Source organism: Chamaea fasciata, unplaced genomic scaffold (genome assembly GCF_029207755.1).
Source record: "Chamaea fasciata isolate MVZ Bird 193981 ecotype frontalis unplaced genomic scaffold, bChaFas1.0.hap1 SCAF_3, whole genome shotgun sequence".
NCBI classification, from domain to species: Eukaryota; Metazoa; Chordata; class Aves; order Passeriformes; family Sylviidae; genus Chamaea; species Chamaea fasciata.
Window position 1 is genome coordinate 69,660,383 of NW_027094088.1, and position 71,808 is coordinate 69,732,190.

General features: G+C 44.0%; 1 protein-coding gene and 1 long non-coding RNA gene across 2 annotated transcripts; both read left to right on the forward strand.

The window, feature by feature from the left end:
• The first annotated feature begins 1,076 nt into the window (after nucleotides 1-1,076).
• On the forward strand, nucleotides 1,077-44,440 carry SCML4 (Scm polycomb group protein like 4). Its single transcript, XM_066180510.1, has 7 exons — nucleotides 1,077-1,247; nucleotides 9,594-9,723; nucleotides 12,258-12,458; nucleotides 15,604-15,801; nucleotides 30,561-30,827; nucleotides 39,486-39,628; nucleotides 44,113-44,440. The coding sequence occupies exons 1-7, from the start codon at nucleotides 1,092-1,094 to the stop codon at nucleotides 44,236-44,238; spliced, it is 1,221 nt and encodes a 406-aa protein (XP_066036607.1). The 5' UTR covers nucleotides 1,077-1,091; the 3' UTR covers nucleotides 44,239-44,440.
• Nucleotides 35,103-37,148, forward strand: LOC136287773 (uncharacterized). Its single transcript, XR_010720316.1, has 3 exons — nucleotides 35,103-35,535; nucleotides 35,677-35,712; nucleotides 36,084-37,148. It is a non-coding gene; the product is annotated as an uncharacterized lncRNA (long non-coding RNA).
• Nucleotides 44,441-71,808: the final 27,368 nt, after the last annotated feature.

Here is a 71,808-nt window from a genome sequence, read left to right on the forward strand (position 1 = left end):
TAAAAGTATGAGAATTGCTTAGACCTTTGTGTCTAGCACTGGATGCAGGCAGGACTGGGACTACTGTTCTGCCCATATGCAGGAAATGAAGTGCCTGGACAAAACATCATTTGAAAACATATTTCTAAAGCTGGTTTTTTTGTTGTTTTTTGTTTTTTCTTTCTTTTCATTAACCTTTGTTCGTAGGTGACCCTTACTAGAAGCAGTGAAGGATGCTGTATATTCCCTTGGTATTGTGTGTATGGTTGTATATTTGTTTTCTTTATTAAAATCTGGGCAGAGGAAAATGGACCAGATTCCACTCCATTACTCCTGCTCAACTTCAGCAGCTGCAGGGAGTTGCGGTGAAGTAACTCCATTAATGGAGTACATCCAAAAGCCCACTACTAGCATGCGTGGTAACAGATGTTATAAAATAGCAGAGAGGAAATGTTTGGCAATTACCCTCTAACATGGCTACCTTGTGCTGGCAGCCTCATGGCCCAGCCCAGCCTCCCCACTCAGGAGAGATGCAGATGATGAGGAACTCTGGAAGTCCATTTTGGTACTGGTAGTACTTCTGAGGCGAGGCGGGATTTGCAGAACCACGAAATTTGTGAAAAAAAATAGGTTGGCAGGGACTTTAGGAGATGATCTACTCCAAACCCCATCTGAAAGCAGGTACTGACTGATGGCTGCAAGATAAAGCCTTCATCACACTTATCTGCAGGATGCAGGGTCAAGGTGGTTGTTGTGGGGCTCACCTATTGGATATCTGCAATAGAAGCCTCACCACCTGGGCAACTCCCTCTGCAGTACTCATGGTCACGAGAGGGAAATGGGGAAGGTAAGGGTTTTGTCGAGCTTTGAAGAAGCTGAACCAGCTGTGATCAGGTGAATCCCACCCGGGGTGAAACACACCCACTCAGGTGTGTTTCTTGCTGCTTTGTCATCAGTGGTAACAGGGAAAATGATAGCATTGAGCAATCTGCCTTTGGATTAAAAAGGACTAAAATGAAAATTAAATAAAGAGTTGGTTTGCTTCTTTTTTTCTCTCCTTAGGGCAGATGAGCCACCCACCGTGCCTGGACCCCAGTCTGGCTGCTGGGGAGATGCAGTCCCCCAGGATGGCAGGGAAGAAGCGAGGGCGGCCCCCGCTCCAGCCAGCGCCCATCAAAATGGCTGTTCACAACCTCTTCCCAGCGCCAGCCGGCGCTCTGCCAGTCATGAAGATCCCAAAGAAGAGAGGGAGGAAACCTGGGCACAAGGTAGGTGCATGACTTTCACATTCCTTGTCCACCTCCTGTCAGTCTTCATACATTTTCTTCTAGAATTTCAGCTGAAATGCAGGAACAGAGGAAAAGTTGTGCAAGTCTGGCACAGAGCAATGCAAAGGAAAAAAAAAAAAAAAAAGAGAAGATGGTTTCTCTTCTACCTGAGCTGGAGAAAAAACTCATAGAGTATTCTAAGTTTTAGGGGACCCATCAGGATCATTGAGTCCAGCTCCTAGTCCTATACAGGACACCCCAAGAACCGCATTATGTATATTTTCCCAAAGATTAAAGTTATTTTAATTTGGTCTCTTTGAAAATGTTTTCCACAGTGTTATGAGGGATGGCTGCACACCTTCAGGGAAGTGTTTCTCATTTGTCGCTTTCTTCTCTCTCACTAACAGTGATTAGAAATTGAACGAACTGAACAGAGAAGGAAAGGAATACAAGAGAATGGAAATAAAGGGAGAGGGAAAAAAAGCTACTTTCCCAAAGAAAAAAGAAAAGAGGGGCATTTGAGAAAAATAATTGGATTTCATTTTATTTTTCTGCTCATGGCCCAGCTCTCTGTGCAACCCTGGGGTAAAGGCAGAACTAAAGAAAGACAGGAACCTTTAGTGCCTTAAGCCCTTCTGATGCTACTGTTGGGCTGGGTCTCTCCCACCACAACCACTTGCAGTGGGCTCAGCACCAGTGGAAGCAGTGCCACTGTGATGCCTCTCACCAGGCAAAAATGGGACCGTGATGCTGAGAGAAGGAGAATTTGTTCTGGGGAGTGAAACTGGGCTACAGCTTAGGAAGGGTCTTGTATTCAGCAGATTGCTCTGGTAATCTCTCCGTCTCTGTCTCCTGCTAGCTCAGGGCACTGTACTTGTTTGCCTTGCCTTTGTTCCTTGTTTTGAAGGGGCACTGGTGCAGACATGCAGACTGTTACAGAAGGAGGGCACATTGCTGACTGTTCGAAAATCAGAACCGCTTGAGTTAGTGGTGTCAAGACAGAAAGGTGAATAAACAATCAGGGTATGCACAAGGCTGACCCAGCCTTCCCTGGAGAAGGTCGTGTCCAGGTGTTGCCTGGCTCTTCCATGGGTCTCTCCTGCTTCATAGGAAGCAACAATATCCCATGCATGGTGCTTCTGGCTGAGCTCTGGATACAGGGACCAATTGTTTGATTCCTGTGATTCTTGGATTTGAGCTTAATCTAGAGCAGGCCACTCTCATTTTTACTTTTCCTTCCTTTTCACCTCCTGCCAGACCTTCTTCCTCCCAGCCCCTAACCTCTGTCTAACAGTAGTTCAAAATAGAGATCCAAGCTAAGACTGGGGCAAATATTCAAGTGTTTTGTAAAATGTGGGGCATTGGAATACTTTTGTTTTTTCACTTCCGTATCAGGATAAAACTGCAGGATGGAAACATCTGATTTGTTTCACTTGAGGTGTTTCTTATTTCAAGTTTATTGTTAATTGTATTTCTTTATTTCAAGTAATTTGGTTATTATCAGTAAAGCTGGGTGACTTGTAGATTCTTCAGATCAAAACCATCCATGGACAATAATACTTTGGAGATGTGCTGAAATTGAGCCTTCAAGGTTTGAGACTGAGTGATTTGCCAAATATCACAATCACCTTGTATTCAGGGTTTTTCAGACCCCGTCCCTTCTGTCCCTGCTTGTCTTGGTGACCCCCATTTCTTCCTCATACATTTACATTTGATTTGTAATTTGACAAAAGAAGAGAAAATGTTGGGGAGTATGTTCTGTTCTATCCCAAATGCACTCGTCCACCTAGAAAAAAACTTTCATCAACCACCACATATATATATAAATGGGAGAAGTAATAGATTTAAATTCCTGGAAATGCTGCAGTAACACTGTGCTTTGGACCTATATGGCCGAGCATTTGATTGCTGTGTACCCCTCTTCTTCCAAAGGGACACTTTATCTCTGGCTGGGTACCACACACTCCTCCTCTTCCCCCCCAGGCACTCAGTGAGGAGGCAACAGCGTCCCTCCTTTGGCAATGGATCTGAGATGAGGTTCTTTCTTGGTGAGCATGACACATAAAAAGGCATCCTTTTATAACCAAAGGCTTAGGTGGATGGAGCTGACACTCGTAAGCTGCAGCACCCGTGGCATCTGGCCTGGTGCTGTTGATTTGGGCTGTGGGATTCATACACAATGTTTTCTGTGAGGCGCCTTTGTACGCTGTGCATTCAGCTGGGGTGAGCCCCTCTCCTTCCAAAGCACTTCCCCAGTGTGAGGCAAAGATTACATTTTTTGATAGGGAACTCTAGCTTGATTTAATTAGCTTGATAATTGTATGACTTTCAGATACCACGAGACTTAAATGCATTTTAAAAAATTACTCCCTGCCCAAATGGCAGACGACCAAATTCTTTATAGCAACCAGAGAACTGAATTATTACAGAACAGATGGAAAAATACTTCTGAATTTTTAAGAACCCAGGAATTTACAGCCTAGATTTAAATTTATTTTGACCAAGATGTGAGTAACAGACATTTTCAATCGCATGCTCTTTACAGACAGGTGACCCATTGCCTGTTTTCATTGATATTAGATCAAATATCTGTGTCTTCCTGAAATGGCATTTCATCACACTTCATCACCGAGAAAAGCCTTTTCCTTGCTATCCTGTTTATTTTTTCACAGCTTCGGCTATAAAATTTCATCAGCTGTTTTTCCAAAAACTGTTTTGTACCTTATGTGGAGCTATTTGCCATAAAACATTACATTTCCCCAAAATACAATATTCTTTCTGATTGTCTAAATCTCTTGGAAAAAGCCTATTCTGGCAGCCAGCAGGGAGGTTGGTAGATGGATGGGTTTTATTTCTCTGGCTGTGAGTGAGAGCAGCCCTGAAGAGCTGCCTAGGAAGCCTGTACAAGGGAAGGGTTTGTTAGCATCCTGCAGGGACACGCGCATGGAGCAGCACTGCGGTACAGACCATCATGTCCCTCCCAGAGGGCAACAAAGCCATGGCCCCCTTTGAGCAGCTCAAGGGCAGTTTGTCCCTCTGTGCAACCAAAACAGCTCCCACCCAGGGAGGAGGCCCCAGCCCAGACCAGCCAGGACCATCCAAGCTCCTGCCAGGTGGGGTGGGCAGTGACAGGCACACAAGTAGAGTGACAGTTTCCATTACAGGGCATAGGTTCCCCTACTGCCATAGAAGTCAATACTAATGATGATAAATAAGCAGTCAGGATTTGGACACATTGGGAATGAGATTGCACAGACAACCTTAAAGTTTATTCACCTGTCCTATGATACAGCCTTGGATTTCAAGGTTGTGTACACTCCTGTCAAGGTTACCTGCCTCATTCACTGTGAAACACTGATGGGATGTAGGAGGCTATGTGCAGACTTGCTTGCATCATTTGCTGTGCAGAAAAAAGTTATTGCATGACACAAGAAGGTGGGAAAAACCTTGGACTGTGTTTCCCTTTGCCAGCTGACCTCCCCTCTCACCCTCAGTGACTGGGCTTGTGTTATGCTGAGTCTCCTCACTCACAGCCAAATGCACAGAGCCACAGACTCCGAAACATGTTCTCAGAAGCTCTGTGCTTCCCTGGTGTAGGTTTAAAGGCAACCTTCTGTCCAGCCATTAAAAGTCCACATGGCAGGACCAGGCTGGCTCAGACACTCACCTTACTGCATGTTTGCAGGTGCTGGAGATGTTTCTCTCTCCAGCAGCAAAAGCTCTCATTTCCAGAAGGTGCCTCTGCCCTCCTGTCTGGAAGGACAAAGGCCTGTGAGGATGAGGTGAATCCCAGCCTTTTCTATTAATTGTTTTTTCAGGACAAGGGACAACTGGTATAGGGGAACAGGGAGCTATAAAAATGACAACCTGCATCTAAGTGGTTTTAAAAAACTGCAGGGAAAGATTGTATTGTGGTTCGTTGTGTTTCTTTCACATGTATTTTATTATACAGGCTGGCAGAGTTCTTATTCAGAAATAAAAAAAGTTGCCTGGAAAATGTTCTTCATCCTCTTTCATTCTTTTTTGTGGGGGACGGCACAAGTACCAGTCAGATTAATTCTGGCTTCTCTGAAGAGGTGTGCAGATCGTAACAAAAACTCCAGGACTCAGCAGAGTCATCCCCAGCCACTGCATACTCAAACTTGTAGCCAGCATCAATGGCACAAAAGCCCATTCTCTCTGCATTTAATGCATGGTGACTTTGATAAAGTAGACACATTATTTCCTACCCAAAATCCCTGATCAGCTTTCTCTGATCTCATTTCCATGGTAGAAAGTCCATAAGAGTGGGGGGTTGTTTGTAGATCTTGTTTTAAAGCAACCACTTTTACATCTCATGCTGTGCATATTAGAACTTACAATGTTTTATAGTCAAAGGCTGATTCAAATGCCTTACCACAAGGATTTCCCAATGTGCTCTGACAGATTTCCTCTGTCTCCTTTTCTCTTTCTCTCTTCTTCACTGCTTTTTTTGACTCTCACACATATGTGCTTTCTACTGGCAAGCTCTCAGTTAGTCAGCTGGTTGGTTGGGTTGGCTTTTCGATAGAGAAGACTCAGTCCAAGAAAAGACATCTTTAAATGGAATACTTTGAGATTTACACTTTGTTATATTCAGGGACTACTCAGGGTTTCAGTGGCCAGGAGGTAGCTAAGCTGTTGTTTGCTTAGTGTGCTGTCTCTTGCACTAATCAGGCATTGTTTTATTTTGATCTAACAAAGGCCAGTTCTCTACTACCCCTAATAAAATGACATTTATCTGTACCCAGAGGATGTAGAGCATACTTTGTTGCAATTAATTTTGCAGTAAATTGTTTACTAAAACAGGAAACTGCCAAGAAGGGGCTTCCACACTATAGAGTTTACACAGGCCTTGCCCTCTGTTTATTTGCTCTTGAACGTAAGCTTGCCCGGGCTCCAAGATCTAGGAGGAGAAAAAGGTCTGATGGTGCTAGTGAGGCAGTGCACAGTGTTGGGGGGACAGCACACACTCACGAGGCTCAGGGACTGAAAAGGGGACTTTTGTGCCTCTGGGACCACGAGAATGTGAGCCAATAAGGTTATTAAGGAGCCAACACACAAGTGAAGCAGAATTTGTCAGGTGTACTGCCTCAAAAATAGTATCTATAGAGAAATGTAAGTGTGAGAGCATACATGAGTTGCTAGAACCTGTCCAGAGAAGGACAATAAAACCAGTGAAAGATCTGGAGCATCAGTCTTATGAGGAGTGGCTGAGGGATCTGGGATTGTTTAGCCTGGAGAAAAGGAGGCTCAGGGGGGACCTTATTGTTTTCTACAACCATCTGACAGGAGGATGTAGCCAGGCGGGGTTGTTCTCTCTCCGAGACAATCAGCAACTGGGAAAAGGGAAATGGTCTCAAGTTGTGCTAGGGGAGGTTTAGATGGTATGTTTGGAAAAATTTCTTCACTAGAAGGGTGATCAAGCATTGGAAGAAGGGAAGTGGTGGAATCACTGTACCTGGAAGTGTTCAAATGATGTGTAGGTGTTTAGGGACATGGGGTAGTAGTGGTCCTGGGAACATTAGGGAATAATTGGACTAAATGATCTTAGAGGTCTTTTCCAACCTGAATGATTTAGTGATTCTATACATACAAGTATATATGCACATGTCTCTATAAATATATATATTTTATATAAATATTGAGTGTGCACAAATGCACATATGTATATATGTATTCTTTGTACACGTGTTTATATTTATATGATCAAAAACAAGGCCACAAGCCTAACATAAGGGCTACCCAAAGTTTCACTTTGCCTGCCTACTTTGCCATAGAAAAGTGAATAATTGATGTATTGCTATAGAACGTAATAAATCATGCTGTTTCTCACCTTCTTACACGGAATAAATCCCAAACTGGATGGAGACCTTGATTTTTGAAACTCTGTTTTCTTCCCATTCAGTAAAGCTTTCAATACCTTCTTTCACAGTATCCTTCTGGAAAAAATGTCAGGCACACAGCTGGATAAACACGTCATGCCATGGGTGAGCAACTGGCTCACCACTCAGGCACAAAGGGTTATAGGGAATGGGGTGACATCGGACTGGTGACCTGTCACTGATGGGCTTCCCACAGGGCTCCATCCTGTGCTCTTCAATACCTTCATAAATTACTTGGATGCAGGACTGGAATGGATACTGAGGAAGGTCACAGGTGATACAAAACTGGGAGGAGCTGTTGACTCCCTTGAGGGCAGGGAGACCCAGCAGAGAGACCCTGACAAATTAGAGGACTAGGCAATCATGAACCATATGAAGTTCAAAGAGGGAAAGTGCCAGATTCTGCACCTGGGATGGGGCAGCTCTGGATGCATGGACAGACTGGGGAATGAGAGGCTGGAAAGCAGTGCTGTGGAAAGGGACCAGGGAGTCCTGGTTGATGGCAAATGGAACATGAGTCAGCAGCCAGGAGGGCCAACCCTGTCCTGGGGTGCATCAGGCACAGCATTGCCAGCTGGGCAAGGGAGGGGATTGTCCCGCTCTGCTCTGCACTGGGGCGGCCTCATCTCGAGTCCTGGGGCAGGGCACCACAATATAGAAAGATATTAAACTATCGGAGAGTATCTAAAGGAGGACAACAAAGATGGTGAAGGGCCTTGAGGGGATGCTGTATGAGGAGCAGCTGAGGTCACTTGGTCTGTTCAGCCTGGAGGAGACTGCGGGGAGACCTCATTGAAGTCTTCAGCATCTTTGTGAGGGGAAGAGGAGGGGCAGACACTGGTCTCTCTGGTGAGCAGCAACGGGACCTGAGGGAATGGCATGAAGTTGTGTCAGGGAAGATTTAGGTTGGATATTAGAAAAAGGTTCTTCACCCAGGGTGTGCTGGTCACTGGCACAGGCTTCCCAGGATGTTGTCACAGCATCAAGCCTGACAGGGTTCAAAACGATTTGGACAATGCTCTCAGGCACACAGTGTGACTCTTGGGGATGGTCCTATGCAGGGCCTTGATGGTCCTTGTGGGTCCCTTCCAACTCAGCATGGTCAGTGATTCTGTAAAAACAAATTGACAGCACTTTGTTGGTGGTCATTCTTGATCCCAATTTGAAGGCAAGATGACTCTACAAAAACAGGACAACACAGGCAAGTGAGAAATGGCACTAGCCGGGGGCCAGCTCAAGGTCCCTCAATACTCTACAACTGCCGTACGGCAGGAGGTCAAATCCATAGCTTATCTCAGATGCACTTATTGAATATTTTTTCCCTCTTTCACACTGAAAATAAAAGGTTTTAGCCTGCCCCAGGGGAGGTGATGGTAAAAACTCACTTAGATGTCCCTAAGTCCAACATACTTCCCTCTCCTTTCTCAGCTTTTTGGTTTTACCATCATACTGAAACAGTGACCATTATTTTAGACATCTGTAATTCATAGTCACGGACAACAAAAATCTTCATCCAAAACAACTTCTACTGTCCACCAGGGATTGCTCAAGGTGTGGCTTGCAGGCAGTGGTCTGACTTCCTTTCTGCTTAAAATATACTTTGTACACTGTTCACTGAAAAACAACTAAAGGAAAGAAACACCTGTCAGAAGAACACTTTGGTGTAGGACATGTAAATATATAAACCAGCAAGCTGTGTGCTTGGCTTTCTTCTTTCCCTCCACTTCCCTGTTTGGAAAAGCAAGAGTGGTACCTTCAGGTCACACCCATCACATCAGTCCTTTTTAAATATGAGGACCTGATCATCATTTGACCAGTGAGATGTTGCCAGGTACTGGCAGCACAAAGGCATAGTGATATTGCACCATAAATTCACATAATGTTTCTCTTCTCTGAGCTGGGCTGCAGGTCACAAAGATCACTGGATGCAACAGTGCAGCAGTTTGTATTTACTAGCTGGTAATAACACAATCTGGACCACAGTGTGAGCTTATTTACATGGGTGTCAGCCCAGAGTAGCCTCTTGGTGCCACTGGATTTATACAAGATTTACACCCCTGCAACCAAGAGCAGAATTTGGCCCTAAATTACGATGCAGTTAAAGACCCCATGTTTCTGAGTTGTGGAGCATTGTTTACACCCACATGAAATGGGTCATAAAATGCCATTGCACTGATTTGTTGGAGTGTTAGGCTCAATTTGCTCAGGTGTAAATAACTACCCAGTGGGTGGCATAATATTTGCATCCTGTAGCTTAAGGCGTAGCTGTCTGCTGCAAATCAGTCAGGCTTCAGGCTCCAGTATCCTCCTGGGAACAGGATGGATCTTCTGGCCTGGAGAAAGTGATGCAATAGCAGATTGCTAATGAGTGGGAGTTCATGGGGCGTGACATGCATAGAATAAAATTGGAATATCTTGTGTATACTTTCATTATTTTTTGCAGCTGAAATCTCGTGTCCTGATGACTCCTTTAGCGATCTCTCCGCCGAGAAGCACGCCAGAGCCAGATATTAGTTCAATCCCCCAGGATGCAGCTACAGTACCCAACTCGGACACCCCACAGGCTCTCACAGGTACTCAGCCTCAAGTACTCCTTGACCAAGGGGTGAGCAGGAGCCACAGGCTGACAGCCAGATGTCACAGCCAGATGCTGGGGGAGCTCATGAAAATGGGGTGTTTGCAGATTAGTCTAGCAACCAGTGAAAAAGAGCAGAATTATCCTGCAAGACTGTATTTTCACTGCCATGTGTTGATATTAGTGGCAATGTCAGTTCCATTCCTCTGGAAATGTGAGCATCAAAACCCCGTGAACGCTCCATTTTATACCTAACATTTTCACCCCATCTAATTTGTTGCGATGACCAGCCTAAATCCCTGTGTGAACATGAAGTACCTGTTACAGCTGTGGGGAGAAGAACGGAGAAGCCATGGTATGAGTGTAGGCAGGGCTACCAGCACAAAAACCCCAATGCCTCATCACAGCAGCAGGCATGGCCATTTCCAAATGCAGACGGAAAACATGGCTTTACACCTTCTTTTTTTGTTTATATTACCAGAAGTAACATAGGTCAAGGCTTTTAAACTGATGTAAATTAGAAGAAAATCAACAAGACAGCTGATTTACCCTGAGATTTCAGCAGAGAAATGTATTAGATAACATTAGAATCTAAACACAACACATAAATCCCATTATTTCTTAGCTGGGATGCACAGAGGAGAAGTTTTCCATCTGCTCTGGTGCCAGAATGGTACTAAACCTAGTGACAATGACAATAATATATTTTATTCTCATTTATCCCTTCACACGCAAAGTCTGCAAAGCACTTGGCAAACACCAGCTGAGAGGATGGAGGTGCCCTGAGAGTTGTGCCCAGGGCTGTTTTTGGAGTGGGACAGAGAGGCACAGCCCACCAGCCCTGCCAGATCACCAGCGTGGCTGCAAAGGCAGGGGCTCCGTGGGTCATTTCAGGCTCAGTGGATGCAGTGCCCCACACTTCTCTCTGCCCATCCTCCTGGCACTGGCACCTTTCCTCCCTGCATCCTCCCAACGGTGTGTGCAGGTTCCAACCAGAGCAGGGCTGGCAGGAGATGAAGGGAAGCTCAAGCCAGCTTTTACCTCTCTCTCTGCTTCAAAAGGACTGTAGGGACCCTGGCTCTGCAGTGCCAGGGACTCAGCACATCGCCTGCAAGCCGCAGAGTCCCTCCCACAGCTGAGCCCTGACAAAACCAGTGGATTGTCAGGCAGAAGCCATATTCTGCAGATTTGTCAAGGTGTGGCACTCTGGGAAATCTGCATTCTGACATCCCCCTGCAATTCCTGCATGCTGCTGCTGTATTTTCAGTGCACTATCCTTTTGTTTGTTTGGCACTTGGAAGGGGTGAAGTGGAATAATGATAAGTATGATTGCTGTTATCCTCCTGTTTACCCAGGATGTACTGCCTGAGCCCCTTCTGCTGGTCCCTGTGAGATGGGGGAGCAGAGTGCACTGTGACGGTTGCACTAGATTTTCATTATGGTGATGCAAACTGTAAATTATATCCAACTTTACATAGCTGTCATCATGTCCTCCACTCTGCTTGATGGGGTTTTTTTGTCACATATCTGATTTCTGTCAGAAGATAATGTTATATTGTTTCAGAGATGACAGCTCGAGCACACTCAGCCAGCTATTATAATATGTCTCACTTTAGCCTGACTTTAGGCTGTGTCTTAGTCGCCCTTAGTTACCACAGTGCTATCCCTGCTTCCCCTGAGATGCAGTTAGCCTCAGTCAAGCTTAAAATAAGTTCATGGGAGTGAGGAGAACACTCATTTTTTTGGCTATTGCTGGCAGGCCTGATGGCATGTAGAAAAAACTGCCTTTGCAGCTTATGAGAGGAGGCATGCAGGGCTTGGCTGTGGAGAGGCTGGGGCAGACTCCCTCACCGACCCCTGTGCAGCACAGTCACGTTGTTGGAGACCCAAAATGTTGCACTGCATACCATGTACAGTTTCTCTCAACTTGATGCAGTTTGTAGAGTGTTAGGTTGAACATGGAGGGCTAGGAAACTAGATTCTCTGCCATGGCACTGTGCAGCATAACCCTCCAAAAATTATAGCTGCATTAGAGTCAGAAGAAGCAAGGATCCAAAGCCTTTCCAAAAGTCATCTCAGAGCAGGGCTTCTCACAGTGGGTCTCAATGAACAAGTCTAAAAACAGAGAAAAAAAAATAAACAACCTGAAAACACACCTCAGATTGGCATTCCCTCCTTACTGTGAAGTCACTGCTGGTAGTCACTGTTCTGCACTCCCAGTACTTTTTTCTGGTCACAAGTTTAATGGACAAGGTAGACTCAAGACAGCAGACCCCAGGCACATATAGGAGCTTTTTTAGATGTGTGTATATTATCTTAGCCTGTGACACTGAGCTAGACCTAAACTCAGCTTGCTTTGCACTGGGAATGGGTCACTAGCACAAGAAAGTCTGGCTCAGCCATCACAAATGGCAACAATTCACCAGTGAAGGAAAAAACTTAGGAAATGAATAGAAATGTAGAATGCTAGCATTTCCTAGTATACCCTCAAGACTGTTTTGTAATAACCTTGTTGGGATTTTATGTCTACAGTCTGCATTTATGTCAACAAACAAGCGAACCTGGGGCCGTACCTTGACAAAAAGAAGGTGCAGCAGCTGCCAGAGCACTTTGGACCAGAGCGGCCATCAGCAGCCCTGCAGCAAGCAGTGCAAGCCTGCATCGACTGTGCACTCCAGCAAAAGGTGGTCTTCTCCCTCATCAGGCAGGGCTATGGAGGAGAGATGGTGTCAGGTAAGGGGTTTGTGGCCAGTAGGGAAGTGCTTGAAGTCTTAACATGTTCCCCAGTCCTGACTGCCCTGGATGTCCTGTTCCCATCAGTGGGATGGCAACCACCTTTGAATATCACTTATGTCTTTGTAAAATGACCTGTTGCAGGAGTCACCTTGGTGTCAGATGAAGGACTGCTGGTAAGGTGTATTGCGGTGGTGATTCAGGCGAGAAACATGCACTCCAGAGTTTGCCTCTTACCACTCTTTGGAGCAGAGCTGAGGCCAGGGCTGAGAGCTGTTTTCATGCAGCTAGGATGGGCAGCAGGGCCAGCCCACTTCATGCCACACTTTGTCACCACAAGTACACATGCATGCCTCATGTGATGAGGGTGGGAAAATTCTGGAACAGAGTTGCCCATAGAAGTGGTGCATGCCCCAAACTCAGATATATTCAAGGTCAGGTTGGATGGGCCTTGGAGCAATCTGAGTTAGCTGAAGGTGTCCCTGGTCATTGCAGGAGGGTTGGACTAAGTCACCTGTAAAAGTTCCTTCCAGCCAAAATCTTTCTCTAACTCTGTGATTCTGTATTTCTCAAAAGGACAACCTTTATGGAATTTAGCTGTTGGTGTGTCCCCTGCCTGCAGTTCATGAGCCAAACCAGCTCTCCATTGCAGGAGTGGCAAAAGTCCCACGGCAATTCCCCATGAAGCAGGACTGCACCCAGTTTACACAAATATATCAGAGAGAATCAAAGACCAAGGGGAATTTCCCAGCAGCTCCTCATCTTCCCACAGTGGCACTTCTTGCTGTGTCCTGATGAACCTTCCATGTCCAATCCCCTGGCCTGGTTCTCAGTGTGAACATGAACTTTTCTTCTATCACAGCAGGAGTTTTGTGTCACAACATTCTTTTGGCATATGGGGAATGCAGTGGGAATGAAACAATAATGGGAATATGGGAAGAGCACTCTCCAATGAACTGCTGCAGATGAGTCAGGCACAAACACAAAGCCAAGAATTGCAAGTCCAATCAGTTTTGCAGGGACTGCAGATGCTCAGCTGTGCCACTGGGACCTTCTTTCGTGGGAGCCCAAGCTCTGGCCCTATGTGCAGCACATAAATCGTGCTTTTTCCCTCTCCTCAAGTTCTCTGTAATCACAGGTGTACCTTCCCTAAGGGACATCAGAAATACTCTGAGAGTGATCCAGGCTCGTTCACAGAAACACAAGACCGAAACAATTCAGTGCAAAGTTTAATTTTTGCCTAGTTCTGTGCTGCATATATGATTTTCATTACAATCAGGAGAGTCATATTATGCTCCAACCCTGCCAAACTCCTTGGTCTCAGCTCCTCTGAGCTGGCTCAGCTTCAGCTTCACCTGAACTAAAAGCACCTGATCAACAATTCTCCCAATTTCATGCTTCTTCTAGTCATCAAAGAGGGGTGAATTTTCTCCTAGTCATGGCATGGCTCTGCAATTGCACCTCACTCCCAGAAGCACAGATGAGTTTTGTCAGGGTCTTTCCAATCTTCCCATGGCTTGGCTCACAAGTGCTCAACCAGCTGTGGAGCATGATCCCTCACAGCAGCTCAGGAAACCTCTGAAGTTATCCCCAAATTGTAAGTCTAATGTTGCAATTTTTTCTTGTTAGTAGTGATGGGAGACTGTAGGATTGGGAAAGAACCTTCCAGGTGGAAGAGCTCAGCCATATAAAGTTGTCCTCCCTGCAAACCTGTTGAAATCGAATATGTCTTGCTACAGCTGATCCTGGTGGGTCTGTTTTGACCCTGCCATCCCTCCCATGGCTGGGATCTAATGCCCTTTTCGATTCCTAGCTAAATATGTCCCCTGACAGGTTTACACAGGAATTCTAATTGCTCTGTTCTTACCCTGAGATGTATTTCTACGAGAGCCACCCTTATCCTGCTAGGCTGAAATACACAGTTCCTTTCAGGTGAGAAAGATCACTGGATCAGTGAAAGGAGTGCAGGTGTCTTGCCATCGTCCCACATAACAGGATGGTGGTGGCTGCAGTGCCACAGGGAAAATTTCTGTTCCCCAAACATCAATGCAGTCTGCCTGTGCACTTCTGCAAGGGTGAATTCACCCTTCTACAGCCTGTATGACCAGAATGATGCCCATCAATCCATCTCAGGTTTCTCCAGAACTCTGTATAGTGGCTTTAACACTCCATTTTCTCTCCTGGAAATATTTTGTTTCACACCTTCTGGAAATATATCTGAGTTTTTCATGACTGTGTCACCTTGCCGTTTTATGGGCATCTGATAAGCTAGTATTATCATTTCTTCTCCCATCAGGTTGCTTTGAGCCTCTTCAAAGAGTTATGGATTTCTGTTTATTTTCCAGATTTTTTTTCCCCTCATTTTTGTCAAAATCAGTCGATCCTTTCTGTGCAATCTCCCAGACCTCTTCTCCACTGATGATGTCTGCCAGCTTACAACATCCACAAAATCTTTTTGTGCCAGCACAAACTGTTGCTCGTTTCTCTCTGGGACTTGGGGTCTCCTGCCAGCAGACCTTGTTATCATTTCTTGACCCACCTCTCATATGTAATCATTTCCAATTTAATGAAAGATTTCTCACACTTTACTGAATTCTGGATAGATCACAGCTGACAACACTCTCTTGCCTATAAATGCAGTTAGCTCAGTAAATAAAGATCAACGATGAAGCTGCTACCTCTCTCTTCAGTACAATCCTGGTACCTTCCATTCATTCCCAACCATGCCTTTAATTCTCATCTCCCCATTATCTTTAAAAACCTTGGGTACTGCTGAAGTCAGCCTAACAGTCCATCACTATTGGTGATCACTGCAGATCACTTTCTTTCCCCTTCCTTAGACCAGGGTATCATAATTGCCTCCTTCCAATCACACGGTACAATTTCCAGATGGATGCATATATTAGAAAACCTTGCACTGCTGGCCATGCCAGTCAGCATCTTTCAGCTCTCCAGTGGGAAGGTGATCTGGGTCACACAAACTCAGCTCCTGAAGCTCCTCCAGTTTGTCGTGTGCCTCAGGTAGGGTGATTTTATAAAATATTTTAAGACATGCAAATACTTGAATAAAATTTTTTCCCCTGCTCTCATTCTCCCTTCTGCCATGGATCCACAGGTATTGAATTGCTCCTGTTTTGCTTTCCAGTTTCAGCTTCTTTTGAGGGGAAGCAGCACCTGCAGAGCCTGCTGGTGGTGAACAGCATCGGGTACGTCCTGCGCTTCCTGAAGAAGCTGTGTCGCAGCCTCCTGTGTGACAACCTTTTCAGCAACCAGCCCTTCCAGCAGTACGGAAAGGCCGTCACCAACAGCACGGAGGGCTATGAAAACAGACAGATGGAGGCAGGTAGGCTGCTTCACCACCTTGGGCTCAAGATTTAAGAGAGCTGAAGAAATGACTGGCTTTTATTTTTTGGTGCTGTGCTGTGTATTGTAGGGAACTGCAGGCCTCTGTGGGACCCTTCCAGAGGGAGCTCACTTGCAGTATTTTCCCAGCGGCTATAGTGGAGGTGTACAGGTGAGAACTGCAGTGTTGAGGTGCCCCAGCAGAGAATTTTTGGGCCAGAATGTTATGTTAACACAAACCTAAGGTACATATAGGTAGCTGTGGCACAGACAGACTGGATCCCAATCTGCCATCTCCATCCTTGAGTATAAACGTAAATGAGCTGTAACTGCTAAGTGGTTTGCTTTGCTACTCGAAGGGATGTTTCTCCTCATTTAAAACCCTCTGGGACCAGCAAGGTCCCTGTCTTAGTGCTTGACCATGTGGGGTAATTCCTGGAGGAGCTGTGGCATGAGGTGGATGCTGGTGGTCCTGAGAGGCACCTGCCTTGGCTAGCACTGGGCTCCCAGATGGATGGCACTCCTGAGCTTCCTTGTTTGTATTCTGGGACAGGGTGCTGGCCCCACACAGCCCCCATGGAGCTGGGACATGCCTGCAGCCCCATCTGCAATCAGAGGCTGGAAGTGCCCTGGGGCCTTACTATGGCATTGCAAAAGCTAGTTTAGAAAGAAAGAAGATGTAACTTACGGGAATGAACCTTCATTTCACTTGCAGGCTTCCTCCTGGCTTAAATTATTTTTCCTTTTCTTTTATTAACAGCACTGTGGGTGTTTGGGGAGGACACTGTCTCTCATGCATTCAGTGTAATGGCAGATACATGCTGGCAGATGAGAGGAAGGTGTTTTTGTGTCCACAATCGTGATTTTTGAATCACTTGTTTGCCAAGAATACTCTCAGTGTGCGCTTTGCTCACCAAAGCTGGGAGAGGGCTGTTCACATGGTGCAGAAATCATCTTTTTGTACAAAGAAATCCAGTTGCCACTCTTACACATTGGAGAAGAAAGGCAGGAGCCCAGATTGGAAAGCAGTATTTTTCTTTCCCCTCCACTAGGACATTTGCAGCAAGCTGAATGCTTCTGAGAGGTCAATGGATTTCTGTAGCACTGAGCGAGTGCAGCCCAGGAGGCCTGGCATTTGCTTTTGCATTTGCATTTTAATTTGCATGTACATTTGCATTTACTTTCTTAGGGCAGGGCTGTGTGTGAGGGAAGGCAATTCCACAGCCAGAGTTTTAACAGTTGCTGTTACACTCTGAGTGTCTCCCTCCCCACAAAATTCCAACGCAGATGTCCCTGACACCATCCTCGCTGGATCTCCCCAGACACTGAGGATGGACAAAACTTAATTTTTCCCTCAGACTAGACAAGAGATGGGAGTGTAGGCAAGGCTTCTTCCTGGGTCTCCCACTGTGGGGTGGGGTGTGTGTGTGCAATCATTAGACCCCCCAGAAGCAGCATGGGCTGGGCAGACTGGGCTAGTCAGGTAGGTTTAGATTAGATATGAGGAAGAAATTCTTTACCACAAGAATGGTGAGGGACTGAAATAGGATGCCTGGAGAATCTGTGGGTGCTCCATCCCTGGAAGTGTTCAAGGCCAGGTTGGATTGAGGCACTGAGTTTATTTTTAATGCTGCATTGCCTAGATCTCCTTCCACCTTCTCAGGAGCCAGCATTTCTCTGCAGCAAGGTTGGCCTGGGGGTTCCTCTGCTGTGCAGAGCAGAGACAGGGTTTGCCCACAGAATAGTGATAAGGAGGACTCTAGGAGCTCTGCTGCAGATGGGTCTGTGAGGGCACCTGTTGGGATAAAACTCATGTGGAAGGAGCAGGGCCATGAAAATGCACTACAAGAGGCCATGCAAAGCAGCCACATTTCTCATTGTTTCTGTTCCCCAGCTTGTAATCGAGGCGTCCTTTCTTTTAAAATCACGTGCTTTTCAGCCCCTTTGCACCAATGAATCTAATCCATGTATTGACTTTGGTGCAGTTATTCTTGATTTACACCATCAGAAGGGAGAAGAGAAGCCGGCATCGTGTCCAGTCATATTAATCCACTCATCCCATACAGGAGTCACCTTTTAACCTTGCCCCAAAGCACATGCCCCTAAGCCATAATTCACCTGTGCTCACAGCCAGCTGCCAGATGCTAATGGCTGTGTACAGGCCAGGTGGGATTTGTTGACATATGCATATATCACTTACAACTATGTTTTACATGCCTAGGAAGTGCACACTCATCAGGCTGTGCCTAGGGCAGGGGCCACTGCAATGAGCCTTGCTGGCTGTGCATTACCCTCCCTGCACCTGAGCCCCACGCTCTGCCTGCCTCGCCAAGGCCCCTCACCTGTCTCATGTCTCACATGGGACATTCGCCAGGGCTCTTTCTCAGCTGTGAAGGGACCTTCTGGCTCATGAGAGTGATTTGTGGGGAGCAGTTGTGGGATAACTCCCAGACCTTCATCTGAGAAATCCCCAGCTTCTGGTTCTGCATTACAGCAAATCCTGAGATGTTACCTGTCGCCACAGCGCCTGGGTTCAAAGCACCTCTGGACCTGCAGCCCAAAATTTTCCATGGTTGGGGTAGAGCAGTTAGAGGTAAAATGATGGCAAGACCTGGGTGACCTGTGCAGAAAACTCTGTGGAGTGGGGCAGGGGCTAAGTGGGAAGCCTACAGAGATCCTGTAAAGTGCCTCCACTCTGCATTCAGATTTCATCATTTGTCTCATGCTTATTGGATGGGAGCATGTGAAAGGTACATTTCTAGGACACCTACATGCTGTTGACATACACCTATGAGATACTAGATTATTCTTCAGAGGAAAGCATGTTTGCTAAGAAACTTACGGCTAACCTGATGGCGGGCACCGAAATGGAAGAAGTTTCTCTTACGTGGGAAGCATGAAGCTTGATAAACATCTACTTTCCCTTTCAGTCAATCCTTTCCTTGCTCTTTCTGTCCCAAATCTTGGGTTTTGGCTATGTTGTCCTGTTAGACAATTGATGTCTCCACATAGAGCATGGCTGCATGTGGCTGCAGCAGAACTTTATGCATGAACTTCGGTGGCCACCCTGTATTATTCTTGTCATGGAGAAAGACAGGAAGGTGTGTGAATAAGGTCCCCAACCTTGCTGTTCTCCCCATGGCCAAGTCAAATTTGGAAACACAGATACCATGTGGAGCTCCCTACCACTATCCACAGGAAAACAGCTTCTCTTCTTGTGGCACTGACTGGCAGTAGGGATCTATATGGGGCAGAAGCACAGCAGGATGCTAGTGCCTCAGTAGGGAGGTGAGCTTTTTCTATCCACAAGCCCTTGAAAAGCTGGTATGACAAGCACAGTAGCAATGCACAACAGGAGTGTGACTAAGTAGGCAAGACACTAGCCTGGGAACTGGATTTTTATAAGAGAGTTTCCCATTGACTATGTGGGCAAGCCACTCTTCCATGCTGTGCCTTTATCTGAGTATTTGTCAAAGGAAGGCAATAATTCTTGCCAACATCTGCAATGCCCTTCTAAAAGAGCTAGGAAAAAACAAATAATATGATAGAAAACCACAATTATTGCAATCAATATTTTCTGTTGCAAGCACCAAATAAACAGCAGCTCAGAAGTTTCAGGCCCTAAGAGGGTAAGAAAAATGTTGTCTTTCCCCTTTCTAGTACCATGGCTTGTTTAATCGTGTCTTGTTGCATGCTATGAGGAACAGTGCTCCTGGCTTCTCAGCACACTCTGAATAAATGGCTTTTATGGCTATCAACAGCTTCAGTGCTCCTCAGCATTTAATTACCTGCAAAGGCCATTTATTGCCTCATATATTCCTCTACCATGATCATTATCCTTTAAACAATAAATAAAACATTAAGGTCACTCTTAAAGAGGGAGCAGAGCCATCCAGCCACAACAAAGTATAATATAAAAAGTTAATGCAGTCTTTGGGGCTTTTGGATTGATGGCAGAGCCTGCAGTACGGTTGAGAAAGGCTTCCTTCCTTCCTTCCTTCCTTCCTTCCTTCCTTCCTTCCTTCCTTCCTTCCTTCCTTCCTTCCTTCCTTCCTTCCTTCCTTCCTTCCTTCCTTCCTTCCTTCCTTCCTTCCTTCCTTCCTTCCTTCCTTCCTTCCTTCCTTCCTTCCTTCCTTCCTTCCTTCCTTCCTTCCTTCCTTCCTTCCTTCCTTCCTTCCTTCCTTCCTTCCTTCCTTCCTTCCTTCCTTCCTTCCTTCCTTCCTTCCTTCCTTCCTTCCTTCCTTCCTTCCTTCCTTCCTTCCTTCCTTCCTTCCTTCCTTCCTTCCTTCCTTCCTTCCTTCCTTCCTTCCTTCCTTCCTTCCTTCCTTCCTTCCTTCCTTCCTTCCTTCCTTCCTTCCTTCCTTCCTTCCTTCCTTCCTTCCTTCCTTCCTTCCTTCCTTCCTTCCTTCCTTCCTTCCTTCCTTCCTTCCTTCCTTCCTTCCTTCCTTCCTTCCTTCCTTCCTTCCTTCCTTCCTTCCTTCCTTCCTTCCTTCCTTCCTTCCTTCCTTCCTTCCTTCCTTCCTTCCTTCCTTCCTTCCTTCCTTCCTTCCTTCCTTCCTTCCTTCCTTCCTTCCTTCCTTCCTTCCTTCCTTCCTTCCTTCCTTCCTTCCTTCCTTCCTTCCTTCCTTCCTTCCTTCCTGGCCACAGGGCAAGGCATCCAACCAAGGACCCTCGTGCTGAGGTCCTGCTTGCAGCTGGAGCACTGTGCCAAGGACTGGCTTCCTGAAACAAGGCGACCAGGGTGAGATCTCTATGGCAGAGCTGAAGGAGGGGCAACTGCAGCTGGAGCTGGATGTTGCAACCCAGAGGAGGGTCAGGAACAGTTTAGGACAGTCCAAAGGATATGAAGTAAAGGCAGGGGGTCGAAAGAAAAGAGAGAGTCAGTCAGTGCTCCCTCTTGTGGAGGGGTTTCATGAGGGTGGTAGCAGAGGCTTTAGCATTCAGACCCTTTAAGGCTAGATTAGAAGAAACTAATAAAATGTACACTAAGGAGCAAATCCTGGAGGAAGAAAAATAAGAGATGGATGGAAGAGAGAAAATTCAGCTGTGATGTATTTTGCTTGGACTCTATAGAATTGGCAGAATTGGATAGATTGAACTTTCTGACCTTTAAGATGTGAAATTACTGTTTGCTAACTCACAAATGAAGATTCTCTTTCTCTTCCTTTAAGTTTATGAAATTGTATCTCTTTGTGGATGCTAAGCAATGAAGCTGTAAGCGGACATCCCTTCAGCAGCCAGCCCAAGGGAAATCCTCCTTCCCACATTCTGGTGGGCTCTTTTACCTTCACTGACTTGAGGGGGTGAAAGAAAGTTTGTCCCTTTTGAAAAGTTACCCCTAGGGGGGTAGGCACTCTGCTCTCAGCAGTGAATAAGAAAAAGCCCAAAGGCCCTTTGTCCTTCAGCCCAAGATGTGCTCAGTGCTATGGCACAGACACTGACAGTGCTGGATATTGCCTGGGCTGCAGCCATGGAGGTTAGAAAAGAGAGCCAAGCTATGCAATAGAATTTAAGGAAGCTTTATTTCTCCATATCAAAGGGTATGCATAAGGAAAGTGGATGAAATGATGGGCATAAATGCATGAAGCATGATGGATGAGATCATATCCACTGCAGAAAAGGATACCCCTGGGTATATGCATTTAATTCAAGCTTTATAAGCAGAGTCATGTGGAGGAAACACGGACACTTTCAGATCCCTAGTCAGGTAAATCATGTGATTGTCGCTCTGTTTTACCTCCAAGTTTAGCTTTAACTTTGTTTTAGCTGGTTAAGACGTTTCCCTAGAGCACTATGATTCCTTTAGAAGATATCTGAAGCTCGTAGTCAGATTTTTATTTTAAATATCTTAAATTAAAGTTGAAACAGGAATTTCCATTCCTAAACTTTAAAAATATTGATTCAAATACCTGTGATCCGATATACCAGTACTTCAAGCCGCCAGATGAGCAGGCCACAAGCCAGAACTGGTGATGGGAAACCTATGCAACTGCTGCAAGCTTAAGCCAATATGACTCACCTGTTTTTTCGAAGATGTGAGTGGGAAAAAAGGTGAACCTCAAGATCCAGCACTTACTAAGTAAAAGATAAAACAAGGTTTTGGAAGAAAGGAGACCTTTTGCTAGCGAATCTGGATGAGAGGGCCCTTGCTTCTGGGATTGCCTGGTATGCGGTGCCTATGGCAAGGCCTGGGCTTGCACCTCCCTGGCAGGAAGCAGAGACATCTGGGACTGGGGAAGGGGATTCTGCTATTTAGGGTGTTTGAATATGACAGGTTTCAAACGAGTCAGAATTTTTTTCATGGGACATTACTGATTTTTGCTTGGATGTTCTTCAGTTTTTCAGCTCATTTTTTCACCTTCCTCATGTTGCTCTCTTTTTTAGCCTTTTATCATCCTCCCTCCCTCATCTGTCTTTATCTACCTTCTGTTTCTTTATATCCTTTCCCGGTTCACTACAAAACAAATGGAAACCCACACAGAGTGGCATTTCCATTTCCATGGAAATAAAACATCCTCTGTTTTTTCTTGAAAAGTCTTGGCCACTGTTTAATCAACAGCGCTCCCCAGCTCCTTAGGATTTATTTGTTTGCAGTAATTATACAGACTACATCAAAATGACTTTCAGAAAGTAGTAACACACAGCATCTTCCTGAAGAACATTAATCTGTTGGCAAAATGAATGCAAAGCAGGGGATTAAAGCAATTAAGAGAGTACCAGAAGCAAATTGTTGGTGGTGACGTGCAGTTTGGTGTTTGTGCTGGCCATGGGCAGCAGTGAGCAAGGAAAGAGTGCATGGCAAGGAGTTGCACTACCAGCAGCTGGGAAAGAGAAGTGTGTCCTCTGACTGAAAATAAGCTGCAAACGGTGGCTTCGGGAAACAGGTACTTTATGGTGGGTTTGTTAATGGAAGAGAAAAGGTTACAGAAGTGACTTAAAGAGGAAGGTGGCAGTGGCTTTATGGTCTTCATCAGAGAAGCTGGATTTAAGGAAAACGCAGTGAGTCCGGGGATGAGTCCTAGGATGGCGTCCCAGGGTAAGGCCAGCTCCCAGCAGCATGGCACAGTGCAGCACAGTGATGTGGAGGGAAACTGGCTCTGTAGGATCATGGAAAGAGGAGGGGATAAAAAGGCTCAGCAAAGGGGGATAGGTGAGTTCCTAGCTGCTGGGACTGAGGCCGGCCAGGGATGGCAGAAGCAGAGAAGACAGGAAAACAAAGGTTTTGTGAAGGAGATCTAAGATGTTAGGGCTCATATATGTTGTACTTATATGGCAGAAGAAATACCAGAAAGTTCAGCAGAGCAGCAGCACTGGGCAGGGAGGAATTAGGCAAAACTTCACAAACGATATTATACTTGCATATAAACATGTGCACAGGCTCATGCTTTGTATGTGCTATTCTACCTAATTTCTGGATGAGATTTTATTTATGAGATTTTTATTTTATTCATTAAGGAGCAAACACAGCTTATTTTGCAGTCACTGCATTTTGCTGTAGACATCTCACTTCTTGTCTCTCAAGTTATTTGTTTTTCAAACAATAAAAAAATTACTGTTAAATATTTTAAGCCAGTACTAAGCAATATGATTCAGAGACATTCATCATGGTGGTAGCAAAACAGAAATACACTAAGTACTTCTTCTGCAAAGAATCCCAGTACATAATACCTTGAAATTTTCAAATAACACAGTCATTTTCATCTAGTCTATTCTGTATACAGCTTTTTTGTGACTTCTATCAATGCTGATTTATAGGGATATGGAGTGCATTATAAACTACCTTGACAGAAAACCCCCTCTAGCTACTGCTAGAAGCTGGAAGCTGAAAAGATCAATCTCAGCCTCTCCCATCTTCCTCTGCCATTGCAAAACCATTGTTGTGCTAAGACACAAAACTATACAACCCTGATAAATCTCCTTTTCATGATGTACACTTTGGTATAACATAAAGGCAAGGGAGAAGGGAAGAGAAAGGAGGAGTAGGTCTGAAATCAGGTGGAAGAGACCAAAGGAAGACTTTTTCTACAGCCTAGATCCCTGTGTCATTGAAATCCCTTTGCCTTCACTCATGCGTGTGCCTAAAAAATTTGCCTGTGCTGTAACATAGGACTAAAACCTCTCTATTGTAACAAAATACATTTACTCAATCCTCCCCAAGCATTTTAAAAATGGAAATAAATCCTCAATGGGTTATTTATTCACACAAGCACCTTTTATTATCAAATCTAATATATTTGTCAGCAGCTAGCTTTTGAATTTACTCTACCTTTTTATTCAGTTTGGACAATAAAACCATGTTGATCTGTTCCCAGCTGGTTTCATTCCCTGGTTCTACTGCATTAAACACAATGTGGCTGTTGTCTGGGCTGCAAACACTCAAGGGAAATTGTTTAAATAATGAAAAAAAATTGCTTATGCTGAAGACCTAATCAGGACAACACTGGATTTTGGAAAATTCTCTAAAAAAATTTAGATTCTTGATGTTAACTGACTGGCAGCTTCTCCTTGGGGAACTCAGCATTTCAGTTACTGCAAAATATTTTCTAGCAGCTAGGACACAGCTAGATGATACACGGTGCAGTAAAGCCTTAGACTAAACCCTGGAGAATTCATTGCAGGTTTTATCTCCACAGTGTGACCGTAGTTTCAGTGTTCATCATATCTGCATTCACAAGTGAATGAGGCATATTTACATTTTCCTGTTCTGACTGACTACTAAGCCCCCCCTTTTTTTCCCCTGTGGATGCAACTGTGTGTTCCTATAACCCATGCAAATGTTCTCCCATAGACTAAAAACCACAGGCGTGACAGCCCTGGCCCGCTGTTGGCGGATGCCCTGGGCTGCCTGCTCTCTCTCTGCCTCTCTGCAGCAGCCTCAGGGATGCTGGGACTCCCCGGGGAGGTGTCTCCGTGCCGCTCCGCCTTGGCAAGCTGCGAGCAGCTCGGCTCTGCTGCCACAAACCAGATGACACTCCCAGGAATGTTTTCCTTGTCCAGCCAAAGCGTGGCAGCCACGGGTTGGTGTGGAAAAGGCCTGGTCCTTGCCCAGCTGGGGCAAATGCAGGCACCAGAGAGTGGTGTTGACACCATAAAGAAACATCTGCTAAGGGGTGACATCATGTTTTCATTGTCCTGAATGTCTGGACGGGCAATGGAGCTAAAAGGAACGGGCTGGTGCTGTAATCCCAGAGTAAATCACAGCAGCCAGAGCTGGAAAGTCTTAATCTATTACAGGAGACTCTTATCTTTAGATACATGCACGCAGGCTCAAACTGCAGGGTAGATAAGGGCCATGGTACATTCCTGACTGGACAGAAATGTGTTAGGCTGTTTGGAAGGCACGGAAAAATTTCTTTTAAAATCTTTTAAGAGTTGATGTTTAAAACAGAAGATAGTACTTCAGAGCCAATGCATATCTTTCGCAATCCTAAATGCTGTTTATACCTCTCTGCTCTCTTCCTCTCTGGCTTATACTAGATTGAACTGATGGTTAAACTCATCTGAACGATTTCCTCCTGCGTTCCAGCATTTGCTTTTTGTGTTTCCCCACTTCTATTTTTCCTTTCCTGAAAGCTGAGATGCAGGGTTTCTAAGCTGCTGCTTAAAACTGCCCCCTCCCTTTCCCCCCTACACTCTCTTCCCACCTCCCCGATAGGGCAAATGCCATTCATGTGCAGGGTGCAGGAGCCAGGCTTAGGAACTATAAAATACAGGCAAAGAGAAAACCATTCAAAGAAGGAGCCTCTCGATAGGATTTTGACACCGTGGCTGGCTCCTCTCAAAATGACTGGGAGATGAAAAAAGGCTATCCCTGGCTGGGAGAAAGGAGAGGTCTGAGGAAGCAATGATATCATGCTGCTTAAAATATGGAGTTCACATTTGGTCAACCCATTATAGACAATATATGGTAGCACTTTAAAAGGTACAGGGAAAGGTCAGAGGGCAAAGCCCATCACTAAGTGATATGAGGAATAGGAGACGACACAAAAAAGGAATAGCGGGGGCAGAGAAAAGAAAGACAGAAATAAATCTGTATTGACCGTGAGGAAAAGAAATTAATGGGGAATTTAATTAAAGCAAATACAAATGATTGAGCATTGCAGATGGTAAAGGTTATGAAATGACATGAAAGTATTATCCTAGAAGGAAGGGCAGTTGTCCTGGGAAGCTACTGGTGTGTAAGAGAACCTCCCTGCCTTGGGGATCGGTGTCCAGCATGCTCAGAGCAGGGATGTGGATGTCCAGTAGTGCCCCATGCAGCCTTCACCCAGATGCAGCCACTTCATGGCTGTGCAGGATATGGCCTGTTAACTGGGAAAAGGGACTCTGGTCCCAGTTCACTGCCCTGACCCTGGGCTCTGCTGTCCAAGCAGCCATCTGGGAGGATGAACCCAGAAAAATGCACAGGCTGGATCAATGAAAGTGTGAGATGGGTAGAAGGAGAACTGCAGAGAAAACAGCTATGAAAATCATATGTGTGGGAGGAGAGAAAATAGAAAATTGAGACAGGGAAATAACCAGCAAAATGGGAAAAGGGTGATGTAGGTGCAGGAAAGTGGAGTTAAAGCAAGGTCGAGACAGTGGTAATATGATGGAAGAAGAAGTGGGAAGAGGTGACAGGGAAGAACAGAGGGAGAAGCAGAGAACATGTGGAGGGTATAAGGGAATGGAGCCTGAGAGAGGTAAAGGGAGAAAAAGATGTAACATGAGCAGCGATGTGGGAGGAGCAGCAGCAGGTGGGGAAAGTTGTGCAAGACACGTTTGGCCTGGGAGCAAAGAAGGCAGAATAGTGTCTCTGGAGTGTACAAGGAGATTTCGCCTATGGGAGAGATTCTAACAAACTAAGTTTGGGCTTTTTTTAAGATGTAGAAGAAAAAGTAAGAGATTAGATCTGCTCATGAAAAGGTCAGCTAGGGATCATCTTTCCTGTTTATATACTATTCTTCATTTCCTGCTTGACTTGAAATTGATTTTCATTTGCTTTCCTAATGTACAATGAGAGTCAATTCTTTTGTCTTTCTGGAGCATCTCTATTCCCAGATGCTACCAAAGGCCCAGTGTTTGTGTTCTGCATTCACACATGCAGTACACATCCATGTGGCACTCTGCAGTGGCAAATGAGTACTGCTGGGGCAAAGAACTAAATGTGTTGCAGAAATGAGAGACAAAACAAGTGTTTTCCTTCCTCCTAATGGAGAACTGAGGTCCAGAGATGACAGATAATCTGACCACGGTCATACCAGAGGTTTGCAGCAGAGCTGGGATGTTAGCTGCAAGTTCTCAGGCTCTTTTAACTCTCAGCTGACCCATCTTCAGGAATTTGTCTAGGAATCTTACAGACTGCTACTTTCAAGAAGCTCAGCTAAAGAAATGCTCATTTTTTTAAATTGGAAAGGCAATTGTGGCTTTTTTTCTCTCCTTCTTTGTTGTATTTTAAGGTGTGCTGGATGTAACAGCCTTGGGCTTTTCAATCCAGCTGCCTGTGGACCATTCATGGAAAGGAAAACTATGCCAAAATGGCTTAAGCATCTAAGGGTGGTGAGCAGTTGTAATGGAGACTACTGGGCTCAGAGCAAAAGCTCGAAGCAACTTTCTCATAAATCCTGCTTTAAAGCATTGTGTACTAGTTTCTCACTAATATGTGGAACTGACTACCTACAAAATAAAATATGAAAGTGAGTCAGAATACAGAAGGGCTAAGCTACAGATTTATGAACTGTTGCATTTTCAACCCCAATAGAGACTTATATTTTCTTCTGTTGTCTTAGAAAAGATGTTTTTTTTCCTAATTGGCTAAAGTGGGATTAGAAGCTGTGGTGGCCATACACTTTACAACGCCTTCTGGGAGCTTACAAAATGCAGATATTTTCACGCACATCATCAGTGGAACCTCAACTCATGCAGCTTCTCTGTGCTACAAACTTACAGAGAGCTGGAAAAATAGGAACACAAAGATCTTCCACAGGGTTTTTTTAGTTTTTGGGCAGTGGGCCTCTTGAGATGATCCCTGCTCCCCCCAGTCCAATGAAGACATTATTATGACTTTTCAAGTTCCCAGAGCACCTTCCACTGGGGAATGTTTCCTACAGTAATGAATGGAGGCTCCAGCTTGTTCCATGGCAGTAGGCATCGTTACTCCCATTTTGGAGCCCAAAGCAGAGACATGGAATAAATTGATCTAGAAAAGAGTCTTAGGCAAGGTTAGGAACAGAACTGACAGAGATTGGCTCCTTGTTATAGTCTTGTACACAATGCATGGGTGTCCTTCCACAGGGAGATTAAATCTGTAAATGTCTTATTTCACACACATGTTGAAACAATCTGACATCCATCAAAAAATCCCTGGTGTCTGCTCAAAAATTTCAGAGTCATTTACATCTGTGGCAATAAAAGCTGTATGCTGTTTATTTAGCAGGGTTCTTTTACTGTGCTGTTTGTTGTTTTGATAGTCTATGTCTTCTTCACATTGTAATCATATTAAAAGAGCATTCTTTTCCTGGAATAAAGAGGTAATGATTCACAAGAGGCATAATTATTCCATGCAGTGCAGGCAGGATGCTGCAGAAAGAGGCATCTTCTTTATGCATAAGAGGCTTTTATTGCAAGTGTTCTACACAGTAATTAAATTCCTTTGAATGAGGAGGCTTGATTGGATTTTCTTTGGTTTATTGGGAGGAGTTTGAAAAGCAAGGTATTTAGCTCAATTGCTATATAATTTTGGCATCTCTTGGAGGTTTGGGAGGAAGGTTCACAGTGTCTGATTCCCATTTCTCTTATGTGTTACGTTATCTGAACTCCCTTGAATTCAATTGAATTACACCCTATCTGTATTTGTATGAGAATCAAGCTCAGAAATTCCTGGCAGAAAACAGCAGGATACCTGAATGCATGCTGTAAGGATCCAAATCATCTCTGGGGAAAAAAAAAAAACAAACCTTGCTAAAGGAAAGTTACTTGCAGTTGCAAAGGCTAATGCCCATAAGTGAATTGCCCCAAAGTGCAAATTTCACATTTGCAGCTTTCCTTCAAATCTGATGTTTGCCTTATGGTGAGTCCAGCCTTGGCCCAGAATGGGACAAAACTTTAAAGGACAGAAGCAATAAAATAGAGCAATATAACAAAAATCTGCACTGTGGCCTGACACACAAGCCAAGATGATGGCATGGCACAACTCCTGAATATTTGAGTTGTCAAAATAAATCACGTTCTTTTAACATCAGCTACTGAGCACAGCTGCCAAGTAATGTTTTTGATTTCTTTTAAGGAAAAGAGTGAAAATGTAAATTAAAAGGAATACTCTGTTATATAGAGCCTCAACATCTATTAGCAATGGAGTTTGTGTCTTATAGCATAAATTACAGCATAAATTCTTGTTACTCAAAAAGGCTGCATAATCCATCAGGTGGAGAGTGTTGCTCTAGCCAGAAAGTTGATGTGCAGCACCATGGGGGAAATTTCACCCTGCTCAGATGTCTCTGGAGGGAGGGTACACATGACGATGAAAGTGGCCTTTTCAACAGCTCAGAAAAATGTCATGGAAGGCACTTCCCTAACCCAGGGGCTCCCTACCTTCCAGGTATTAACACCCAGTGGGAGTGGGAATCTCTAAAGTGCAGGTTGCCAGCAGGGTACCGTGAAGGTTAGAAATCTCACAGAGGTTTCCAAGGGCTCTGCTTGGATCCCTGTAGTGATACTGGGGCTGGGTGACAGGAGGGGTGGTTTTGCAGGGAGAATGGCAGTGGGAAAAAGGAGGAGGAGGAAGACCTGTGGGCATCTTTTGTGAAGAGAGAAAAAAGCAAATAAGAAAGACTTGGATATGAGGAGACTGGAGGAGGAAGACAGTGACACAGGCATGGAAGTGTCAGTCCCGACAGCAACAAACCTCAGCCTAAGTATGAGGGGAAATGACAAAAAAATCTGCATACTGCACACCTGGGGCTAGACCTGCCTCATGCCTGTGAATGAGACCCCCAAGCATAGAGGAGTGTAAGTCTCCAAAATAAGTCTTGAAATGCAAAATCTGGTTTATTTCCAGGAATCTGAAAAGCAAGGTATGTAGCTGCTACATAGTCCGAAAATTGCAATGGAGAGGACAGGAACCGTAGCAATGATTTGCAGTTGTCTGTGATGTTGGCACGTTTGAACCTGAGTCAGGTCCAAGTGACTCACACATAACACATAACTGTCCATGATAAACCTTGGGTGTGCTCACCAGTCATCAAGCCTGTATCCTTGCAGGATACTGGGCCTGATGGATGTCTGCAGCTGAGGATGCTTCTGATTAATTTTGGTAATTGCAGCCAGAATGCTTTGGTTTATTACCTTCACTCCTTCCTACTGGCTGCCAGGCATTATGAACCCAATAAAATGCCCATCCCTTTGTCCTCCTCTGCCTACTTCCTTTCAGTCCTCTAGTCTTGGTGTATTTGAGGAGCACCACGAGTCCAATCGAACCTGGGCCAAGTGGCCCAGGACTTTACAGAAAATAATATTGTAAGCTGACATAGATGACTCATATCAAGCCATGGTTTCCCTCTTGTGGCTCTACTGACTTTGAATGGTTGAGTTTCCCTTCACTGTTTATTAATTCTCAGCAAGGATCTCTCCTGGGGCCAGCTGTCTGTACAGCACGTTGAAAATGGAGTAACACTTTGGGACCAGAAAAGGGGAATTTTGGCCAAAAAAAATTATTTTTCAAGGGTTGATTAAAAAAGCTTCTGCTTTATTGATGTTTATTTTGTGTCTGGGCTTCCTGAGCAGAGACAGTTATTCCTGAGGATTACCTGGCTGATGCTCCGAACAGGAAGCAGTTCAGTGCGGATCCTGCCGATGCTGCCTTGGGTTCCATGGGCTCCATGTACACCATGTGTCAGAGCCCTGCAGATGGACACCCTGCTGGAGCCTCCTCTTCCTCCTGTGGCCATCGTCCTGCCCAGGTGTCTTCAGGGGGGTCCTCATCTACCAGCCTGCGGCATCAGACCTCCAGCCCAACAAGGAATGGGGCCTATCTTGAAGGAAACAGAAGTGGTAATGTAACATTTTCCATTTAGCAGTGTGTGCCGCTATGCTGGTGCTGTGCTGGAGTCTTAACTCGTTCCTAAATTCCCAAAAAAATTAATAAGGTGGTTCTGTGATGGAAGCCATCCAGACCACTCCTGCTTCCATTTAGAAGGGGAAATAATAACCTGCGTAAACACAAAATCAGTCTGTTCACCATTAAGTAAAAAGGTGAAAGTTTTCTAATGCTGTTGTTATGTAAACATATGTATTATCTATAATTGTGTAGCAATCACACCTGTTATTATCAGCTCAGACATATAGACATTAATATATAAGGCATTCCTCCCAAAGATTTATACTGCCTACAGGCAGGTACCTGTTATTTGTGTGACACGAGCTGTGTACAAGGTGTGATGCAGAGCAAACACAAATATTAGTGCCTACCTCAAAACATTATATTCAAAGGTTTTGCTTCCTAGCTATGTGCCCATCCTGTCCCTTTAATTACACACCAAGTCAGATTTTGCTTGAAAGATTCCCCAACATATGTTTTTAAAAAACATATGTTTTTAAAACATTTTTTTAAAAAACATATGCTTTTAAAAAACATTCAGCTCACTGCTTAGGGCTCTTCTATTCTTCAGGAAGCAAAGTCACAAGAAGTTTATCTGCAAATTCAAGAAAAGTAATGGGAACGACTGCATTCAGTGATTCTTCTTTCCCTTCTTTTTATTTTTGTTTAGTTACTATTTGCTGGGGCAGTTTCTCTACTCATCCACTACAGTTCCTATTGGCCATGATTTTTTTCGCCTAGAAATTACCCAAGTTTATCAGACAGGTTAGCTATTTCACTGACCTGCATTTAACTTTGTTTGCATTTTCCAAATCCTCGGCCAACAGGCCTTTATCAGTAGTGGTGCCAACAGTGTCTTCACCCCTTACTAATTATTCAAACTTCATGTCTGCATTTTTCATTCTGATGATGGATCTAACAAAGGAGTTGAATGTCTCAGCCATTTTAAAGTCATTAATTTTTTTCCCTTCCTCATTTATTAATGGAATCTACTGCCACTCTAGTACTATTTTTTTTTTAAATCTTGATATATTTGCAGAAGATTACTGGTTCCCCTAGCCCCTTTGTCTACCAGTAGCTCATTACACTGTCTTTTGCCCTTGCATTTCCCTTGGAAAATTCCCTTTAATTGATTCTGCATATTCCTGCTTGGAAGCCATTCCAGAGCCTCTTTCCAGTATCCTTTGCTTAATCTTTGCTTAATTCCTTCACATTCCTCACCTCCCCAACACCTGTATTATTTCTTGCTTCTGAACTTTCACTATTTAATATTTTAGAACATTATTCTTCCAAAATATGTATTACAAGTATTTATCCCTGTATTTAATTGTTTATCTAACTTTGCCTTCTTAGACATTCAATACCCACTCAAAACTATCACTGATGTTGCTATTGTTTTCATACACTTGCTTCCCTGGTTTAGCCCTGTGTTACTCTATTGTAGATAAATGTTCGATTCTCATAATTATCTCATTCTTTACTTACAGAGTAAACTTTACTCAAAGCAAAGCAGATAGCACAGAAATACAGTGAAAACAACTTGTAGAAGTCTGTCACTAGGAACTGGTGGCCTCAGTTACAAAGGAAAGGAAATGAAAAGCCATTTTCTTTCAGATCTTGCTCAGTGCCTCTCAGGCTGGCATAATCAGGTGGTGGGAGGACAAGAGGCTCACTGAGCAGAGGATTCATTTACCCCTCTCCTCTTAGCAGAACTAGGACCCTTTTGCCAAGCTTTATAGTTGGCAGCCATGAGGAGCCAAGATTTAACAGCGTTGTTACTTGCCTTAAAAATCTTGATCATTCTTCTTGAGATCAGTCATTGTCTCTTTGTAGCACATATGAGGAGCCAGGGCAGTTCAGAGCAAAGGTCTGTCTAGCCACACATCTTGTCTCCAGCACAAAACAGCAGCATGCCCCAAGGAAAGGGATAAATGCAGAGATGGTGGTGCATCTCCACTACCCTCTCTGCCTTCAGAAATTTGTGGCTCAAAGACTTCCTCAACCAGAGGTGGTAGATTCATAATTCATAATGCATCACAGATTTTTCTTCTCTGAATCACTTGGTGGCTTACTGAATAGTTTGTGCATTTTCAGAATACACAAAACATCCTGCAGAAGAATGTGTTGTGTGGGGAAAACCTTTGGTTATCAGGGCAGAAACTATGTTCAAGGGACTGAAGCTTAAAATCAGAGCTTCTTAAGCTTGTTCAGCTGCATTGTTTTCCCTTTTTGTTTTTGACTTTGAATGTAACCGTTTCCCAGTCTTGGCCAATGTTTTGTAAAACCTCTGTGTAGTCCCGAGCAGGAAGTTAAGCTCCAGGAGACACCTCCATCTCTCTTTTCATGACTTATCACAAAATCCGCAGTCTTTACAAAATGAAAAGCTGATATACCGCGCATGTTTTTTTCCAGAACTGAAACAACAAAAAAGTCATCGAGTGGTCATACAATAGGCTTTACAGATTCCTGTATTTCTCTGGCTTAAAATCATTAAAAGCACTTTGAGGAGCAAAGAGGGAGAGGTTGCTTTTGAATCAGGCATCCATGACATGAGTGCCTCTGAAGCAGCTGCAAGTGACTTGAAACTGCTACATATAATACTTGGGGTTAACAGAACTCATCCCAAAACAGCTTAGTAATTTTTGTGTGGTGGTCATTTGATGCTTGCATAGCCTAGTTCCTCTGAGGTCTCTGGGTCATTTGGCCAGCTGAATAGTAAATGCTTCCTAAAACAGAAATGTATGCAGTGACCATCATTAAAATGGTTATGGATTCATTGATATTGTTGGGGTTTTCCTAATTTTTAGGCATTTATTAGTCCTGGTATCACCCATTGTAGATGAGAGTCTACCACAGAGGCACATGCAAACCCATACAAGGTTTGCTGCAAGGTCCCTAAAAATCCCCTGTAGCATCCCCTGCACTCCACCAGTGTATGGCAGCACAGACAGCCAATGAATGTTTGTGCCACCACCATCCATCACACTTCCTCTAATCCTCTCAGCTGCTTTCTGGAGACTCCAGCAGTCTCCCACAGTCCATAACTCAAGCTGGGTGCCTTGAGGCGGAGGAGAGACATTTACTCTCAGACATGGCCAGGCAGTTTTTGGTGGCTGTGGTGGGCGATACAGTGACATCCATGAAGTCAAGGTGCCCACACATTCATTATGATATCACGTCAAGCATGAGGACACTGTGGTGTTTCCAGTCACAGCCTAGTTTCATCTCTTTCACTATTTCCCATAGTGTCAGCTCTCTAAGACTGGAATTCTCACCCGAGTCCTACAAAGCATTACCCACTCCTCTTTAAAATTAGAGATTGTATTACTTCACAGAAAGAAATCGTATTTTCACCCACCATGTTGCTTCCACTTCTACTGGCAAACCCTGAGTTTTAAAATACACATTTCTGCAATTGCCCTAGTGCAGCCACACTGGAGTTTTAAGACCACCTTCACAAATTCTCTCTTGCAAAGGTCTTTGAAATCTGTGCATGTGTTTTTCGTCTTTCTAGGCATAATTTATATGTTGCTGAATCATAAGTAAGCAAAGATGAGTAAGTGGTGCATGTCAGTCTCTGTTCTTATCCTCTTCAGTTTGTATACTTATGAGGCAGAGATGGGCTCATTAAAAAGAGGAAGAATTTATCTCTGAAACCTCAAACGAATCCTGTTTATTTATGGATAGTTTTGAAAAATAGCTTGCCTTATTTATTATGGTGGGCAAATATCATGGAAAAAGCCATAATCATAAAACATATCTCAGTGCATAGCAGAACATGTCTTTCAAGCAGAATGGATGAGATTAAACCTCAAAGCTCTCATTAATGCGATCGGAAGCTTGATGCCTAATTCTCCTTGATTATGCTAAAAAATTCTGGAAAAAAAAAAGATGCAAAAAAAATCTCATTTCAGAAAGCCAGTTGGGGCAGCAAACAGATAAACACGCACTTTCCTGTCATCATTTGCCAAATTGAAGCTTTTAAATTAGGGAAGGAATAGTCAAGGACATCATAAACCTTTCCAAGCCTGCTTACATAACAGACAAAGCCTTTATCCCAAGTATGAAGAATTGTGTGTTCAACCACAGTATAATAACCTTAACCTTGCCCTGTAGCTTGTTATTTTTATGGAGATTTTATTATCCAGTATTAGCAGTTAATTATTATCACCTGAGGGTCTTTGTTAAAGAGGCAGTCCTGCTTATTAGTACACACATTTTCTGAAAACATTTGGGGGCATGGGGGTTGAAATTTCTCTTCTTCGAGAATAATGCTGCAAGCAGCTCATGGGGGGCGGATCCAGCACCTCCCCAAGGCAAAGAGCTGCTGATGGCATTGTGAGTCTCAGCACTGTATTCAGCCAATACAGCCTGCCTGCCAATTTTTGAGGACGTTTCGGTCTGAAAGTTCCAGTGCTTCCAGCGAGCTGCCTTTCCGTTTCCCCTCCAAAGGAGAGGCAAAGCAAGAAAAGCCCGGATAAATATTTCATGTCCGCGGGCTCGTCTCATGCAGGGGGACGCGGGGCTGCTCCTGCGGCGGGCGGAGGAGCACCTGCGGTGCTGCATCCCCGCACGGTGCCTGCCAGGCTCTCAGCGGGAGCAGCCGCCACACCGGTGGGACAGGGACTCCTCTGTGACGCGTTGCAAGGCGGAGGACACCAGGCAGGTGGTGCCCGACGTGTCCTGCCAGCGCCGGCCGGCGCAAACAGATGTGCTGAGCCTGATCTTTGCAGAGCTCTCTGCTGATCGTGGCTTGTCAACACCCTGCCCCGTCCCAAATATCCTGTAATTGTGTTCCCCCAGGTGCCTGCTTGTCTGATGCATCTCTTCTCCTGCTTGGTATGTCGTAGATTTTTAGAAAAGTATCTTAAAGCTTTCCTCCTTTCCTTGTTTATGGTGGGGGGGTGGTTTGTGTTTTAAAATAATTCCCATTTCTCTGCACTTTTGAGGGTCTGCTACTTCTGCTTAGTTTCAGTAGATCTGCTGCTCTTTATTATCTGCTCCAGTGCAATCAGAGAGAACCTTTTAAAATTTCATTCCCACCCCCTTCCCCTGAGGCAAAGAAATCATTTAGGCCTGCAGCAATATTAAAGTTCATCTGTCACTCCCTTTCCACTCTTATCTATCAATGACTGTACTCCCTCTGGGCTCTGTTTGTTTGCCAAGAACATATTTAGGGAGTCTGTTATTTGTCTTTCCTTCTTTTGCAGGTTTAACTCCATTTCAGCATTTTATTTCCTTGTCATGCCTCTGCAGCCATTTGGCTGTTGGCTCTGTCTCCATTCTTCTTCTCAGAAAGGTGCAGAGGTTAGAGATGAGTGGCAGAGAAAAGTGTGGGGTGAAAACTCAGACTGAGCCAGTCCATCTCTTTCCTTCAGCTTCACTCAGCTTTTGCCACTGACCTAGTAATTCCAGCTGTTTCTGTGTGGGCAGTGGTCTTCACTGGGATGCCTGGAGATGTTCCCCCTGCAGATGAACCTCTTCACTGTCCTTCCCCAATATCGTTTGACGCAGGAGGGGAGAGTGCTTCCCTCTGATTACCTAAATTTCCATATCCCATTCCATTAATTTGACAAATTTTTGCCACCTGTCTAAAACAGGAAATTGGATTTGACCTAGATTATGATCTCTAAAAATAATTATTGGTCGCAAGCACTCCCATCTCTTTGTAATCTGAGTATTCATTATCATCTTGATTAATTCTGATGACAGGATGGCATAGGATACCCAGGAGACATGAGACTTCCTCATTTATCTAATTCTTAGGTTAAGTGTGAATACCTTCAGATATGAAAAAAATGTATAGTACTTGCCCTGCTGCCATCAAACACGTTTGTGCTTAATATAATCTTTCACCAAAGTGACGCTATTGAAAGAAACCCCATGCCTTTGTGTAGACATGAAATGATCTGTTTTCTTTTGTAAGTTGAGGAATTACACTCAGATGGGTAAACTACAATGTTAAAAAGCCAAATAAAGTAATCAACAAAATAAACTATAAAATAAATGAAAAACAGATTGTTTCCAGACTCATCAGCTAGACCCTGATATTTTCCTGCAAACTCTGTTTTATTAATAACATTTAAAGGTAGCTCCTTTCACACAAGTAAATTAAAACACTTTAATTCATGAAAAAGCAGCAGATAATGCAAAACTTGATACTAGGTAGGTAAATAAAGATAAAAAGGTATTTGAAGAATTAGTGTTGACACCTAATCCTTGTTTATATATTAGGATATTGTACTATTGCTCAGGCATGGATTTGAAAGGGTTATCTTCACCTGCTAGGATCTGGAAGAGTTCTTGCCATGCAGTCTCTTTAGAAAGGTCATTTATATATTTGTCTTTCAGAAATCACATTTATGCTATTGATTGCTAGATTGCAAAGGAGTGAATAGATTCCTCCTGTCATTTCAACCTTTTCTTCTCATGCCCCTTCATTTTATTAAGGATACTTCCAATACCTGTGAAGGCTCCCAGCGGCACTTCTCCTGGGGTCTCTGCTCCCCTTTGCCCTTTCCTGGGCAGGTTGCAGGCAGGAGTCAGTGGGCTGCAGGCTGCCCTTTCTGTTTCTGATGTACCTCCCAGGCTAAGTCCTCTGGGCTTTCATTACATTTGTACAAATTTAAGAGAAAAAACGTGCTCCTCGGTAGTGGCACATTTCCCCTGACCATGTTATGGCAGTAGCAGAGAAACCTCTGCAGTCTTTTGTTCACAGCCAAAACTTTCCTCCTGTTTTCTGACTAGTTTGCAAAAGCCTGGTCTTTTTCCCCGACCTTTGATCTGAGGTGGTGTAGTGCCCTGTACCTCCACACATCAGCTCTCATCCAAACCACTGACAGATCACGAAGGGGGGATGTCCCACTTGTCCCTGACAGAGTTCCTCAATGTAATTGATGATCCAGGGATTGGTCAAGATTACCCTGTTCGTTTAGCACTCTGTCTCTCCGTTGTTTCATGGCAAAGGCTCCAGATGGTGTCTGTACCGTTGTGCATTGCATTTATTCTGTGAGCGGAGCCCAGGGTCACCTGAGTCCATACAAACACCGGTCCTCGCTGTCTAATTAAAAGGACCTGCGGCTGTTCCTTGTCCTTTGTATCCAGAACAGTGACTTAGCAAATGAGTGCAATTACCATGATATTTACATCTCATCTCATTATGAAAACCAGATTTGCACATTCATAGCATTGCTGCTTTCTGGAGTTCATTGTGAGTAACTGCAAATACACCTCGTTACATTATACTGTAAGACGGGCATGATGGCAAGGAAAAAAAAGACAAATATGTACCTAAGCCCATTATTGGGTGTATATGGGCAGAGTCTCAGCTAATATAAATCACCAGAGCTCTATTGAAGTCAATGGAATGACAATCTACATAAGCCCCAAGCCATCCAGCACTTTTACCTGTGTATTAGGATCGTGTTTTGAGTCATGCAAGGGGATTCTCACACATCCCATGTGGCTTTATAAGCTCAGCATTTCTCTGGAGAGCTCACCCCGTCTCTCCTCAGCAGTTCTGATTGCCTCTTGGCTACTCAGGGTATTTCCAGCCTCCAGTTTTGGTGTCTGTGATCTCCCTCTACATGCACTCTTCTGTTTGATTTCTGGAATTCTGTAATGTATACATGCTTTCCATTTGCACTTCTCCCATTAAAAACAGGGCCTTGACAGAAAGAGATGAACAGATGTGAGCAAGTAACATTTAATGCATCTGTGTGCTGCTGCCTGCTAATGCAAACTTTGCTTGGTGTGGATATAAACAAATGGAAACCGCTTTCCTGTAACCTAACGTAATATATTTCTCATCATAAAGAAGCAGAGTAAGTGGGGGTACAAATTATATTCAGGTGGAGATTGAGATTTATAATTCTGCAGAGACTAAGAATGAAAACATAAATGCACTTTTGTTCCAATGTGCCTTTATTCACTCGATTTAAAGCTACAGCAAGCTGAAGTCACCTTAAATTGTCAAGGGGTTATAGCATTAAAAAGTCACATGAGCCATGTTCATCTTCATATGTTTTAGTAACTTTCCAAATTGGCATTCACTGGGGACCCTCAGCTTTGTGAGAGACTAAGATTAGGAAGACATGGACTGAAAACCTTCTGCTAGGCTCTAAAACAAGTATGAATATCTGAATGCAAATTAAAAAACCCTATTTGCTAAATCCTGATTTTATCCTCTAGCCTCCACATTCAGTGGCAAACTCCTTTGTTTAGTGCTAAAGAACTTTGTCTCCAGGTGTGAGGGTAGTGTCTTCTGGCGCCAAGATCCCTGCTGCTGCAGATCAGACAGCAGGGGCAGCTTGGTTTAAGAGCCTGGCAGCTGGTACATTTTTCCTTCCCCAGCAGGGACCTAAGGGTTTCATTTTTTTTTACACAATTCACCAGCTGGGATCATGTCTTCCAACAAGCAGTCAAACTGAAAACTTCCTCAAGTCCCCTTTTTTCCTCATGCTGCCATCTCCGGCTAGTACTTACACTCACAGATCCAGTGTCCAGTGCTGCAGTGAGGCTGCCAAAGCCCTGTACACTCACAATAGCAAACCAAGGAAACCTCTGTGTGCCATTGTAATGCACTGTTGTTGTGGGCTTTTTTGTACCAATAGCCTCAAGTCCTTCACCTGAACAAGATGCAGCTCGGCCATCAAGCAAGAATCCTTTGACCTGGACAGTGGATGATGTGGTTTGGTTTGTGAAGGATGCAGATCCTCAAGCTTTAGGTCCTCACGTGGAGCTCTTCAGAAAACACGTACGTAGAAGGCTACCTTTACTACCTCTAGGTAATTTAAGTCACAAGAGACAGCCAGCATATGTCACACACAGCCCCTCAGCTGCCTTGGGCTTGCTCAACCAGGATGAATGCAGGGCCTGCCAAGGAGTTCAGCACCTCTGGAGGGTTTGGGTTAAAGAAATTTCACTAGTTTCTTGAGATGGTGGTTAAACGCCAGGAATCAAAACCATGGGCTTTGTGAAAAGGTGGATGATGCCCCAAGCTTGTCAGTGTTAAAGAGCCTTTTGGAAAGTGTCCCTAATAATACAGTGTAATTTGGTCAGCCCTGAATTGCTCTGGCAGTTGGATTAGGTAATTGTAGGTCCCTTCCAACTGAAACAGTTCTATTCTATTCTGTTCTGTTCTGTTCTGTTCTATTCTATTCTATTCTATTCTATTCTATTCTATTCTATTCTATTCTATTCTATTCTGTTCTGTTCTGTTCTATTCTATTCTATTCTATTCTATTCTATTCTATTCTATTCTATTCTATTCCATTCCATTCCATTCCATTCCATTGCATTCCATTCCATTCCATTCCATTCCATTCCATTCCATTCCATTCCATTCCATTCCATTCCATTCCACTCTGTTTTGCGCTGTGTTATGCTTCTCTACTCGTTTATACTTCAATGGGAAACCGTAACAGTGTCTTTAGGAAATGCTCACTGTTTGTTCCCAGCTACTCCAGCATAAATTGTTTCTATGCCAAGCCTGAGAGAAAGAGAGAAAGCACGGAGGATCTGGTGCTCATTTTTCATTGTCAGATTGGCACAAAAAAGCCTCATTTCAATGACATTTTTTTTCACAGGATATATATGGTTCTTCTCCGAAGAGCATTTTTTATGTGTCTCTAGATATTTAGCGGGAGAAACCCAAACCAGCCAATGTTTTAATCTTTTTCCCCTCAGTATTATGTAAATACATAACCAAATTTAACAGACCTGCTGACTCTCTAGAGGATATAACAGTTGCTTTTGAGAGGATAACCTCCAGTGATGGAAATTATATTATCCTTAATTAGTAAAGGGGAAGACAGTAAACTTATCTGATCTTCAGTTCCTTGTTCTGCTGCTGTATATAGAATTGACACCAATGTATCTATTAGCATTTTTTGCCTTCTCCATCGCTCCTTAATCAATTCACTCTGGCTATGAAAAATGGATTTTACCCTAAAAGTGACTTGTTTGTGTTCAGCTGAAGGTCATATGTTTTCATGTAAGTGTCTGGACCTAGGTCTAAATGAGAATTGCTCCCCAGCCCTAAGTCCTGACCAGCACCCCCAGTGCTGCAGAGGCAACAAGAGGGCTTGATCACTCCTTGCCCCTATGCCAGCAGAGACTAGTGGGGCTGTGGAGCTGCAGATGAGAGCTGAGGGGCGTAAATGGACTTCCATCTACACTCTGTCTCCAGGATTTCCAGATACAGGAGAGGAGGTGACTGAGGAGCAGCTGAAAATGAAGATGAACACAGGCCTTGATGTCTGCTTACCCTAGGAAGGAATTGGGGCCATCTGCCATTGTGTAGACAGGTCTGTGGGATGAGAACAACAGCAGGCACAGCGGTGTAGGGCCAAATCTGCAAGTACAGGTCAGGTGCCAGCCTACTTTTCCTGTCTTCTGCCTTATAAACTGAAAATGAAAGCATGGCCTATATTGGTCATGTGGACAACCAGGCAGATAAACAAGCAACCTTCGGATTTGAAGGAACTTGCTGTATAGAACGACTTTCTGCCAATGCCAGAAGGGGCTGTGCATCGAGAGAAAATCTTCATGCAAGTGAGCAAGAATTGACATGGTCTGAGGCATATAGGTATATCCAAAAGGAAAATATCCCAACTTTTAAAGTTTGTCTTGTAGATATGGAGAGTGCAAAAGCACTAATTTTGTCTAGTTTCCATTTGTAGCAAAGTATGCTTTTATGTAGCAGCAGGGCCTGGGAACACTCCAGGCAGTCATGGGCCAGCTGCACTGGAGAATGTCATGATACTGCAGCTGCTCTGCGACCAAAGAGATCAAGCTAAATTGTCACTAAAGACTGTCCCTGTCATCCTTTGTTGCACACCCAGCACCCATGGGCTCTACTTATCACTGGTTTCCTTGTAAAATATGCCATAGGTGTGAGAACCTGGGTATGATTGCCACACAACTCAATTCAATTACACCTTTGAGTTATATATATCCCTGCAATTTTTCAGCCTTCAAACCTCATCTGGATTAGCACAAAGACCCCAGGGGTGAGAGACAAGTGATTAGTCCATTAACCTCAGCCATATCCTTCTGTATGTTCAATCTTTCTGTGAAGCAGGTGCATAATTTACTTAGAAGCACTTACTGTCATTGACAAGGCCCTGCTATCGCCCGAAATAGTTGCTTTGGCAATCAGCTCATCTGAGCTGGGGGAGAGAGGCTGTTGGGACCAGCAGGAAGAAAACAGCTGGAGGATGTATCCTGAATGTGGGCAGTGTGCTTTCCTACTGTTCTACCAGGCTATTTGGGTGTTGACCTCAGTCTTCAGAGCCAGCTCTTCTAGCCTGCAGTCCACGTTGTTCACTGCCCCAAAAGGCGCTGCAGGACGTCCTGGCCCTGTCTGCTCTTCCCACCAGGAGCAGAAACTTTGCAACTTGCCGAAGAAGTCACAGTTAGCTCCTGAGAGTGTCCACCAAGGACTGAGAAACTTCCTACCAGCTCCCCTGGGCTGCTCCCTCGGCACATCTCTGTGCCAAGGACAGCTGAGCTCATCACTGATAGAGATTTTGGTCTCACGGAAAGGAGCCACTGCCCTGGCTAGGGACCTTGTAGCAGCACTGTGTGAGATCCTGTGGGGACTCCATCAGCAGGAAAGGCTTGGTAGAAAGATAGGGAGAAGGGAAACATAGGAGGGGAAAGGCGCCCCAGATGGCACTGAATGTTATCAGTTCCAGACCCGGTTCAAGATCTGCTGGGGCTAATGTACATGTGGGAACCACGTTATTCTTTTTTAAAATTATTTTTGAAAAGGGCTGACACAGTAATACTGTAAAGAAGTCAAGCCAAGAATCTGCACAGGGAAATGGCTAATATGGGATATTTAATTGGATATGAATGCTCCCTCTGGCATACTATTGTCATGGAGTTTAATCTTGACCCCTACACAGTAATAATAATGGAAATAATAAAATGCTGAACTCAACATTTAGAAACAGCTGCCTCCACACCTGACCCTTGACAGTGTTTTTACCCTATGGCACCAGAGTTAAAGGAGTTCTTATTTTATTTCCTATGCAAATAGTAATTATATGTAACACTTATTCTTACTTTACATTAGCTTCCTTAAAATAATGGCAAGGAGAGCAGGGAGGTGGAGACAGTTTCTATTATGGATAGAGTGGGGGTTACAAAATGAGGAGCATTAATTGATTGAGTTAATCAGAAAGTGACCTTAACTGTTCATCAGATAAATCACCTAGTGAATGGAATAATAATGATCAGGGCAAATTAGGATCCATAGTGTTGCTTAATAAGTAGGCAATGGATCACTGTGGAAAGATCTGACCACCAAAACCGTAGAACACAATGCAGACAGCACTGGTGTGTGTGTCTCTGTGCATGTATACACACACACACACACACACATAGCACTTGTGATGTTTTAGCTCTCCAGGTGTGTAAATGTATGTGCTGGAAGCTGTGGGGACAGGTAGTATTATTCGGCAGATCCACTAATACAGTCAGGAAAAACCAGACAAGCTTTGGGTCCAAGGAAGGACAGTACAGCTGAAAGCTTCTGTGTTCTACACCCCATAGTAAAAGACAGTCTGTTTCTCTGTGGGCTCAGGCTACTTTTGCAGTAATGCTTGGTAATTTCAAAAAGTTTTCAAGCCAGCTGATGGCAATTTCCTCCACTTACATGAGGGTTAAATTAAAGTTCAGCAAATGTAATAATAAATGCAATTAAATAAGCAAGTTACTACTGTCTTCAATTCGAGAAAAAACATACATATAAACACACACACGTGTACCATATATTTGCATCGTTGGGTATAAGTGTACTGGAGATATGTGAAACATGCAGATAGCTGGGGACAAAGCTGAAACTGAGATCCAGAGGTGTTCTATTAGCAGTTTAATGTGGCTACATCCTTCACTGTCTCCATCGCTCATACTTTTCTCTCAAGGCTGACTGGCTTTTCTCAGAATTTCACTTAGAGTAGACCTTATTTTTAAAAAATTCTACTCTTAATTGCAAAATAAATTGAAAACCTAAACTAATCTTACAGTTCCTTGAAGAATAAAAAGTAGCATTTAATTGAATCTTCCTTTACAGCTTCCTTCTATAACACCTCAGATTTCAATTTTTTAGATGAAATTTCAAAATGCATGGCATTTCAGAACGTTTCTAATTCACCTTGTTTGATGTGTCAGGACACAGCACTTAGAGGGGAGTTAACACATTTTGATTCTCTTCCTCTCTTTTGAAACCAGGAAATTGACGGCAATGCTTTGTTACTGCTGAAAAGTGACATGATCATGAAATACCTGGGGCTGAAATTGGGACCAGCACTGAAACTGTGTTACCACATTGATAAGCTCAAGCAAGCCAAGTTCTAATAATTTCTTGAACAACAGAATCTGAGCTAAATCTAGATGGAAGACTAAAGGTAACATGTTGCCTTACAGAAATGCATTCGTTTGCAGATTGCTTTTCCTTCTTTTTTATCAAAGACTTTGTCTTTTTTAACATTTGTGCGTTGTCACTTTTTTTTAATCCAATGGGATCTTTTGGGCTGCTTTGTGTTAATAATTTGCCAAAAAGTATATAATTACAATAATTATTTTATATCATTAATATTATTATGATTATAGTAAGTCCTATTTTTGTAACCAGAAGTGGGAAATCAAAACCAAACACTGCTGCAGCATATGCATAGGACTGCTAGAAGACAAACCAAGAGTCCCTCACTTGCCACGGATCCGCCTCTGGAGAGTAATCGCTGACCTGTATTGCCCGGGCAGCAGCACCACTCTCCATGCTCGGGGGCTGGAAAAAGTGCAGCGTTTGATCACCTTTTGTCTGATGGAAACTGCCCCGTGTCTGGCATTCTCCGGAAAACTTGAATTATTCACTTAAACAAATGAACAAACAAACAAGAACAAAGAAGGGGGGGGGGGGAGGAAAAAAAGAAAAAAAAAAAAAAAGAAAGAAGAAATAAAAAACAAAAGAGGGAGGGGAAGGCTTTTTTCCCCAGCTAAAGTACTTTTTCCCGCTAGAGGGAGCAGCCCTAGCGGACTTGTGGCTGGAGCTCTGATGCTGCGGTGCTTTCTGTCTGATGAGCTTTGACCATCATGACTCTCCTATCCAACACGTCCATAAACACCGCCAAGGAATCACAGGCTCCCAGCAGGACGCGCCCGTCACCGTTTACAGATAATTAATTCAAGAAGAGCCCAAATGCAGCGAGTGTTTCTGACAGGATGTTTCCCGTCACACCAAAGAGGGGGTGGATGGCTCCCACGGTGTCTGGCGCGCACAGCTGTCAGCTCCGTTCCCTGAGTCGCCTCAGTCTGGCGTACACTCCGTGGCACTCCAAGAAAAATCTGAATTTCTGGGTTTGTTTTTGTTTGCATCTTTCTAAAACAAGGAAGCCGGGAGAGATTGTTCCTCACAAGGACCTGGGCACATCTCTGCACTTTGCACAGGCACAGGACGAATGCTGTAGGGTTGGTTCCTGATTGCACTGTGGCTTTCAGTGCACAGACAGATGTGTTGGACCTTCTGCCTCAAGTGAATTAAAAATTCACTTCTGCCTCTTACACAAATCCAAAAGGTGCTTATTGACACTCCATGTAACTGAAGGGGACAAATCAGGTCTCAGGCTGAGGAAGTAATCTGTGGAATGCATGGGTCCTTGTTTTCATCCACAAAGGATGACTATGAAGGGACGCATCCATATAGTTCAAACCCCTAGTGCATGACAGAGAGACATGCAAGTGTTTGTAAGTCATGCAGGTGATTTTAGAGCTAGTTAGCTCAACTGAATTGAGAAACAGGGTCCTGATAATATGCAAGATTGTTTGACCCTGTTTATGTAGAAAAGAATGTTACCAAAAATACCTCATGAAATAAAATTCAACCTGATGCTTGTTGCTAGACTAGAACTCCTACAAAAAGGCATCCATCCAAGGGCCTACTCCTGGAAATCCTTAAAAATAGGAGAAACCATATCCTACAAGTCTTACCCTAAACTCCTGGGGACTACTCTCCTAATTTAAAAAACTTGTCATAAATCTGCAGGATTGGATCTTTACAGGACTGACCAGCTTTCAGCAAATCCTGTCTGCATGCTGAAACACCCTAAATAGGAATAGCTGAACAACTGTATAAAATGAAAAGTCATATATGTCATTGAGTGACGTAACATAGGGAACCCTAAATGTGCCAATGCTTGTAACACAACACCCATCCACATCACTTTGTGTCTGTGGTATAAAAAATGGAAATCTCTTTGGTCAGCTGTCTGGTTGAGGCAGAGGTGACTTTCCATCCACAGCAAACCTGTACAGTTCATTTTTCACTCTTACATTCCCAAGATCTTGCTCTATTAGTAATGTCACCTCCAGAGAGTCTTCAAACAATCTTTTTTTCCACCTCATAATTACTAACTTAGTTAACCTCTCTTCCTTTTTCAAAATGGGATTTTATTTCCTTCACTTAAAACCCCACCTTGCTGTAATATATCAGTAATCAGAGCTGGTTAGACTTTATCAGATGGCTTCAATGCTGGAAAATCCCACTTTGTCAAAATCAAAACTCTTCATAAAAGCACGTCACTTTCTAACATTAAATTCTATTTAACTGAAACTACAGCTTTCAGTAGTGTCAAAACATCATTTTGACATTTTGGAAGGGGAACATTTTTGTTCCAAGAATATTTTTGCATTTTATTGTATTTTCCTGGAGGATCTGTAGCTTCACATTATGTTCTGAGAGTGGGGGGAAAAAAAACACAACCCAGAACTAGACTTTCCTAAGCATGAAGCCTTCCAATTCTGTTCTGTGTCTCACCCCTTTCTTCCACTCCATGCCCCTACTCTGGATGTTACAGCTGAGGGGGCTGATCATGCCAAGACAGTGTGAAGAGACTCCATGGTGGAAATTATGTTCATGCACATGATTTAACAAGCTGAAATAATTTTCATGTATGCATCTGACACACAGTCAGTGGTGCCATCTCATTTGATATCACACTTGTAGATACATTAGGATCATCTAGGCCACAATATTTAATGTTTCTGTTTTTCACAGGGGAGGCGGTTAGTGGAGTCCTTTCATGTGTAAGTAATGCTTATGACAAAAATTCCTCATTGCATGATGTTGTTTTGTTTTATTTCACTTGAGAGGCAATTAGGAGACAAATATTATTGCAATTGCTGTAATATAGAAATTGTATGTAATTTTTATCTTTCAAGTCTTGTCAGTGAAGGTAGTTAAGCAGCTCTGCTCTGCTGAGAGTGTCAGGCTGTTTCCCCAGAACAGGCACTAAAGAACCAGAGTATGTATGTCAGCTGCTTCTCCATTGGCTGCTGCTTTGAGTGTTGCCTGTAGAAATTACTTTGCTTGCTATTCCTTTCACAGCTCTCCCTTCAGACTGTAGCCAAGCCAGTTGTATTTTTTAACTGTTCCCGACAGGTGGGTGGATGTGCGATACCTTTAAAAATAACACATGTGCCTCTTTTTTTCTTCTAAGCACTTGTAGTGTGATCAAAAGGCACTTTGGTTGCTCCAGGCAGTTGCAATTCTTTGTGAGCTTTTACTTGGTTTTTTGTGGGTTGTTTTTTTTTTTGTTTGTTTGTTTGTTTTTGATAAAGCAAGCAGTCAAAGTCCAAGGACTTGGGGACCATTTCTCCCTTGCTCAAGTGGTGGTTACAGGGTATTGGGAGCACAGAGCCAGTGCTTCCTGGCAGATCTGTCTTCTTGGATCTCACTGACCAGCTCAGCCTCAGCTGCCAGCACAGACCAGCCTCGCTGCCTTCCCATCCACCTGCCATCACAGCCTCTTCTCTCGCACCAGCAAACACCTCCTTCCCCAGCCAGACCTAACTGCATTTCAAGAAATGCCTCTGGGAATGCCTCCACCTCTCTGAGCCCACTGTCTTGCTTGGCAGGCTGAGGAGTGCAGCAGGCTTTGCAGCGTCAGCAGCTTTGCTCAGTGTGATTCATGCAGGCAGGCACCCTTGGGACCGGCATGTAAAGCATCACTCTGGGCTGTTATTAGCCTTAAACCTGAATTTCTACAAGTTGTCAGCAGTCTTCATGAGATACGCTTCCTTCCTTTGTAAAGAATGGATGGCTGTGAGAGATTAAATGGAACGTTATTAGCAAAACCAGCAACAATTAGTAAAACAACAAGAAAATGGCTGATAAAATTTTTGTGTGGAAAGAACAGCTCTGTTGGATCAGAAGCAGGAGCACACACCATCCTCTGAAGTCTGGTCCTGACTGCAGCAGCCCTGGGTAGCCATTCCTCTCACCCTGCACAGCCAACCCATGGTTTATTCCTGCCCATGGAATGCAGCACACCCCCGGCACTGACTGCACTGTTTGGGGGCTGTGCAATCTCAGGGAGGAATCTGTCAGCTATTACTGCCCCAAAACATACCCAAAGCTCTCAGTTAATTACTTAGTGCCTTCTTTATTTGCCTGCCTTCTCCCTCTTTCCTTTTGAATAGTTTCTGTTTGAAAGAAAGATGTAATGAGGGAGATCCCCCAGGTCCTTTAAGCAGTCTGTGAATGACCCCTCAGCTCACCCCAGAGAGGAGCATCTCCAGGGTCAGACATCTGCCTGGATACATCTGATCCTCCCTCAGCACCAGAAAGGGAGGCAAGAATCAAATGCCCCCTTTTTATTAATCAAAATTAAATGGTTTTCAGGCCCTTCCCCTCTCTGAACTACAGCCTCACTCCACAGGACCTGTTGATCGTTTCTTCCCAAAGCTGCAAGGAGGGAGACAGAGGAGTTGCCCAAAAGGACTGCCTGCTGCTAGCTGATCCATCAAGGCAGCAGGTATAGAAGGACCAAAACCAGCTGCTCCCCTGGTTGGTGGAAAGAGGTGTCATGCCCAGGGATTTGGTCTGGGAGGTTTTCCTGTCAGACACATGCAGGTTGCACCCCAGCATTTCAGTCTGCACCTTCAGTCAGTTGCACATCAGCCTGTTGCAGTGTAGATTTTGTCTCCAAATCCACCTTCTTGAGCTTGTGTCATGGAACTGCTCTGCTGGCACAGGTTGCTTCCACATCAACAGGCTTGGGGTTGCTAGGGAAGTAAGTTATAACAAGCACATTGAGGATAAAAACTCAGGGAAACAGCAGGTCAGCAAGATCCTCCTTCCCTTTCCAGGCACTTCGGTGTGCAAAACTTTACTCAGCAGCTCCATAACGTGGCAGAATGTGCTGGGTTTTGGCTGAAGTAGTGTTAAAACACAACACCCACATACCATTACACCTTGCCACTGGCAACTGGGTCATATGGAGCCATAGGGATTTTCCTTCTCTCACCAAGAAATTCCCATGGTCCTAACTTCACACACCTTTATCAGAGAAGGCAAGCATGTAGCTGCACACACTGCCTCTGATGCCTTGAAGTAGTTGCACGCTGTTCTCTAGTCCATGCTCTCTTGATGGACAGTTGGAATTTGATTACCTTGGAAATCTAAAATTTCTGCTTGAAAAAGAATCACTTTTATTCACTGCCATGAGTTAAATATTATGGAAACATGACTGCTAACAATTTGCTTCACGCAATTTGTACTAATGCTAATAAGCAACAGCTGCAACACTTCCTGTTGTAAATTCTTTTGTGGTTGCAGCAGAATTATCACACCTGTACTTCACGAATCTGATAGACTCAAACACAGCTCACTCATTCTGGCCCCGGCTCCAGCAAATCCCTGTGCCTCAGAAGTACAGCTGCAGAAAGATGTATTTACAGTCTCTGTCTTCATTCGTTCCCAAAGCCTCTGCTCCCCACCAGGTACCTGGAGCAAGAGGGGTCGCGGCTGGGGGGGATGTGGCAGGCTGGGGGTCAGCCAGTGCATGCGTGCCGTGGTTGGAGCAGATTGCTTTCAGCAAAGATGTCATTGACCAGCCAGGTTTATTGCAGCTCAAGCAGACAGGTTTTGGTCAGAGGCTAAGTACAGGAGAAAAGTGATTTATTAGAGAAGAAGAAAGAAATATGAGTGTGCAAAACACTGCCATCATAAGACTTAAGCTGAAACCCAAGAATCCTTCAACTGTAATCTAAAGAAAAATGTTTCCCTCGCTCAAGACTCTAAATAAAGCATGTTAGGCCAAACCCAGGTCCCACTGAGGTCTGCATAAGTTTTTCTATTGAATTCATGAGGCTGGGGCTTGGCTCATAAACCAGGTCAATCTTCAGCCATGTCTCATAGTAACCAGAGCCTAACAAGCTATTCCATCCTCTCTTATAAAGAGCAGAGACAGCCGCTGCTGGCCAGCCCCCTCCCCCCTGCTCCCAGGAGAGCTGCTAGCTTACTGGAAGAGAGTTCTTCCAGCTGCACCTCTACCTGACCCCAACACCTTCTCCTGTTGGCTTTGCATTTTAGCTATGAGTTTCATGGAAGGTGGTTTGGGTTTTCCACTTTGGAGCAAACCAAAGCCCATGCCCTGAGGATTTCAGAAACTTGCACTGATTTGAACATGACTGTGCTGGGAGATTTCCACATGTTCCTGAGGTGAAGGCTGAGGTGGAATTTAAAAATAAAACTTTTCAAAATGAGTCTCAGTGAAGCACAACTTTTGGCTCCTTCAGCATCCACCACACTTCATCATACTTCAAATGGTCAGGTCTCTTGGTAGTGCCATAATTGGACAGGGATAGCTCACAGAACTTCAGCAGAGACTCCGTCTCTGACTTCAGTCTTGCTCCTCTTGATCTATGGGCAGCTGCCAAAAAGCAGCATTTGGGGAGAATGTGTGAGTATCTCTATGTTTCTCAGAGAGGCTTGCCTAGCTGCAGAGATAGGCTGTGAAGTGAGTGAAATAATAGAAGGACAGAGCAACTAGGAAGGAGGAGCTTTAAAAATGGGAAGGCCCCTGGCTTCACTGGGGTTCCCATGGAGTGTGTGCCCTGTCTCCAGGTCTGTAATGAACTTGGCCTGCATAGCACAGTATGTCTTTATTACCCAGAGTCTTCCCTTAGTCTTGTATAAAACTGGGATCATGCTACCCTTTGTGAACATGAAATATGTGCAACTAACTGCATTTTGTCAGACATCTCTAAAAGAGTGGAGAACAGCAAACACCTGAAGTCCAAGTGGTACAGGAATAAAAGGACATTTCAGAGTGGAGCAGTTTCATGGGTTTCAGTGTCTTCCAGCTGAAACATCGAAGGAGAGAACTTCTGAATTGAAGGGAATGCAGGCCAGGGGAAGACTAGTGATTAATATCATCCCTCACTTTGATGGTTTCCTGATCTGTAACATGTTTTATGGCCCTGAGCATTTGCTGTAGTGGCAGTGCAGTGAATTGATCTGTGTGTCCAGGTTCCACTCAAACCAAATGACTGTCTCTAAAAACGATCTGTCTTCTTCGTGGCTTTTCTAATATGCTGTAGCACCCAGAAAACTTCTGATCAGCTTGGTAAGAGTCAGCATTTAAAGAAAAACATCTCTTTTTTTTCCTTTTTTTTTCTTTTTTAATCTTGTGGCACAAAACTTCAGAAAGCAGCTATAGTCACAGCTGTGTACCAGGTCAACATACCCAGCTTTTCATTTTATGCCTCTCAGAAACCTAATAGTAAAAAATCTTTTGCTTACCTTGTCTATGTACATACGAGAAGCTAACCTAGATTCCAGTCTTCCACTTACCCTCTAAATGGAAGTGTTAAATATAGTAGAGTTATTGACAGTGCAAATTTAGTAGAGTTGTTACACATTTTTATCAGTATAAACAAAATCCATATCTCATTTGATAGACCTGTCCTCTGACAATACTGAAATTTAAATGCAAACTTGCTTGGCTGCTGTTATCAAAACTCACTATCAGTATTTGTGTCACAACAACATGTAAGGGTTGTGTCCAGTGCTGTGCAGGGTGTCCCTGATGCTCAGCCTGTCTTGGAGACTTGGCAGCTTCATAAAGGAAAAGAGACAACCTAACAAGAACAGTTTCCTAGAGACAGTTTTCCTTTCCTATTGTAGATAAATGCTGAAAACAAATAGAAGTCAATGGTGTGGATTTCCACAGTTATGTGAGTGGAAAATAGCAGAGCACTGAGAAAAATGAAGCAAAACTTCCATGAAGGTGAACAGCATTGCCTCCTTCCCAACATTCTTAAGGCTGGCCTTTGGTGAAGCCAGGGATCTGAACCCAAGCCTCCTGGCTGAGTCTAGTGCCTTACCCACAAGACCCTTTACTCTCAATGTATTCTGGCTTTTCTACCAGTGCTGTCCACATCTGTGTCCTCACACAGCCCTTAACTACATCCTTATGAACCTGGAAAATAGCACCCAAGTGGGCCTTTAAATGTCAGTTAGTCCTTCACCCTGCACTCATTCTTCTCCACCTCAGTCTTCCTCTGTTATCTAGTCTTTTCCCCTGGAGCTTCCCTCCCTTTTCCATTCCTATCCTCCCACTGTAGTTAGTTTCCTTTTTTCCTCCCCAGTTCCATTCCTGCAGCATTGCTTCTTTTCCTTCTTTTTCCTCTCTCAGTAACTGTACGTGTCTTCTTCACCCTTGCCACCACTCCTTCTCTACCTTTTGGCTCTTCCCCGTTCTTCCATTTCCCTTCTGTCTGGGAAAGGTTTTCCGCAACCCTTTCTTTCCTTTCAATCAAGTGCCCTTTCCAGGATAATCTTGTACCAGTTCTGCTGTGACAGAGACTACCATGCACTGACATCTTTGAATTAAGTTGTCTGTACATTTTTTGACACACTATTTATCTCATACAAAAACTCTTCCACTGCTTTCATTCACCAGCGTGAAAGGCACTTCTTGAGAATGGTCTTTAACTAGTTGGCTGATGACTATTTGCAATAAATATCTCATTAAAGGCTCAGCATTTTTATGAAAGATAAGTGCAGTTTCCCCCTCTAGCTTCCATATTTTCGTGTGCTGCCTATTGATATTCAAGCTGCTAAAATTCTCCCTGTTCTGAAGAGTCCCTGTTACACTGCTCACTGGGATGAATCCTTAGCTCCCATCCTGTTGCTGATGGCCACGTGAACCAGGCTTGGACCTGTGAATGGCACACCATTAGGCAGGTGGGAGCACTGATGTGTACAGAGCCACCAGAATTGCTTCCCCAGGCTTGGAGAAGGTCCAGCTTGCTTTCAGCCAGCAGTAATGTTGGTTGGAAAGAAGAGATGCCCATTGCCAATGATAAGGGCAACAGAAGGTAGAAAAGAGCCATCCAGTTGGAGGGAGAAGTGATGTTGGCCAGCTGGAAGGTTGTGGTGGGTTAGACAAAATCAGCAGTGAGGGAAGGCCATGCTTGTAAGCCTATATTAAGAAAAGGGAAAAAAAATCTGTGTGGCAACTGGCATTTCAATATTAACAACATCATCCTTCATACTGAAATACATGCAATAATGCAGGGCAGAGCACGCATGGGTGCACACAAGTGTGAGTTTAGAGTAATGACTGTAGCTTCTGTGGGGCTACTGCATACTTCTACCAGTAGGAATGAGATCAGATCTTGGCTCTGGGTCTCTGTTTCCAAACAGTGCAAAGGATGAGAGCAGAACAGTTTCTATTCAACTGGGAAGTGGCAGCCTTAAATCAGGCAACAAAACAGAGCAACTCCTGCTCACGCTTTTTAATTTTTTTTCTTTAAATGATGCTCTGAGCTCTGTTCCAACTCCTCAGCATTAGCTTCCAGGGCTAGTGAAGCATGTACAGGGTTTTTTTGATGTATGTACAGCTATCAGTTTTTGTATTACTAATTGGGCTCAAAGGGTGTTAGCTTTGATTTTTAATGTTCTGTAATTTGCTAGATAAGCCTCAGTTTCTGCAACAGCTATATAGGTAGGGCATCTTTCATCCCATCTTGCAGAAATTTTATATCATTGGAGTTTTTTTATATATATACTAACCTTGACAGGTGAATGACAACTCTTTCCGGGTACTGTACAACCTTAGGAGTAGATATTTTGTAACAGGCCTCAGATATCGAGGGATGATATAGTTATTTTAATTTTTTCAAGCATATATAATACCTGCTAGAGAGAGTAAAACCTGACTAGACAAGCAATTTGGTTACAATCAAGAGTTCAGACTCACAGTCTTGCATTATGACACTCCCAAATTTATTACAGCCTGTATCACTTACTGTTGATAGACACATCTCCACATCTCACATCATTAGAAAAATGCATTTGTGACTGCTCTCATCCAAATCCCATAGGAGATAAGAGGAGCTTGTCCAGCACACGATGCAGGCTTCTTCTCAGTGACTGCTCTCAAAACAGAGAAATCACTTCATATACAGTGGCTCACCAGGATTCCTTTGCCTGCCAGACTGTATATTAAAAATAAAATGTAAATAACTAGATTTCCTATTTATTAACAATATGCTGTCATGGTAAGATTTGGGCTTGAATGATGCTGACAACTCAATCAAACTATTCTATGATTCTGTTCTATGATTCTATAACTCGATGTGAGGTGTGTATAAAGCTGACAACTTTTGAAAATCCCTGGCTCAGATTGTTCCCCTCCTTTCATTGTCCTATGAGGTTTTACTTGGCACTACCATGCTGGTGTCACCAGCATTTATTCGCCTTTCTCTGCTATGCTATTTCTGCTGGTAAAAGGCAGCGGGGTTTATTTTATTTATGTATTTATTTATTTATTTATTTATGTATTTATTTGTTTGTTTATACTGGCAGTACAGCATTGCCCCAATGCAGTACAGCATTGCCAACAGCCCTGACAGGAGTGGTGCTGCCTGAGTGCCTCCTTGGAAAGAAAAGACCACGTTGACTCCTCTCAGTGTTCTCCCACTCCCTATCCCCAGTCCATTGCACCACACAGCTTTACAGGGTGTTTGAGCGTGTCCTGCTGTGTAAATCTTCCTCGCTGCTTCTTTTCTGGTTTGAATTCAGATCATCCCCACCAGCATCAGTGTGAGGCTACCTGTGGCATGCTCACTGATGAGGGAACAGTCAGAGTTTCTGTATTCATCTTTTACACATCTTTGCCTTTGGGCTGTTTTGTTTGCTTTCTTTCAATGAGGGACAAGAAAGGAAGTGAGCTGCTTCAAGGCCCCCACGTAGCACTGCAGTTCTGTGCCTGTCAGTGCCAAGCCTGAACGCTTGTATCATTGCCGTAGGTCTTGAGCTTTGTCTCAAGCTGAATGCTCAACATGCTGAATATAGGTAATTTCTGATCCTGGAAAGCCTAATGTTCACTCAGCTGTCCACTCATTTTACTTAGCACCATATTTTAACATTACTTTCCTCTTGTTGTCCGGAGATAATAAACAATTTGAGTTGCTTAGTTGCCTACATAGATTTAGATGCCTACGGCTCTTCTTAATACAAGCCTTCTCCATTTTTGACCAAAAAGTCTCACTAAAGGTGACATACAGGATATATTGTTAATTATGCCAGGATTACTAAATGATACTCACAATCATCAGGGAAAAGACATCTGCCCCTTAGTTCCACTTATTGGAAAGACAATGCAAACCCTGTCATACTTTGCTTTTTCTCAGCTATCAAATCCTCCCTCAGTAAATCATCTCTAACAGTGAACATTGCATTATATCGAATAGTTTTGTACCCACTTTGCCAATATGCAAACATGGGAGAGCTGAGGTAAAATGAATGTGGAACTTACAAGTGGAGATAACATGCGAATAAAACGCCTGGAGTCCCAGGAGTGGCTCAATTATGACAAACAGTGTATTAGCATTGCTCTCACCCTGCCTCAAAGGGTTTTATTGCAGTGATTTGTCTTCAGCTGTGGAGGTGTGTGCCTTTCTATGTGTATGTACGCACTGGTCTGATGTATGTACACAGATATGCACCTGCCCACCATATGTACATGTCATACATATTCATGCATCTGAGGCAAATAATAACTCAATTTAGCATGTTCTGAATGGGTGGGTCCAATATATTCATTCTTCGTATGTACAGTATTTCAATACATGTGCAGCCATTTACCAAATATAGTGTCAAACTGTGATTCTTTTTCTATTTCTTCAGACATTGTTCTTTATTAACTGCAACTTATTCCTTCCAGTGGATTCTCTGTCACTATTTAGAGGCATGTTTTAATGTATAGCTGTATATTGCCTGTTCCGTGTGCTATATGATACTGTTTGCATCTTAAATAAGCTGAGTATTTCTGGTTTAAATGTTCTTCATTTTGTATGGCAGACTTTTGCTTGGGTTTCACAATTTGATGGAGTATGTTTAAGAATGTAGTATGGAAAGGGACCATCTGTGATAAAGTAAAAAGGTCCTAAATCTTCAGATTTATGTTTCATAGAAAAAGCCAGTACTTTCTTTTACTATTGCAAAATTATTTCTGTATTTTTTAATAAAGAATTGGATTTACTTGGTTCTATGTATGTTTTCTCTAATAAACCTTATTTTTTAAATAAGGATCTGGGCTCAGTCCTTATGAATCTGCAGTGTTCATTGTGCTCAACACACAAAGCACTTTTACCTACCACACTCCCTGAGGCTGAGCCTGCAGCTCTCCTAAAGCCAGAATTACCTCCTATCCTGCCCAGTGCACAACTAATCTCATGTATTTATTCACCTTTCTCTGCTATGCAAATAAGAGATGGATACTGAGGTGCCAAGCGTCTTGATAAATCCCCACTGCGATACATTAGCATCAATGCTCATTTGCAGGGCAAGCAGTTTCTTTGGTTCTCCGCTGAATTAAGGCTGGGGTGTCAATTTGAGGCAAGGGTACAACACACAGGCAGACTTCTAATCCCTCAGGCTGCCTCTGCATAGGCAGGCCCTGCTCTCATTTGTGTTGATGTAAATCTGAGGTGGCTCAGCTGAAGTCATTACTGTTATTCTGGATTTACACTGGGGAGAAAACAAGAGCAAGAGTAGTCCCAAGACCATAATATTTCAAGGTCGATCTGCCGCCTTTATACTCAGCAGCTAGTGGAATACTCTAGCAAGGTCTCAATAAAGAGCCTGAAAAACAGCCAAAAAAATCTCAGCTCAAATACCATTAAAAAACTTCCCCCAGAAAATAAGAAATGGTTTCCCTGTTATGTCGAGTCAGCTCTAGCTATCCAAGAAATACATTGCATTGGATGATTCCCCCCTTTTCTGCCCTTTAATTACACGTTCTTCCATAATGCTATCAACTCTACAGCATGATGAAGTTTTCCTTGAAGTCTATTTGCCATCCACATCAGTGAAAGCGAGTACAGACCCTGGATAATAGTCTTCAGGTCCTATCTTCTTATTGCTCTCCCTAATGAGATAGAAATCAGGTGCAAAAACTAATGTTACAGAAAAAGTAGATTAATCAGGACCTTGATTTCATTGCTTCTGGACTCCCTTTATGAATCCTGAATTCAAGGCAGACTTAAAAAAACCAACATTTTATAGGTGTTTCTTCTTGTGCTATGAGTTTGCATGCTAAGACAAAAAATGAAGGCTTGTGAGACACAGAGCAACCCAGCTGCTGCTCATCCCCAGCTTGTCACTGTGCTTCTATTTCAGGGACAGGAGAAAGAGCAGGAAAGTACATCTCACAGTTCTGAGAGGCCAAAGGCCTTGGCAGTGCTGACAGGAGGCCCTGGGCCAACTCCTGCTGATGGCCAGAGGTTCCTCTGCCTGGTATGGATGCTCATATTCTGAGTGAGTCATGAAATTAGGTCCCAGATCATACAACAAGTCTGACTTAAGCCATATATTTCCCTTGTGCCCTTAAACAATCAAGTGCAGTATTTTGGCTCTTCTGACGAGCAGAAATTTGCCTTTTTTTCACCAGACAGTTCTTTTATCTCCAGGCTTTAAAGCCAGAAGAAAGTTTTCCTTCAGACTGAATATATTTAGAAGCTGTCTGAAGTCATTTAGAGCCTGGTTTCTGAGGTGAAGCAATTTAACTTCATCGCTGGTTTATGTGTCTGCAAAGGGCTCTGTGGCCTCAGTTTGAAGCTCAGACACTGTCTGTAATAAATAGTGGGGGGAGAAGAAAGCTCCTTCCTTTGATTATAAGAAGTATATAGAGTAGACTGGACTTCAGGAAGCCAGCATTGATCCTGAAGATCACTGAATAACATGGGCCATGAGGTACTTTCATTTACTATTCTGTCTAAAGATCCCAGCTGGGCCTCACATCCCAGTTCCACAAGGAATCACAAAAGGAAATAAGACTTCAGCATTCCTGCCTTGGACAGCAAACAGATCATGATTTAGATTTTGGGCAATGGATGAATATGTGTGTGCGTGCGTGAGTGTGTGTGTGTGTGTGTGTGTGTGTGTGTGTAGAGATATGTCTACAAAAATATATACATACATTATATGGAGAGAGCAAAACACCATTTGACAAAATTGGTAGTGCAAAGCCAACAGACGATCTGGATGCCTTCTGTAAGTATTATGTAAATTTTTATTTTGTTTTTCTTCCCCTGATTACCCGGTGTGACGGCAACAGGGGCTTGGCTGTCCTTCCCCACATAAGAACTCTCCCTATACAAGACCATATGCGTTGCTTGCTCATGCAGCTGTCTGCCTCTTGCACATCTGTCAGGAACCTGTGGTCCAAGAGCTGGGATACGGGAAGTGATGATGTTTTACACAGCCCTCTGCACAGACTGTTCATCTGGTATTACCAGGCAAAAGGGGAGTGTACTATGCCAGGGTAGTTCCAGGTTTTTCAGATCTCTGGAAGGAAAGCCTGCCCACCTTTGCCACGGTAATCTACACTGAGCACATCTGGGAAGGATTTTCATATGCTGCTATTTTGAGGAAAACTTCTGGTTAAAAATTATGTCCAGACAAGATGAGTTATTAAGCTGGAAAAAACAGTCAGGAGATGGGAGTTGCTTCCCATGCTCTTGCCTCACTCTGCACATCCAGGAGAAGGATCAGAGAGCTCCAGTTCAGCAGAGATTTACTCTGAAGGCAATGTTGTGCACTTTTGCAACACTGTAAATAATTCCAAGATCCATCTGTATGAGAGCTCTGGGAGGAAAAGCAACCCCTGTTCATGCCCCAGCAACGAGACTCATTCTGAGGAACGCATCTATCTGCCAATGCCTTCTTGATTGCCCCCCTGCCACTGGCAGCTGAGCATGGCTTCCCTTCCCAGCTGTGTGTAGGCCACTTTGACATCTGGCACAGAAGCAAAGAGCAAAAGCATACATGTCCTTTGAAGGCTTGCTTGGTACCCTGTTAGTGCCCAGAGAGCATGAAGGAGAAAGATGTATCCTGAGCAGGGTTGCAGATCTGGGTCTGAAGGACGGGCTAGTAGGGAATGGACAAAAGCCTGGACTAAATGAGAGACTAGGAACTGGTGGTATTGTCTGAGACTGGGAGAAAATAGGAAAGAGGAATTGTAAGCAAAATGGGAATATGCTGAAACACACATGCAAACAAAACTAAAAAGTGGAACAATTTGGTGAAGGAACTATGGACAAAGAGAGAAGAGACTGTGATGGTTTGTAAGAAGACAATGCTGGTTTCTAGGGTTCTCTGAACCTGGGAATCACTGCAGGGACCTGGAGCACCCATGAAGAACTGTAAGCAGCAGCAACTGAATCTGTGTAAGCTCCCCCCCGTAGCATTTCAGGAGTGGCTGCAGCAGGGATTGAAGCCTTGCCAGCCCACGAACACATGCTCCCTGTGACACCATGCCAGCCACTGAAGAGCACAGGGCACCCTGGTACACCTCCACCCCCCACCCAGTAACCCTGGCACTCCTCTCCTGGTCCCACTCAGATCCCAGCCTTTCCCTCCCTGGTGCTGATTTTTCCATTTCTCTCTTGTCTTCATTTTTATCCCTCTGGCTTTTTAAACTGATGGGAGTTCTTTGTTCAAAAATAAGCCCTCTTTTGAAATAGTGTTACTTCTCTCCTTGAACTTTTCCCTGTGAATGACTTGACATTAAGCTGATAGTTGCTCTTAACCAATTGTTAACCTATTAGTGGAGACCATAAAAATTACTGAAAGGCCAAGGCTAAAGCTGTTTCAATGAGAAATATTTCTACAGAACTCCCCCGAGATGAAATAAAAAAGCTCCTGCCGACAGAGCGGCTGCCAGTTTGAGACTAACGGGTTTGAAGATGATGTTTTGCTAACAGCAGTTAATCAGTAAATTCCCATTACTAATAAGGCCATCACTCTTGGCTGAAGCTGAAAATTACATGTTGTGTTTCTTGGTGCTGAAGATAAAGTGTTCTTTAAATTTTGCATCTGCAAATGTGATGTTTAGCACAAAACACCATCAGGAAAAACAAGAGGAAAATTGAAAAAATGTCACACACATTCTGCATCAATTTGCTTCACTGTCACTAAAATTACATATCTTTTTTGTTTTGGTATTTATTGCCACCTTGAAATTTATATTTAGGAGGGGAATGGAAACCATGGGTGCTTAGTTTTGATCTCAGGCATGCTGCTGCTGCATGAGAGGCATCCTAAAGTCAGACATAACCTGATGTAAGTGAAATCAGAACTGGCTCCTCTCACAAGACAAAATTAAAAAGAAAACAACCTGAAAAGTTTCATTATAATGCTGCATCTTGATTGTCATCCAGATCTTTTGCTCGTTTACAGCATTGCAAGTCTGGCTTCCTTCCACTGATGCAATCATCATTCTAGATTTTAACTCTCTTACTAGAGAGTAGGAATTTTGCCATCAGTGTCCAAAGAAGAGTACAAAAATGTGTTTTATTATGGTTAGAGAGCTGGAGGCACTCGTTGATTACCAGCCCCTTTTGTACTGCTTTCCCCATCCCAGACACAGCCAAATTCAGAATCTGTCCAGTTGCTTGGAAATGGAGGATGAAGAGTGCCAACAGCTAACTCGACAGCAGGGCTTTTTTCCAGTATGAAATGTTCTTACTCTACATTTCCAGAGACAGTCATGCAAAAGTCAGCCGCTTTAGGCAAAACTCCTCCCTCCTCTGCCAAATGAGGTTTGCAGGGACACGGCAGCCTCACTAATGCTGTCCGCTTACTTCGTAAGAAAGTGTCTACATGCCTGACACCCCTCCATGACTTTCAGCAGCAACTTCAGGCTTACTGGGCTGTTGGTAAGAGAGGGATTTGGCCCTGCAGTCCTAATTCTGCCGAGGACCGGGTGCATACATGCAGGCAGACACAGGCCAACCCCACAACACTGACCATGGTCCCACTCAGGATTGGGGGATGTTGGCTGGCCTGCAGAGCACATTGTTCAGCCTCTGTGCTTGGGCGGGTGCAGGCAGGAGGCCCGCACTGTTGGTGCTGATGGGGGTGTTTCCCTATTCTCCTCTCTTTCCCCATTAGTGTTATGTTTGCAACCAAAACCCCTTTTATTCCAATGCTGCTGGGCAGCCACTTTCTGGAGCATGCAAAAAAGCCGTGATCCCCAGGGAAAGGAGGAGTGGTGTAATGGCATACAGGCAGCAGACAGGAAATACTGTGCTTTGATTCAAGGGAAGTTTTTCCCCCACTGGGAAAAAGCTGAAAGAAAACAGTTGTTTTGAAGGAGAAGCATATGTGGCCCAGAAAAATACAAAATATGTTGTGCACTCCGTGATATCCTCACTGGAGCAAGCAGCGCCTGTCAGAAATCACGAAGGGCTCAAGACCAGAGGGTCAGAGCCTGATACCAAAGTGCCTTTTGAATCCCTGTCGCTGTGTTTTCTTGGCACTGAAAAACTTGCCTGTGAATTTCTCAGTCAAGATGATGCCGGCTGGTGATGTCTGGTGTTTTCTTCTTCACTTTCATTTCTGTTAACACATCTTCTGCGTTCTCTTAGAGCTATGTGCAGCTTCCTTTTGGGTGGAATTCTGTATTTTTTGGCTGTGCTCTACTTTCTGCATTTTCTGCATGCATTTCCCCACTTTTGCTTGCACCCCTGTATCCTTCCTTCACTTAGCAGCTAACCTTGTACTAATCATTGCTTCCCTGTTCCTTGCTCTCCTCACTTAGAATAGCTTGGTTCTTCTCTAACAACTTTGTATTTTCCACCAGAAAATCTGCCTCCAGGTGGATCCCTCCTTCAAGATCATCGCCTAGGAAGCAAAGTGTCAGCTAGGAGTTTTCTGCCTCAAACCAGGAAATGCTGACAGCCATGAAGTTCAGGTTCCAGGGAACAGGTCTGGAAAGCTGGGAATTAATTTTCTGTTGCAGCTGTACAATATGAAGGCTGTAAGTGGCCTGCTCAGAGCAGTCTGGTGACCTCTACTGCAATTCCCAGTTTTTTCTCTTTCTATTGCCAAGGATGCTTAATGTCAAGTTAACTTTGTCAAGTTACCTCAGCTTTACCTCAGTACACCTACCTGCAAACGACACTTAATAACAATTCTTCTCTGAATGAATTTTTTTAGATAGTATTTCTCAGGTGCTGGCATTCACCTGAGGTTTCAGCTGCCACAAGCTTAAAATTAGGCACAGTGAAGTAGGATAAATTGTCTTATATGGAGACACATATACATATATTTATACACATACACACTTACACATGAATACAGTGATCACCATGTACAGCAAACTACACATCTCAGAGATAGGAGATGAACCTGGTTTCTATTTGAAGGCTCTCCCAAGCACCCTGATTGACGAAGTGTTCAGCTTTCCCAAACTGCTGCCTCCATGTGTTGCACTGAAAGAGCTTCAGTTGAACCCATGCCAGTGAAATTCTTTCCAGCTTGTCGTTCTGAATATTTCCCTGTCTATCTCCTTTTGACATTCTACCTGCTAGCCCTTTGATCAGTTTGCACAACTCAGCCAGAGGGTAGAGGCTCAGGGATGCTGAGATCCTTCAAGTTTTATCCATGAAGTCCCTATGCTGACACAAAACTCTGTGAAGCAACCAGCCTCACAACCACACTATGACTGGTGAGTCCATTGCCACGAGCAACTACTTCTACTTAGGTACAAATGTCCCAAACTGTGATCTTCAGGGCTGTTTTTTAATGTCTCTTCAACCAAAAGGTCCCAAAGGACCACATCCTTCACTAGGGAAGTGTCCTGGAGACCCTAACAACTTGATTTTGAGCATGAGCAGTGGTTTATGAGCCCACACTAAAATAAGAAATAAGAATGTCCACATTACTCATACTTTCCAAGTACACAAAATAAACATATTTCTGCCTTATGCCACCAGGCAGGGGGTTTTAAAGCTTTCTCCTGGGAGATGCAGATTCTAACCACCTCACTGGCTAGCATGCAAAACAGAGAAATCATAACACACCTCACTGGGGCTGTAAAGTTATGATGGCATATTCCACACCTCAATAAGCCATCTAGCCACCAAGCTGCCAAATAAAAGACCTGCTACCATGTCACCAGGTTGTCTTTTGGAATGACTGGGCTCTTCTGAGTTTCTGGACAAAAGTGCTTTGGATAGTTCCAGGAGGTTTAAGGCTATGAATCCTAACTGAAATAAAGTACCTCCTTCAAATAGAGCCCTTCCACTCTGGGATGAGGGCATAAAATTGAAGATGACCCCTTGTCTCTAATGCTTATTCTCAGCAAGCTTCATGAAGATCTCAGCCTTCACAGACTCACAAATGAAGGGGCATCTTGTGCAGGGAGAGGAACACAAAAGTCAGATCATAGGATTTTGAGTACTGTTATGAAATGGATGGTTTACAAATCTCCTCCTGCATATTTAACAGAGTCGGCTAGCCCAGCTGAGCTGCAAGAAAACCTTCATCTGAAAGCAACAAACTCAGAGTTGACTGTGGGGGAGGCAGGAAGGGGGTGGTTTTTCTCTAAATTTCCAGGTCTTAATTTTCCATTTCCACACATGAAGCTGTCTCCTGTGTTTTATTTATCCAGTTTGAAGTATTTCAACTTGGTCTTGATTTTATTGACTTGAGTATTTTTGTTGGCTCTACCATCCCTCATCAGCAGGGACTGAGAATGGGTCCTTCACAGCCAAACCCATGTCCTATTACTGCCTGTGAACAAGAAGCAACAACAGTAGCTATGGGCAGCAGTGGTCTTCCACCTTCTCCAGAGAAAATCTACCCAAAAGAGTATCCAAACCTCCAAGGCAATCTGTTAGAAGGAAAAAAACCCTCCAATAGAACAAATGGAGCACTCTGGGTTTCCTTTGGTGGTTAATGAGGTGACTGGTTGTGTCTTTTGCAGAGAACTGTGAAGGAGGGGTTTTCAAGTGGGAACTGATTCATTTTAGGCCAACTGTATACTTCCACACACCAGCTGCAAGGACCTAGAACTGCAACCCTTGTTTAGCTCAGAACCAATTTCAAATGAGCAATCTGAGTAAGAGGCTCTCCAGTTTAAGAAGTAAACCAAATTAGAAAGCATGATTAATTGCTACAGTTTACTTAGCTTCAAATTTCTCTGCTTTGCATGCTTACCAGAGAAATCCCAGCACCTACATTTTCTGCAAATAAAAACACTATTCATGTTAATTGATTTTCATATTGTAAATTTATTACCTAGAGTGTCATGCTACGTGGCCATGTGGTTAAACAGTCTGCAGCCCATCCCTGGCTCAGAATGGATGCTTGCGTTAAAACTCTCCATGGAGAATTCTTCAAGTTTAAGACCCACCACAACACAGAGTCCAACACAACAGAGGTTTCTCAAATTCAGCAGACCTATCCTCAGGCAATGAGCAAAAGTGCACTGAGGGAAGAGCCCTGCTGGTCACAGAAACCATCCAGGACCCGGCTCAGGGGTTTGAGAGGAGCTTCAAGTCACAGAGCCTGTGCCAAGCCTGAAACTGTGCACAGAAAGAAGAGAGAGCTGGAGGCTGAGCAGCACAAGGCACCCAGCACTGCTTAAAGATGCCTTGAGCTAAAAGGAAAGGATGCAGAAAAAAAGGAAAGTAAAAAGTAGTTATATCTTTTAATATTAAAAAAATTATTTGGAGATTGATCCAGAATTCTAAGAGTCAGTAATTTCTGAGTGCACAATAGTAATGTTTGCTTTTCTTAAATTTTGTTCTCTTAAATTATGACCTCTGCCTGGATGTTGCTGTTTCAAAAAGAGCAGAACAATTTTTTCCCTCTCTTTTTATTTTTTTCCAACTTTCCACAAAACCTTTCACCTCCAGCTAGAGAGGAGGCCTGGAAAATTTCAGCCTTCTAGGTGAAACTTTTGGATAGTTGCAAGAAAGTGAAAACAGGGAGATATAACATAATGGAAACACTTTGGCAGCCTTAGTTATAGCTGTCACCAACGTTCCAGCCTTAATGAAAACTTTCCTGAAGTGAGGCTGGAGTAGACTAATTAACCCAAAGAGGGCCTTTCCTGACCTCGCTGTGGTTTGCAGGCAGGCTGAGCCCCCCGAGACAGAGAGAGCTGCTCAAGCTGCCATGTTCCGTGTTGGAAGGGGCTTGCATCTGTAAATCAGAATGTTGTTTCTGCTCAGGATTTATTTCCCTTCACCTTGGGGTGAGAGGCCACAATGACTTGTCCAGGACAAGAGCTTTCTGCATTCCTGGTTTGCAAAAAAATCCTGTCTGGTAGTCCCTGAGCACCAGCAGTGCAGTTCTGGCCAGCTTCCCTGGACCTGCCATCCCACCACCTGCCAAGTTTCCATGGAAAGGACACTCAGCCTTGCCTGACAGGAGACAGAGTTGTTGTGTGCTAAACTGCTGGACTCCCAGCAGACTCAGACAAACAGACCTTGGCTCCTGGCTCTCTTTCCTTCACAGGGCACCCCGGACCCTGCAAGGTCAGGAGCGTGAGCCTCAGTGCAGCACACCAGCCAAGTGGGAAAGGGTGCACCAAGACTTTTCCCACTGCAGCTCTGTCCATAGCAGTCTCAGACAAGGAAACAGAGCTCCACCATGTCCAGACAATCCGGTTCAGGGAGTAGGTACCCTTGGCCCTCAAAACCTCTGCATTTTCTCTAGAGGACCAGCTGGTGTTTCTGAGAAAGGCTTGTGGTGTGTTCTGCATTGTTGGCTGGTTTCAACATGTAGAAGTAAAATGTGCTCTAGGTTACAGTCATAGAACATCCTGATTTAGAAAGTTTGATGATCCACCAGGATCATCAAAGTCCAACTCATATTGTACCCCACTGGTAATCCACAAGAACTGTATGGTCTTGAAACTCCACAGCACCATCCCAGTGGCTTCTAGGGAGGGCAAAACCCAACCAGCACTTTACTCATCATCACTTGTAACTCTGTTACCTGAGAATCACATTCAGACAAAACCAAGATATTGATTTAGTATTTGTCACTTAAAATAATTAATTTTTGGCCCAGACTTTTACAGTGCTGTTCAACTTCAAGAATTCAAATAAAAGAGATTTCCTCATTACTTTGCAAGGCCCAGCACCTGGGCTGGGAGAACTCCCAGTGTCAATACAGGCTGGGGGAGGAAAGGACTGAGAGCAGCCCTGTGGTGAAAGACTTGGGGGGCCTGGTGGCTGAGAAGCTGTACATGAGCCAACAATGTGCACTCACAGCCCAGAGACCCAACTGTGTTCTGAGCTGCGTCAAAAGAGTTGTGACCAGAATGTTGGGGGCAAGGATTCTGCCCCTTTACTCTGTTCTTGTGAGATCCCACCTGGAGTCCTGTATCCAGGTCTCCAAAGGAACAACACAGAATTGTTGGGGCAAATTCAGAGGAGGACCACAATAATTATCAGAGTGCTGGATCACCTTCCCTATGAAGACTTAGAGGGCTGAGATAGTTGAGGTTGCTCAACCAGAGAAGAAAAGGCTCCAGGGAGACCTTAGAGCACATTCCAGTACCTAAAAGGATTATAAGAAAGATATAGGGACAAACTTTGTTTTCAGGTTTAGCAGGACCTGTAGCAATAAGACAACGCGTAATGGTTTTTAACTAAAAGGGGATAGATTTAGGAGAGATATAAGGAAAAAAATGTTTCACAATGAGACTGGTGAAATATTGGAACAGGTTACCCAGAGAGGTAGTGAATGCCCCACCCCTGCAAACATGCAAGGCCAGGTTGGGTGGTGACAGGTGGATATTGGTTTATATTGATATACACAAAATTTTGGTGTCTATCAATCAGGAGTAAGTCAGGCTTGCGGTGACAGTTGCTAGTTTTGCTCTGCAAATGGAATTGATCATTGATTTGGAAGAATATAGCACAAAACAATGATTGTGTGTTGTTCCTCTTGTCCCCTTAAAAGAGGGAAGTTTCTGGCTCCACATCTTGAGGCTTGCCAGAAAAACACTTGATTTTGCAACCAACATAACTGAGGTATGGGAAAGAAAGGGTAAAGAATCCTCTAACAGCAAATCTACTAAGGGTGGAGAAAGCTTCTGTTGTGTCAGAAGCTGCTTGACACAAGGCTGCTGCCTCCCCAGTTTCACTGCTCATTTCTGCCCCCTCCTCCTCCTCCTCCAAATCCCTTCCTCCTCCAGGTTGAACCAAACAGCAATAGTGATTTTTGCAGAGCTAATCCAAGTCAGGGCTAAAAGCTTCCAGGAGAGGTTTGGAACAAACAGCTGGGGCTGCTGGCAGAGGTTAGAGGAAAATGTAAAATAATAATAAAAAGCAGTTATCATTTGTAAAGGGCAGACTGGCTACCGTTTAACAACCCTACCTGTGACCAGGATGATACTAATATTAAAACCAGGGATATCAGGGATGTCAAATGCTTGGAAAACACTACATTTAAGCGCAAAGGCTCTTAGAGGAGCAGTTCACATCTTGCTGACATACAGCTATCAGGCCCCTCAGAGTCTCTAAGATATATGAAGCAATTGAAAGGACACATACTGTAATTACAGGGATATACAGGTATGTATGTTTCAACCTTAGCTTCAGAGCAATAAATCCTTGCGAGGTAGATAAATCTTTGGTTGGTAAGAGAGGACTCTTGCAGCTGGTTCCTGTAAAGTAAACGTGCTCTCACATTAATAAGCTTTTAAAGTGAATAGTTTCATTGATTTTGGTGGGGTTCCTTGCAGAAGTGAGGATTGTAATGTTTCTTTCAAAGAAATCTGACCAGGACACATTTTTGCAATGTATTTCAGGCACATTTGCAATAAAATGTAGTAACTTTCCCAAATGGAGGGGTCAGTATGTTTCTTTTCCATTATTAAGCCAGTGACCTACAGACAGCATTTTTCTACATAGGAGTCCTTCATACCTTTCTTGGCAGCAGGTAGGATGTGATGGTTTCCCCACCACACAAGGGAATAATTATGCCAAGATAATTTTATCTTGCACCCTGCATTTACTGCACCAATGGGTGAAAAATAAGGGCACAAGGCTCACAAAATGCCAACAGCTGAGTGTGTGTATCTTCAGGATTTATTATTGTATCGTCAAAGGATTGACTTGGTCAGGTTTTTACCTGCGCAAGTGGTTGCCTTAGACATGGCAGAATTGCCTAGAAGCTCCAAGTCCATTTCAGAGTGTAGCATCTCTCTGACTGGCACCCAATGGAAGCATCAGAGGAAGATGCAAAAACCACAGATATACCCAGGTGTTTTGCCAGTTCCTGTCAGCTAACAGCTGGCTTTTGCTCTGGAAAACCTAACTTTGTCTTTCTGTGAACATTATCCTTTTAAAAGCTCCTCCACCCCCAAAGTATTGTGGCAGTGGTATCCTCAGATTATTTTGCAATGCTAAGAAATCCTCATACTGACTTCTTTATTTCCTTCAGCGCTGTGAAAGGTAAATAGCACTATTTAACCTACCTATCCCTCCTTTGCCATTATTCTGTGATTCTCTCTTTGCAAGGACAGATGGATGCATCTACCTGTCCTTCGCATGTAAACCTTTTCACACTTCGAACCATTTTTGCTACCAATCCTCAGTACCCATTTATTTTCCCCACAGTTATGTCCAGATAAGCAGGTCCAGCTCAACCACAGCATGGACTATTTCACAGTATTCCTGTGCCAGTCTATATGTATCACAGGAATATAACATCTTATTCTGTGTCAGCAAGGGTTTTGGCTTGTTTTTTTCCTATTTTCTAGGCAGTTTGTGACCCTGAGGGGCTCAGTCACTGGCAGGGACTATCTAGGCAACACAAATAATTAACCCTCAACTAGCTGAAACCTCCAAGTCTAGCCAAATCCTTAAGCAAGGCTTAAGTTAAGCTCAGTGAGGTTTGAGAAACTCGGTGGCTTGCAGGATTGTCTTTTTTTTTTTTTTTAATTTTTTTTTCCTCTCTGAAGTACTTTCCCAATTAAGCAGCAGTTCAGAAGAGGCTGTGGAATTTGGATCGTTATAGGTGACAGTCCTTGGGAGCTCTGAGGAAAGGGCCAGAGGGAATAGTCCCCTCTTTCACTTGAGCAATGAGGTGACTGCCCTGAAAATCACTTCTTTTAGTGCCTTATTAGTATTCTGACACACTGCTCATCCTATTAAAAATTACCTTGTCACCAGTGCCTTTACTAACTGTCATAAGCATGGATGGGGCATTAGCAGGCAATTCATTAGCTGTGCTCTGTTCCAACACTCTGAAGTTATCCACAGCTGCTGAGGAAGGATTTCTTCTATAGGGGATGGAGCCTGCCCTAGAAACAGCCATAAAGATGCCCAAATGTAAGTAGGTAGCCTAGGGGTCACAGCATTATTTTCCCCAGTATTGTCTGCTGAACAAGATCAGATCTGTTTACCCGCTGAGTCAGAAAAAGTGGGGAAAGCCATAAAAATAAAGGGCAGGACAGGGGCAGCAAAGCCTTTCAAAGAAACCGCATCACTGCTCTTCACCCCAAATCTTTCTTGTACTTTTTTTTTTTTTTTTAAAAAAAAAAAAAAAAAAAAAAAAAAAAAAAAAAAAAAAAAAAAAAGAGGTGCAGAAAAGTGTTCCATTTGGCCTGGGAATCCCATTTCATGAATTAATTTTTCTTTTCTTTTAAAGGTAGTGGTTATTGGTATTTTGTTGATTAATTTTAGTGATGGGGATTAACAGTACAGCTAAAGATACAGAAAGTTTACAGAACATTTTACAGACAAAATCCCAAAAGAGTGTGTGGGAACTACTGTTTAAAGATCTACACCCCCTTTGTAATTTTATCAGAACTGTGGAAATAATTGTTTTTCTCTGTTCACATTTACAGTAATACCTCTTTGGACATGGAGAAATATTAATTTTTAGTTTCTTTTTATCTTTGAAGTTTCTTTCTACTTCCAATTTAAGTTAATTCTGACCTTGAAGTGAAATTTCTTCTATCAGTTTCTCTCTTTAAGGTTGTGGTGCCTTGACACCCCACCTGACTCAGGGCATCCTACAAGAAGGCTTATTTTTATATATCTTCTTTGGTTATGTTTTTGTTTCTGTGGAATATAATCTGCAGGAAAACTGCATATGCCTTTTTATTTGAGAAGAAGAAATTTGTTCAGTGAGGCATTCTCTGTGCTTAAATACTTTAGAGAACAGAGTATAAAAGCAATTACATGGAAGCCTAATCCAGAGTTATCCTCTGCCAAAAACACCATCTCAGCTCTCTGGCTGTAACGGACCATACATGGGGGAAGCAGCCTTCACCTCTGGCTCTACAAGCATAACTCAAAAGGAGAGCCATGGAGAGATCATCCTGACATCATGTGGGATTAACAGAGCTAATGCAAGAAATCGTCATGTGTAAAGGATTCTTTGGACCAGATACATTCACAGAATGGGATCATTTCCTTTTAAATGTGCTCTGCTTTCCCTTCCAGGGTTTGCATTTCCAGGTGCAGACAAAGCACTTTCTGAGACATCATTTAACTGCTCACAGTCCTGCAAAGGGATAGCTGTAAGTTTATGTACAGTAGAGGCCAATGTCAATCTGCAATGAACTCTAGAGTCCATAATGAAGAACAGGTGAGAAATCAGTTTCCTGCTCTTTACCTGGGGGACAAGGAACACTGTTTTGGGACCTGGCTCCTCAGTAGACATCATAAATAACTACACAAAAAGCAGAAAAAAAAAAAAAAAAAGAAAAAAGAAAAAAAAAAGCTTCTCTGTTTCCATGAGTTAAGAACATACTTAAGAAATAAGTTAATCACTCTGTTGTTTCTTGTCTCCTACCAATAAAAGACTTATTGTAAGTATGGTGCATACTGGTCTCCAACAGAGCCGCTCAATTTTTACAAAGAACCGTTGGATCATGTTGGCAAAATCCACCAGCTCACTGACTCCAGGTTTATTGGAGATGCCAGATCCTGTGAGATGGCTTCCCAGCAGGTAATCGAGGCGTGGGGAAGAGAAGCCTGCAGGACTGCCTACAGGAATAAAAGGGATCCCATGGCAGGGACCTTGGAAACGTCGTTCTTTTGGAGACCGAGTGTGCCATTAGAGCAGCCCGGCCAGAGATGCGCCTGCCCGCGGCGGCTGTAGAACCCTGCAGCCCCACAAACCTTGGTGCGATGACGGTTCAGGGCCAGTGGATTTGTGCTGCCAGCTCAAAACACGGCAGTGCTGGTCCCAGAGACCTGCCGTGGCACTTCTGCCCCTGAACCACACACACTCTGACAACGTTTGGGTTTCTAATTCCTACTGAAGTGCTTAGCTTCCTTGAAACCTCCCACAGATCTCAATGCCTTTGACGCGAGTAGGTTCTTCTGCAGCTTTGATGGATCTATCCTAAATACCGAGATCTTCATATCGGCAGGACGAGCCCCGGCCATCACCTACGGCCGGCATCTGACGGCTTACAAGCCATCCTGAGAGCAGGGGCTGCAGGAGGCGTCTGTCCCCAACCATCACTCCACGGGGAGAAGAGGCGGAGAGGGCGACGGGGTCCGACTCCTCCCCGGCTCCCGGCTGCGCGCCCCGCGGAGCCGCCGTCGGGCGCCGCCAGCGGCTGGGCCCCCTGCCCGGAGCGCGGCTGACACCTGGTGGCTGCCAGTCCGCACGTCGGACCCGGGCGGCGGGCAGCGACAGGCGGCGGCCGCGGGTCCCTCCGGAGCGGGGGATCGGGGCGGCGGCGGGAAGGGAGCGGGGGGATCCCGGTCCGGCGCCGCAGCCCGGGGCCGCTCCCGCTGGGAGCCCGCAGTGCCCCGGTGCGGCCGGCAGGCGGCGCTAGAGGGCGGCGGGCGGGGGCCGGGCGGGGA

Bases quoted from the DNA above. Each gene is read 5' to 3' on its own strand.
- SCML4 (XM_066180510.1), top strand. From the start codon at position 1,092: ATGCAGTCCCCCAGGATGGCAGGGAAGAAGCGAGGGCGGCCCCCGCTC. The intron at 1,248-9,593 runs GTAGGTGCATGA...TATTTTTTGCAG, and splicing joins GGAGGAAACCTGGGCACAAG to CTGAAATCTCGTGTCCTGAT. The intron at 30,828-39,485 runs GTAATGTAACAT...TTGTACCAATAG, and splicing joins TCTTGAAGGAAACAGAAGTG to CCTCAAGTCCTTCACCTGAA.